This window comes from Propithecus coquereli, unplaced genomic scaffold, assembly GCF_000956105.1.
Source record: "Propithecus coquereli isolate 6110/MARCELLA unplaced genomic scaffold, Pcoq_1.0 Scaffold780, whole genome shotgun sequence".
In the NCBI taxonomy this organism is placed as follows: Eukaryota; Metazoa; Chordata; class Mammalia; order Primates; family Indriidae; genus Propithecus; species Propithecus coquereli.
Genome location: NW_012153952.1, coordinates 310,776 through 381,606, shown reverse-complemented (window position 1 = coordinate 381,606; position 70,831 = coordinate 310,776). Strand labels below are relative to the sequence as shown.

The 70,831-nt window shown below is 51.6% G+C and overlaps 1 protein-coding gene across 1 annotated transcript; it reads right to left on the bottom strand.

Moving 5' to 3' along the window:
* Positions 1 to 12,908: 12,908 nt before the first annotated feature.
* KIAA1755 (KIAA1755 ortholog) lies at positions 12,909 to 39,885 on the bottom strand. Its single transcript, XM_012662806.1, has 14 exons — positions 39,877 to 39,885; positions 37,648 to 37,845; positions 32,024 to 33,350; positions 31,356 to 31,556; positions 30,265 to 30,388; positions 27,642 to 27,735; positions 26,656 to 26,742; positions 25,174 to 25,290; positions 22,747 to 22,845; positions 21,653 to 21,801; positions 19,224 to 19,362; positions 17,855 to 17,977; positions 16,975 to 17,196; positions 12,909 to 13,568 (listed from the first exon to the last, which is right to left on the bottom strand). Exons 1-14 carry the CDS (start codon positions 39,883 to 39,885, stop codon positions 12,909 to 12,911), a joined length of 3,549 nt encoding a protein of 1,182 aa, XP_012518260.1.
* Positions 39,886 to 70,831: the final 30,946 nt, after the last annotated feature.

Genomic DNA, 70,831 nt, shown 5'->3' with positions numbered 1-70,831 from the left:
TGCACGTTCGTTCAACAAATAGTCACCGAGACTACAACGCACCCACCGTGAGCTGGGCTCAGGAACAGCCTGGCCTGGTCCCTGTCTTGTGGAGCTTAGGGGCTGTCTGTGTGACAGATGCCAGGTTGTCACTGCAAGGAGATATGGGCTTTGAAGGGAAAGAGGGTGGTTCTCTGAGAACAGAGGAACTTGACCTAAATTGAGGGCATCAGGGAGGAGGTGACATCTGAGCTGAGATCTAGCGGAAGAAGAGGCAGTGGGGACAGCCAGCTGCCCAGTACCTCCCTGCTGGGGGCCTCTCAGCCCCGGAAACCCCTGGGGGCGGCGAGTCCTGTTCAGGAGACTTGAACAAACTGGTTCCCTTCGCTGAGCCTCAGTCTCCCCATCTGTACAAAGGTGCAGAGGAAACTCAGACTTTCAGCCCTGACCGTGGCTCCAAATATCTGCTGAGAAGTGGAGCAGCCATCTCAGGACTCTCATGAACTCTGTCCCTGTGACTCCAGAGCCTTCCTCTCTGTGGCCTCTGTGGTCAGACTGTGACCTCTTGGGCTTATCAGCCTGGTCCCCCGAGGGCTCCACATATGATGCTTGGTTTGCAAAACCACTGCCCAGTTCCCCGGAAGGCTGCTTGGGAAATATCAGCCCTCGGGGGAAGCTGACATGGGGTCAGCGCTTTGCGGCTGTTCAGAAACAGCTCCATTTCTGGAGAAAGCCTGGCCTTGGCCACAGCGAGAGTGTGGACTCTGCGCTGACAGCGCCCTGGTGTATGCCCCCAGGCAGCCTGTAACCTTGCAGTGTCACCTCTTGCCCTTCCATGACAGCCTTCCACGTGGGTTCGTTCACTCACAAATATTTACCGAGTACCTACTGTGTGCCAGGCAACGTTCTAGGCGCCAGGGAGGAGCGCAGTAAACAAAAACAAGCAAAAGAACAAAAACCAAAAAAGAAAACCCTACCCTTCTGGAGCTTACATTCTGCTAAGGGAGCCCAACAGCAGGTAGATAAACATGTACATTAATATAATGTTGGGCGGCGACAAGTACTTTACAGAAAACTACGGAGGGATAGAATCTGCTATGTAAGACGGGGAGGTCAAGGAAGTCGTCTCTCAAGAGTAAAGACCTCGAGGAAGGGGGAGAGGAAACTACGTGGCTATCTGGGAAAAGGGTATACCAAGCAGAGGAAATGGTGAGTGCAAAGGTCCTGGGGCAGGAATGTGCTTGATGTGTGAGGAATGGCCAGAAAGCCAGTGTGGCTGCCGTCCAGTGATGCAAATGGGGAACGTGTTGGACATGGAGGCTGCATACCTGAATGCATTTGTCAGTGTTTGGACGTGTGTGCGTGTGAGAGAGAGAGAGAGGCAGGCAGGGAGGGAGGGAGAAATGGATGGATGGATAGACAGAGACAGAGAGAGAATGAGACAGAGAGACCTGGAGACTCACAGTTTCCTTTCTTTCCTTCACCACCCTCTCCCCATCTTGGCATCATCAGGATCAAGAGAAGGAAAAACACAGATGATTAAATGATTTAAATGTGCAAGTAAAATAACACCTCAGTGAGCACATTATGCAAATCCATTCAATTAACATCATAAATGAGGTGAAGCCACCAGGGCCAAGAAGTTAATTTCTCTGGGGGCTCCAGCTCCATTCCTGCTCCTCCCCGAATGCCAGAAACTTCTCGGAGTGGAAGGGAAGGGGGCAGGCGGGCAGGAGCTCACAAGAGGGCCCTCGGTGTGCTGGCGCCTGGGCACAGAGGGCCTTACCTGCTGTACGTCCTCACTCTGCCCAGCACCTGTCAGAAGTAGGAACAGTCGGTTATTGCCCTGTTTTGCCGAAGAGAAAACTGAGGCCTGGAGTGGGGAGGAGATTAGAACCCAGGTCTTCTTAGAGCTTTTTGCTGACATTTTTTCAACTTGTCCCTTGGGGAGGTTTGAGCTGCTAGGAGGGGCTGCATCTTCCTTAGGCCTTTAAGGCAGGGGTTATCTGCAAACCTTTTCTGTAAAGGGCCAAACAGTAGGCTTTGTGGGCGGGACTCAATGGTGCCCTTGTAGTTTGGAAGCAGCCACAGATAATATATACGTGAATAGATGCGGCTGTGTTACAATAAAACTTTATTTGTGAAAACAGGCAGTGGGTTAATCCACAGGGCTTGTTGATTGTGCCGGGGGATCTGATTTAATCAGATATTTCCCCGCAGCGGAGCAGTTAGCCACCGAAGGCTGCAGGACCCTAGGCAAGTCCCTCGTCCCTCTGAAACTGCTTCTTCACCTGAACCGTGATGGAATGTTCTGGGAGAGGTCCAGTGACGAGAGTGGGGTGCAACTGCCAATGGTGGGAGAGGGCTCAGAATGTCGGGTGGGGCCGCCCCCAATGAGGCGCGCTGTTCTGGTACTTTCACGGCTTCACGATTCTGTGGGCCCTGTGGGGCAGGAATTCAGACATGGTACAAGCAGAGACAGTTTGTCCTGATACGTGACGTCAGCTGGGAACGCTTGAAGGATGACTCAATGGCTAGAGGCTGGAATCGTCCGTGCCGCTTGTCAGCTGGGAGCTCAGCTGGGCTGTCGCCAGAATCCTTCCACGTGGCCCCTCCGAGTGGTCTGTCTGTGTGGACTAGTTTGGGCTTCCCCACGGTGCGGTGGCTGGCTTTCAAGAGAGCAAAATGGCAGTGCATTTTTATGTCCTTGGAAGCCACACGATGCCACTTCCCGTTGCACTCTGTCTTCAAAGCAGTCACAAAGGGGAGGGAACGTAGAACCCCGCTGCTCAACAGAAAGAGTGTCAAGGTCACGTTGCAAGAAAACCATGTGGGATAGGAGATGCTCTGGCCATCTTCAGAAAATACAATCTGCCCCATATTCTGGGCCCAAGAGTGGAGTCTGGGCCCAGCAGCTCACTTGACTGGTTCAAGGCAAGGTTCAGCCCTGCCACTGGGAGACCCAGCTGCTCCCCGCTCCCTGCAGACCCAGACGAGCCTTTTCTGGTCAAAGTCAGCCCATGTTTAATCCCAGGTCTCCTTCCAGAGGAATCCTGAGCCAGTCCTGTGGTGGGACCATATTAGCAGTCAGAGTTAAGCCTTTTTATTACCAACAATGAAAGAAACAAAAACAAACAGCCCCCACCCACACATCAGCCCTGGTGACCCCAGCATTGGCACGATAGTTGGCCAAGCAGATGGGGAAATGTTGACGCAAAACCAGCTGGGAAATGCCTCCCCAAGCCAGAGGATGGGATGGGATTGTGTGCTGAGGGCTGGAGGGTGGAACTGGGTCCTGGCCTGGGGCCATGGAGCAGAGACCTTCAGAAAGCAGCTGGTTGAAATAGTCCCCCCCCCAACCCCTCCGCAAGAGGCCGGAGCACAGCAGGGTCGCACTGCTGTGAGCAGATTGTGGGCTGGAAGGAGTCCCTGAGATCAGGGCTGCTGGGACTCTGGCGGGAGATTTGAGAGCCTGACCAACTCCCAGTTAGATGAACAAGGCTCTCTGATCCATCTCGGTCCAGAATTCTACCTCCTCCGCCACCTGATTCTCTCCTCCAGCGGGAGCAGGTCCCCTGGGGCTCAGAGATGGGAGGGACTTGCCCGGAGTCTCACAGAAACCCAGCAGCTGAGCTGGGACTCGAATCTGGGGCCCTGCCTCCTTCCACTGAGGCGGGCCAGCAGAGGCCCCTGGGCGTTCAGAAGCCCTTGTAAGTGGCTCTAATTAATAACAATGATAATTATTATTGTTAATAATTAAAACCAGTGATGTCATCCCCCATCATGGCACTCCATGTGCTGAGCGTTACATGTACCACCTCACCTGGCCCCACAACAGCCTGAAGGGGAGGACTCCTCCTGTCACCCCCGTCTCCAGAGGAGAAAATGTGACTTACACAGAGAATAAAGGGTGGCGCTGGGACGTATTTTGTGGGAGGGAAGTGGCCCTCCCTGAGGGTGCTGTCACACTGGGGTAGTCCCAGCCCCTGCTCAGGTGCTTTGGAGCTTCCTGAACCAAGCCATTGGCAACTAGAACCCCCAGGAGCCCCAGCAGCATGTGGCATTGAAAATTGTCCCCATTTTTTTTTTTTAGGGACAGGATCTTGCTGTGTTGCCCAGGCTGGAGTGCAGTGGCACAAACATAGCTCATAGTAACCTCAACTGCTGGGCTCAAGTGATCCTCCCGCCTTGGCCTCCCAAAGTGCTAGATTATAGGTGTGAGCCACCATGCCCAGCCCAGTTGTCCCCATTTTAACAGGTGGACAATCTGAGGCCCAGAGAGAAAAGCAGCCCACTCCCTTCTGGAGGAGTTGAGGATGGGGGACAGAAGCTGCAGCCGCCCCTGGCTGACATCCTGCCCACGGCTCCTTCCCCAGGGCGAGCTGGATGTGTGGGAATGAGGAGTGGGGACAAGAGAGTAGCTCCCTCCCTGCAGACTTCAGCTGATCAGACAGTCCTGTGACTCATCCCCACATCCCAGCAGCCCTGAGGCTGCCCTGGCCTCAGCTTCCCGGCCCCAGCTGTGTTGCTCAACAGCGAGGAGGGCACCAGACCTACCCCTCCCCTCCCCCAATGCCCGAGGAGACATTGTTCTGGATGAAACTCACCAGATGGGTAGGGTGACCATGTAATTTATTGATCAAACCGGCACATTTTGGAGAGCTATTAATAATTATCCAGGGACTGTCGGCATTACCCAGGACGGTCCAGGGAAAACAGGAGTGCCTGGTCACCTACTGAACAATCATTGCTTAACTTGCAATATCAGAAGCACCAATGTCAGACACGTGGGCATCAGCCGCAGGTTAGGGCCAAAGAGGGGCAGGTATATTTTTGAGAACTCCTCAAGTCATGGGGCACTCCTAGGGCATTTCAAGTCTCCGTGTGGAGATTTATAGGACATACTCCGAAATGGGACTGCCTGGCTTTGCCTCCTGCTTCTGCCACTTACGGGCTGTGTGAGGTCAGGCTTGTTAGCTAAACCCTCAGTTTCCTCATCCATGAATCCAACTTACCCCATAGAACTGCTGGGAGGACAAAATGAGACAACGCCGGCACAGAATAAATGGTTACTAAACAAGAGGCTGTTATTATTTTGTATTAGTTTAATGTTATTAATTAACTATGCCAGATGCTGAGAAGGGCAGACCCGGAGTCCTGGGACAGGCCCTGTCCGAGGGGTTTTGCACAAAGCTGGGGGACCGAAGGCCAGGCTAAGGGGGTGAGAGCTGGGCAGGAAAACCACATGGGGGCGGGGAGGGGTGGACTGTGAGGTTCAGAGCTGGAGGGGGCTTTTCTGACTCAGGCAGGGGCATCGGGTGGGCCCCCTGCAGAAGGTGACCTCTGTGCAGGGTCGTAGTCAGGTCTCTTTGGAAGATGAAGGTCATAGGAAGCTCCTGTTTCTAAAGAGCTTATGATGCCCCCTTTTCTTGATATAACTACAGTTATAAAACAAAAGTTCACTAGATCTCTGCTTTTCATCTTCATGACAACTTCCATGCTGTCTTTTAGATGTCAGATATCACATTGCTGAGCTCACATTTTATCTGCCTGGTGCTTTGTCAGGTTTCGAGGAACAGAAGCACTAGAGCTTGCGTGGAAGGAGGATGGAAGAGGAGGCTTGGGGGCCGGGCAGGGCGGTGAACTGTGGAACCCAGGCGACCGGGCAGCCTGGCCTGGGCGTGGAAGGTGGGGCCTGGGCCCAGAGCCAGGGCTGTTGCACTCTCCGGGCTTCCTGAGTGTGGCTCTGAGCCTGTCGGCTTTAATTCTTCCTCAGTGAGGACTCCTTTTCTGTTTTCTACAGACGTGGCTGGACACAGCGGCCGCCCGCACTTGAGTTTATATTAATACATGCTCAGTTCAGAAACCACGGACCATCTCTGATTCCCAAACCCAAATCCTGGGAAAAAAGAATCTTACTGGTTGGCTCAAGTCACATGTCTATCTCTTCGTCCAATGAGCCTACGAGCAAGGGGCTGGTCGCACCGCATGGGCAGAGCACTAATGGGTGGGGATCGTTGGACATTTGCTGTAGATAGGTGATAGTTTGAGATGTGCAACAGAGAGAAGGCTTTTCCAGGAGGAGGGCACAACATGGGCACAGGCTCAGAGGCAGGAAGTCGGCGCTTTGTGTGGAGGACACTGAGTAGCTAGGTCTGTGTCAGCCTTCACGTGGCTGCTCCCAGGGCAGCTCCAGTAGCCACATCCCTGCCCTGTGCATTGTGCTGCGGACGCGGCCCAGAGACAAAAGTCACAGTGAATCAACCAGCGGCGGAACCAGGGCTCAAACCCCTATTTCCTTTTCCCACCCAGGCTTGGCTCGTCTAGGGCGTAGGAGGGAGTCGGGGTAGAGGAGCAGGGAGAATGAAATCAAGAAATAACAGGCTTCGCAGGAGCGATAATGACATTTTAACATGAAAATTGCAAGGAGGTGTGGGGCTGTGGAGGCATATGCAAATTTCATGTAGATGAGATGCAAATGAGCCTGCTTGCTCCTGCCTGGCGCACCTGGATGTGGCTCAGTGACAAATCCTAACGGGCACCGCGTGGCTCTGTGATTGATTATCCAGGCCAGCTGGGATGACAACTGCACTTCTCTCCTGGGAGCTGGGGGGGAGAGGTGAGACTGTTTTTAGGCAGCCCTGAGCGCCCTCTGATGGGGGACTCTGAGGCATGGCCCTACCTAGTTCAAGGATAGGAAATTTGGGACACATCTTTTACTTATATCCATACTGGTACCATGGCAGACATCCTTAATCAATCATAGAATTCTTTCCTACTGAGCCAATCAGGTGCTCTAGGCAGCCCCTACTAATCAAAAAAAGTTGGCATTCATCCATTCATCCATCTGACAAATTTTGTTAAGTTTCTTCCCTGTGCCAAGGCAGGCTCAGTTCCTGCTCTCACAAACTCACAGTTTAGTAGGGGATATGAGCATTAAGTAAAATATTGCAAAATGGCAATTGAGATACATGCTATGAAGGAGAATTACCTGGTTTTTCATAAAAGGAAGTTTTGACCACTTCAGCAAAGGCTGGCCCTGTTGCTGATAACTGAAGGAGAAGGAAGACTTAGCTAGTTGAAAAGGTGGAGGAAGAACATTCCAGGCCTTGAGACAAGACAGAGCTTGTAGAGGTTATCACTAAGTGATTTTCACCATGCACATGGTATTGGTAAATAAACATTTGTCTTATAAAAAAAAAAAGAAAGAAAAAAAAAAAGAGCGAGCTGTAGCAGACACTGTCAATACTATACCCAGATTCCCTATGATCACTTTTGTTTCTGTGCATCTGTCCTCTGGCTTTTGTGTGTGTGTGTGTGTGAGTGTGTGTGTTTGTGCTAAGCAGCTTTATTGAGATATAGCTCACATACCATACAATTCACCCACTTAAGTGTACAATTTAATGGTTTTTAGTATACTCATGGATATGTGCAATTATAACCACAGTCATGGAACATTTTTATTATCTCAAAAAGAAACCCTGTACCCTTTAGGGAGCACCCCCGTATCCTCCCACCTCTCCCACTCACCAGCCGTAGCAGCCACTAATCCCCTTTCTCTCTATATAGATTTACATATTCTGGACATTTCATAAATATGGAATCATATAATGTGTAGTCTCTTATGACTAACTTCTTTCATTTAGCATAAAGTTTATAAGGTCATCTATGTCATTGCATGTATCAGTATTTCTTTCCTTAAATTATTTTAATTGTGCTAATATGTATATATATATATAGCATTTGCCATTTTAACTGTTTTTAAGTGCACAATTCAGTGGCATTAATTACATTTGCAATGTTCAACCATCACCACTATTTCCAAAGCTTTTTCATCACTCCAAACAGAAACTCTGTATCCATTTAGCAATAACTTCCCATTCCCTTCTCCACCAAACCACTGGTAACCTCTAATCTACTTTATGTCTCTATGAATTGCCTGTTGTAGTTATTTCATATAATGAAATCACACAATATTGGTCCTTTTGTGTCTGGCTTATTTCACTTAGTATAATGTTTTCAAGGATCATCCATGTTGTAGTGTGTATCAGAACTTCATTCTTTTTATATGGTTGAATAATATTCCATTATGTGTTTTTGTCTGTATCTATTATATGTATGTATATAACACAAAATGTGATACATATGTATATTTTGTTTATCCATTCATCTGTCAACGAACATGGGTTATTTCTACCTTTTATCTCTTGTAAATAATGCTGCAATGAACATTGGCATACAAGTATCTGTTGGAGTCCCTGTTTTCAAATCTTTTGAATATATAACTGGGAATGGAATTGCTGGGTCATTCTGTGTTTAACTTTTTGAGGAGCTTCCAAACTGCTTTCCAAAGCAGCTGCACAATTTTGCATTCCCACCAGCAGTGCATGAGCGTTCTGATTTCTCCACATCCTCACCGACACTTGCTATATGTCTTTTGACTGAAGCCACCCTAGTGGATGTGAAGTAATATCTCACTGTGGTTTTGATTTACATTTCCCTGATGGCTAGCAACGTCGAGCATCTTTTCATGTGCTCATCGGCCACCTGTACGTCATCTTTGGAGAAATGCCTATTCAGATGTTTGTCCATTTTCAAATTGATCATCATTATCTAGTTGTGTAAGCTTTTTATAGATTCTTGATACAGAAGATTATATTCTCTGGGCCCATCCCTACAACTTTTTTCCAAGGACTGCTCTTGGGCCGTGGGGACCCTGCTTTGTGCCACATGATTTTGCAGAGAGCCGGAAGTGCCTCAGAAGTGTAAAATACCCTCCAGAAATCCCCATGGGATCAGGCAGGGCTGAGACTTGGTAAATTGCACCATAGCTTCCCTGCCTTCCCTGTCCGGCCTCCTTTCCTGGTTTCTTTTGTGATTGCCTCTTCAGTGAAGAAGCAATTCAGATGCAATTCACCTGCATCTGAATCCTCATTGCCAAGTCAGCTTCTGAGGAACTCGACCTCAGAAAGAGCTCGGAATGGCTGAGGAGCTGAAAGCGAGTTAGTGTTGCTGGAACTCAGAAAACATGGGGATTGGGGCGAGGCTAACGTGGAGTGCAGAGGCTGACCACACAGGGCTTTGTCGATCAAAGGGAGGGTTGGGTTTTTTTTTTTCATCTGGAGAGTTATGAGATGCTATTGGTCAGTATTAAGCGGGACTGACAGTATTTTACATTTTGCAAAGGCCCCTCTAGTTTCTGTGTGGAGAACAGATAAAGGGGATCCAAGTGGCTGCAGGAAGACCACTGAGGATACTGTCATAGTTGTCTAGGGGAGAGAGGGCAGAGGTTGGAGTAAGGATGGGGAAGGTAGAGAGAGAAATAGAAGATTAGAGAGAGATCAGGGGCGCAGATTCAGGGGTCAAAGGGAGGTTCAAGAACAACTTGCAGGCTTCCAGCCTAGGTGCCTGGATGGACAGTCAGTGCATAGGAGGGAGGCAGGACTGGGAGGGCAGACCAGGAGTTCCACATGCAAAACAACACCAATTTGCCTTCCTTGATCTGGCCTAGTCTTTCCATTTCACAGACAGGGAAAGTGAGGCCTGAGGAGTGCATTGGCTCACCCAGCGACCCCCACCACACCCCAGGCAGAGAGGAATGGCACCCCAGGGGTCCCGCTGCCTGGCCAGACACTTATTCTTCAGGGGGTTCACTGGCTCCGGCCTCAGACAGCTATTCTTCAGCTGGGAGAGGGTGGGGCTTGGGGCCAGATGGATTTTTCCTGGGCTGGAGGCCAGTTCACAATCCCTGGAGAATAGAACATGCTTCGTGAGGTCAGACTGTACCCGAGCCCCAGCCAGCTGTTCCACTGGGAGCTGGGTAACTAGAAAGCACAAGGTGTGGGGGACCCTCCTCACAGTGGCCTACACAATGGAGATTCGTCCACTCTCCTGACTTTGGCATTGATCCACAACCAGGTCCAGAGGCTGAGGTCTCCCCTTCGTGACCCTTTTCCTGGTTGTATGACTTTGGGAAAGTCACCTCCCCTCTCCAGGCTTCACTCTTCTTATCTGTAAAATGGGGACATCCCAGAGTATGACATCTGTGCCCCTCAGGGTTGTAGTAAGTATCAGGTGAGGAAAGGGAGGGACAAACAAGTGCTTTGTAACGTGCAAAGTGCCTAGATTTCGGTGTGGGCTCGGTCCTACCTCTGCCCCAGCAGACTTTCGAAGCTTTGCTCCTTCACAAGATGCTGACTCCTCCGGGGGGAAGAAAGGCCTGGTGTGGAACTCGGGCACGCAGAGATTTTCTCCTGACCCAGCAGGCTTGACAAGTCCACTGCAGAGATGGGAAAACTGAGAGGCACCCATCTACTCAGAGGCACTAGGCTGGGAAGCCTGGATTCAAAGGCAGGGCTCTCTGATTCCCAAGGTGAGAAAGATCCTTATCCACTCCATGCGCCCATTGGACAGATGGGGCAAACTGAGCACTAGCGAGGGGAAACGGCCTGCCTGGGGTCACCAGGCTGTTAGCAACAGGGCAGAAATGGCACCTGAGGTCCCTGACTCCAGGCTCTGCTCCTGCCGCCCCTTGCCTACCAAGCCCTTGAGCTTGAAAACAGGGTTCCCATCACAGTGGGGTATTCACAGTCACATCACCGGCAGGCTTGGGGTTCCTTGTAAGCCCATCTTCTTCCACCAGGGCAGGATGCAAATTTTGTTTAAAAATCCCATGGGCGGGGCCCCATGGCCTCTGCCTCCTCAGCTCGGCCTCTCGAGGGCTGAGGATTTGCTGATTCAAAGCTATGTCGTCACCTGTTGGGGATCTCTGGGGCGAGGCCATGCCATCCCCCCACCGTGGGCAGGTCTGAGCAAAAGCCACTAAATTAGGCCCAAGTCGAGTCCAGCTCTGTCCCACAGTGTGACACTTGGTGACCTCTCTGAGTCTCAGTTTCCTCCTCAGTAAAATGGGATGGAATTAATACCAGCTTCATAGAGTTGTGAAAAACCAACAAGCTTCTAAAGGATTTAGTACGAAGCTAGGCACAAAGACAATGCAAAAGAAACGAGAGCTATTATTATTCACTATTTTCGTATATTGTTATTATTATATTTCATTTTTATATCCCCTTCTCCCCCAGGGGATGCTGTGAGTAGACAGAATGTTGGGGTACAGCTCCTTTTGGAGACAAAGGGATGCACAAGGTGACCTTGGGGACCCCTTCTGCCCAAGGATTCTTGGATCACTCGGCCCCACCACAGCCTCCCTTCTCCCTAGCAGCAGCTGCGGTCTCTCACAAGTCGCTTTCCATCCTTGCACCCCAGGTTCCCTGGCTCCCTGCTTGTGGTCCCCACTGGCTGGATGCTGTTGCTATGGCAACAGCATTTTAAGAGCCTTCGGCCCCCCTCTGAGGCGACAGGCATGGATGGAGATGGGCTGATCAAACACCTCATGCATCCTTAGGCCTGTCTGAATGGAAGGCGGGGGAGTGGAGCGAGACTCAGAGCTGGCCCGGGATGGGGATGGGGGCGGCTCAGGCCCAGCCCCCACCTCGCTGAGTCACACAGGGGAACACCTGAGCAGTTGGCCACAAATGCAAGTTCTGGCCAGCCCACGAGTCTGATCTTAATTGTCTGGGGTGGGATCCCCTGGGAAGCCGCCTTTTGATCAGCTCTGCTGGCAGCTCTGAGGCAGGCAGACCCTAGAGCACACTTGGGGAAATCTTGAGTCTTGGAAGATTCCGGGAGCCATCTTGGGCACTGAGTGTGTAACTCTGCTGCTCCAGGCCGGCCTCTCTCCCCTTCCACAGCCTCACGGTGGAGGACATGTGTCCCCAGCCCCCTCCCTGAGCCAGCAGACTTCTGGGCTAGGGTACCAGGAGGCCGTCTTGGTCACGCATCCTGAATCAGAAGGTGGCAAACTCAGCACAGTGACGCTCAGGGGAGGCACTGGCAGGGGCTGCTCTGGGCCTTGTGGAAGGCGGGGCTGCCTCTGGACACTCAGAGAGGCTTCGTCCCACTGTCCCCCGCCACCTGCTGAATGAGGACGGTGCTCGCTCCCCTCACTTGACCCCAGCCACCCACAGAACCTCATCGGCGCTGGGCGCCAGAGGCTGTGCCTACGGAGAGCTGGGGCTGGGGGACGGTGAAGGAGACGGGAACCTCAGAGCGGGAGAAGGTTCTCTCTGGAGAACAAGGACAAGATTCTGCAGGGTTCCTTGAATTTGAGAATGACGGCCCACGCCCGCTGCAGGGGCCGGGTTTGGCAGAGTGCAGCACACACGCCCTCGCCCTCCTGTGCACACGAACCTGGGCCTGTGGACAAACACCCCGGCTCCCTCGCCCCTTGGGTGCGGTAACTCTGGGGCGTGTCCTCCTGTTCTGTGCTGCCTCCCGGTCCCCAGCAGGGTGGAGCTCCAGTTGCCCCCACGGAAATTTGCTTGACAACGTATTTATTCCGTCCCCAGAGTCACCTCCCTACCCCCTTGCAGTGGTTCCCGGGATCTCCACCAAATACACTTTACACCCGAACCCTTGTCCCAGGGTCTGTTTCTGTGGAGCCCGAAGACAGGGGGCCACTCCTGAATCTCCCCACCCACGGACTCTGTGTGACAGCAACTTGGGCCCAAAGGGAAGCCATGCGCTTTCCTGAACCCCAGCAGGGTGTCTGGCCTGCCCGAGAGGGAGACCTCCGGCAGGGCCGTACCACCAGGTCTTTCCTCGGTGAGGCCCCGGAGCACGGAGCGATGGCCTGCTTACTGTGTCCCGGCTCTGGCCCCCACTCACACTATTCTGCATGTGTGAGAGTCTGGTCTTCCGGTTTTCTGGAACCCAGAGCAGGTCCCTGGTTCTCACCCTCCCAGCACAGGCAAAATGTAAATCCTGTGCTCCATAGTGACATCTCGGCGGGACTGGCCCCGGCTCCCAGCTCCCCGGAGGCTGGCACAGTTGAAGGGGGCTCCCAGCTAGAGGGGTACATGGGGACTTGTCTAGGGTGAGTCCTCCAGAGATGTCTGTGAGTCTGTCCCCTCTGAGGAGAAGCTGCCTCCAGTGGGGTGAGGGGCCAGGCTCTGCCTGGGAGGCCGCTGCCAGGAGAAGAGGGTGACAAGAGAACGCTCAGGGCCAGGATCAGGGAGCGCGTGGTGGCCTGGGCCTTCAGCGGCCTCTATAGCCTGGCCAGCTTCCCGGAAATGTCCTTTCTGCCCCGCTTTGGTGGCCTGAGGAGGCCAACAGGACTTTGGCAAACGGTTTGCACCCGGAGAGTCCTGCAGGGGCAGGTCCTGCCTCCCCTTGGAAAGGACTTCTCCATCCAGACCCTGGCCCTTGGCAGCTGCCCCTCTTGGCTCCGGGTGTGCCCAGCGGGCAGCAGGAGCCGCCGGGCACGGGCAGCGGCTCAGTGCCTTCTGCAGGAGGGTCTGGATCTCCTCGTGTCTGACCCGGGCCTCCTCCCACAGGTCCTGGCCCAGGCCTGGCCGGCTCAGGGAGGCCGCCTGCAGCCCCATGGCCGCAAGCTTCTCAGCAGGGAACTCAGACGCCAGTCGCTGCAGGTAGCGGCAGAGGCGACGCTCGTCCCCAGGGCTGGCCCTTCGGCCCTTGCCCAGCCTGAGCTGGGTCATCAGGTCCTGACAGTCCATGTGGAACCAGGTCATCTGGGGGACAAGAAGAGAGGGAGGAGGGGGCTCAGGCCGGGAGTGGAATGGTGAGGGCTCCATGAAGACAAGGATGTGCCTCTTGGAGTAAAGAGAGGCCTCGATGAGTAAGCGTGGCCGGGCCGAGGTGGAAGTGCCCAGTCAACGTGCGGGCCCCACTCAGCTTGGCCGCCATGTTCTCCGCTGACTACGATGACAAGGATTCCCTTCTCTCCCTGGGGTACATGCACCTGCCACTTGGAAGCAGCACCCAGCACCCTAAGCCTCTTCAGGCACCTTCTAATAGACCTGTGGGCCAGTCAGGACTTGCCCCTCTCTGGGGCTCAAGTTTCTTCTTCTGTGGAGTGGACGTTGCATCGATGATCATGAAATGCCTTTTGAGAGCCGAAAATGTGGCTCTGTGAATTGTGTTCACCCCTACAAGTGGTGCTTAGTCTGGCTAATATTTACTGAGTGCTGACTGTTTGCCAGGCTCTGTGTGTCTCGTGTACAGTCACACCAAGCTGTGCCGGTGTGCCCATTTTACAGAGGAGGAAACTGAGGCTCAGAGAAGTGAAATCGCTTGCCTCAGGTCACGCAGCAAGTCAGGGAGGCGCTGGGATTCCGCCTTGGGTCTATCCTGCTTCAGGGCAAGTGTCCTCCAGGCACAAGAAGGAGAAGCTGGCCCAGACAGGGGAGTGTCACAGAGCAGTGGCACAGTCGGCTGTGCCAGGCCCGGAGCCCCTCCTACTCCCGCCGGGCCTCTGCCCCATTGTGTGATTCTGCCTGTCCCCACTTCCCCCACAAAATGTCTGCAGACGGCAAAGGAGCCAGCGTGTTCCCAGCAGCTCGTGGAAAACATAATCCTTCTCTCCATTAATTTAGACCCGACAGTGAGCTGTTAGGCTGTGGGAATCGGAGAGCCATTTTCTCCGAAGAGACCGTCTTTCCATGGATTAAGGGAACTTGTCTTTAGATAAATGGCTTCATATTCGCGGAAGCACACGGAGCTCATGGCAGGGAAAGGGCTCCATAAATCTCCGTTAGCGGCACGATCGTGTTATTATTATTTAGTAGCAAACTGCTGCACCCATGCTCCCCACCCGGGATTCGGCCCAGCCCCGGGCTGTCCTGCGTGTCTGTCTGTCTGTCTGTCTGGGACTCGACCTTACAGGCCAGGCTGGACAAAGATGGACAGCAGCTCAGAAATCATCTTGCCCAGCCCCTCGTACAGATTGAAATTCAGAGCCACAGAGGAGTTGGCCGGGGAGGGACTCAAAGTCAGGGCCGCCACCTCCTGCTGTGTGATTTCTAGGCCAGGGACAGACACCACCTGCAGACAGGTCACCCCCAGCCTGCCCCCATATCTCCTCTTTCCCTCCACTCACGAGGCCGGTCATCCACAGCGCTCTTTGAGCCCCACGTGCCTGCCCTGCAGATGGAGCCAGGGCCAGCTCAGACCCCGTCCCTGCCTCGGGGAGCTCACCTCACAGGTGATGTGCAGGAGACAAGCAAGTGACAAGCATCAGGATGATTTCAGATCACTGTGAACATCACGAAGTGAGAAAGCAGGGAAGGGAGAGAGAACCGGGTGCATGGCCAAGCCCGCGGGAAGGGCCTCTGTGAGGAGGGGACGTGGGAGCCCAGAGCAGAGGAAACCGCCGTACAAGGGGAAGAGCCTCCCAGCCTGAGGGATCGGCAAATGCAAAGGCCTCAGAGCTGGTGCAAGTTTGGTTGATCGAGGGAAGGCCAGTGGGGCTGAAATTGGCTGAAAGCAAAGGAAAGAAGCTTCCGGATGCCTTAACTGTTGAGGCATTACTCCTCCTCTTCCTCTGCCTAATGATAATGATAATATTTGTGTTAATAATAATTCCAGGCTGGGCGCAGTGGCTCGCGCATGTAATCCCAGTACTTTGGGAGGCCGAGGTGGGAGGATTGCTTGAAGCCAGCAGTTTGAGACCAGCCTGGACAACATAGCAAGACCCCGTCTCTACAAAAAATTTAAGAATTAGCTGTGGGGTGGGTAGTGATGGCACATGCCTTTAGTCCCAGCTCTGTGGGAGGCTGAGCAGGAGGATTGCTTGAGCCCAGACTTAGAGGCTGCAGTGAGCTGTGATCGCAACACTGCACTCCAGCCCGAACACAGTGAAATCCTGTCTCAAAATAATAATAATAATAACAATGATAATTCCAAATTTGAGCAAAGCCCTGAACGAGGGGTTACTTCCATTTAATTTAATTCTCTCACTACCTGGCAAGGCTGGCACTAGAGCCAGATGATCTGAGTTTGAACCTCAGCTCTGCCACTCTGCTAGCTATGTGACCCTGGGCGAGTTACCTGACCTCTCTGTTTCTTCATGTGGAAATGGGCATCATCATAGCACCTGCCTTATAGGATTGGTGTGACGATGAAACGACATGTGAAATGACTAGAACAGGGCCTGGGACACAATAAGACTTACAGAACCATTAACTCTTATTATAGTGAGCTCTGTGGTCATGATCACGTGGTCACGCAGGCACACGAGGCCCCTGACTATATGTCTCGGATTCCGCCCTTATCTTGCTCCTGACTCCATACAGCCGGGACTGGGGGATCCCTTTGCTGCCACTGCTGACATCTGCCTCCCTTGTCTGCTGCCCCAAGGAGACAGAGAGTGTGCTGTCCTCCCCGGGCCCCAGCCGTGAGCTGACCGGAGTCCTTCCTGCTGCCTTTTGGGGCTTCCTGTGTTCTCTGTCGCCTGCGTGCTGGGCCGGCCTGACAGCTGGGAGTCAGGGGTCAGGCTCGACTCACGCTCTGTCCTTAGTGCCGAGTGTGAGGGGCAGCCGAAGGCGCTGGGCGTGAGCCAGCCATGTGGGTCTCTGTCCCAGCTGGGTCACACTCTCCCAGGCTGCTCCCTTGTCCCTGTAGGCCTCAGTTTCCCCCATTAGAAAAATGAGGTGTTTGGCTTGGTGGATTTGGAAAGTGTAGGGGCTCTTACATCAAATCCTGCTTGACCACTGACCCTCTGGGCAACCTTGAGCAAGTCACTTCCCTCTCTGGGCCTCAGCTTGCTCGTGCTGGTGCCCTTGCTCACACAGACGCGGTGAGGACGAAAGCAGGTAAGGTGTGTGAACCCCGCAGGAGGGTCTGGCACGGAGCACACACTCGGTAACGTGGGCTGCCCTCCTGACAACCTAAGCGTCATCTTCAGCGTCATCCCGCCTGCTGGATAAGGGCGTCTGTCGCCATCGCCTCCTCCTTTGGAGAAGGACACACTGTGTTCAAATCCCAGCTCTCCCCCTTCCCACTGCTCTCGCCTCTTCACGGGACTCTGGGGAATGAATCGTGCAAAGAGCCCAGTGCTGTGTCCAGGCCACTCTCTGTCCCCACTCCACCTCCAGCCAAGGGATAGAGGGGTCTGTGCGAGTGGGCCACAGGGCTCACCTTCTTGCAGAAGCGGTGCAGGTGGAGCAGCGTCTCGAGGTCCGTGCGCTGCCGCTCGGCCGCCATGTAGAAGTGGGTCAGCTTAGCCTGGAAGGCCCTCTGGGTAGAGGCGAAGGCTGCCAGCTCCGGGGGCGCTGCTCCTCCTACCTCCCCGGCCCCTCCGGCTGCAGCTCCCAGCTGGGCCGCCTGCTTGGACAGCTCCAGGCCTCGGCGGTACTGGGCCTGGGAGGGGAGGGGAGGGCCGTCCACTGAGCTCCCACCTTGGCTGGGGCCTCCCTCAGAGCTCAGGAACCTCCCGCTGCCCTCCTGCTGAGACTTCCTGAGCCTCAGTTTCCTCATCTGCAAAATGGGGACCCTACGAGTACCCACCTCCCAGGACTTAGCTCGTGGTGAGGGTTTAACAAATATTACGGCCGTGGCAGTTCACTTTGCCCAGGTGGACTCTGCTTCGGTGTCACTTCCTTCTGGAAGGTGTCCCTGGCCCCAAAGTCTGGGTGAGAGGCCCCTGCTCTGAGTCCCCACAGGTCTCCCTCTCCACTTCCCTGGCCTGGGAATTTCCTGAACCCCAGGGTCCCCCACACCCCATGCAGCTTCCCCGCCCTGCTGTCCGAGGCTGACTTAGTAAGTCTAGGGAGAGGCCCTGGAATCTGAATTGCAAGAAATCCTCTGGGAATTCTGAATCTTTTTGGACCTCACTCTGGGAGGGCTTCCTGGAGGAGACAACACCTCAGCAGAGCCCTTGTGGTCCACGCTGATCTCCTCGCTGTCTCTTTAAGTTTCCTTGCACTTTCCCACCTCCACATCTGTGCCCTGGCTGTGCCTCCCCTCCAGTGCCCTCGCCATCTGCGCCAGTCCTGCTCCTCGGGCTTCCGGAACGCACCGCAGCCCGAAGGAAGAAGTCCTCGAACTCCACGTGGGCTTTCTCCACCGCGTCCAGACTCCCGTCCGTGGGGGTCAGCGCCTGCAGGCACCGGCTTCCTTCCTGCTCCATCCAGTCTCCGACCTGGGGAAGGGAGGGAGGTTCGGACACAGGTGCTGCTGGGGAGATGCCCCTTTGCCAGCCCCCCAAGCCCCGCTTCCTTGGAGGCTGAGGTCTCTGTCCTTGGTCATTCAGGCCTGGACCACTGGCCTGGACTGAAACCTGGGGAGGATGAGTGCGGGGTCTCGGTGTTAAATATCCGAAGGAGAAAGGACCCCAGCGGGCATGTGGCCTGGTCGGCGCCCTACGCATAGTAGGTCCTCGGTGCGCACTGTTGTCTGAATGGAGCCACAGGGTGGCAAACCACTCAGCGCCACCCATCACAAAAGGGACGGCCTTGAGAATCGCTTGAGCCCAGGAGTTCGAGCCTGCAGTGAGCTGTGATGACGCCACTGCACTCCAGCCTGGGTGACAGAGCAAGACTCTGTCTCAAAAAAAGGGGGGTGGGCGGCCTCAGGGGTGACAAGCTCCCTGTTAGGGCCTGGGGGTGTGCAAACAGTCTGGAGAAAAAGCTGCAGGCGGGACAGGAAGGCTGGCGGGCCCACTGCGAACTCACTGGGCCTGCATTTGCTCAGTGGCAAGATGGAGTGGACATGAAGATTCGGGGGACAGGGGGTGTCAAATGGCTCAGTCCCACAAGCGAATGTCCTCCTCTTATTCTGGGGTGTCTTAAAGAGCACATGTTAACTCACTCCATGCTCACAGAGCCCAGTGTAGCAGGTACTAATATTACCCCCATTCAACAAATGAGGAAACTGAGGCACTGCATAGTTAATTTGCCTCGCCCCACACCTTCGGTGAATGCTGGAGCCGGGACTGCCACCCGGCTGTGCGCTATGCTCCAGGGCCTCAGGCACAAAGGGATACATCAGCAGTCAGACAACGCGGTGCCAGGTGTGAGTTCCAGGATCAGATCCCCAGGTATGCAATCAATGGGCAGGCGACATAACATCTCCCAGCCTCGGTTTTCTCATCTGTGCAGTGGGTGAAATCCTAACGCCTGTCCCACAACGCCGGTAACGGATGAAGTTGGAGAGCAATGATGTTCTTAAAGGCTGTGGCCCAGGGCTTGGCACACAGTTGGTGCTCAATAAGTACAGCTTCATAAGCGTAGCTCACCCATTAAGTACTTACTGAGTGCCATGTCACGTGCTGTGCCCCAAGGATGCCTGCTTGGCCCTTGAAGCAATGCCAGGCTATGTCCTTCCACCTGGCCAGGGAGTGGAGAGGCAGCCAGGCAGAGCCCCATGTCCCAGGCCTCCCCTCTCACCTGGTGGATGGCGGCTTCCAGGTGGCCCAGACGGACGCGAAGCTCCAGCTTCCCCAGGAGGTTGTTGGATGCAGTGACCAGGACATGAAGCTGCTCATCCACGAGGCTGTACAGGGCGGTGGCTTCAGCCAGATGGCTCCTGGGAAGAGTAGGAGGCTGAGAAAAGGCCTGTGATGCCCTCCTCACCCCCCTGTACCCCTGCCCAGCAGGGGCCTGCCCCCCAGCTCTGTGGCCCCAGCCTGGGTTTCCAGCTGCTGACTTGGGCAGGTCCCTGCACATCTCTGGGCCTCAGCCTTGGCCTTCCGTGGGACTAGGAGGAGCAGGGGACGTGGCAGGAAGTGAAATGACCCTCCCTCTTTCCTAGGAGGATGTGAAGCCAGCTTGGACAGATCTGGGTTCAAATCCCAGCCCCGCTGCCTTCTAGTATGAGACTTTGTGCAAATTTCTCAACCTCTCTGTGTCTCTGTTTTTCCATCTATAAAGTCGGGATAATAACAAAACCCACTTCACAGAGCAGTTGTGAGGATTCGATGATATGACACCGTGGCTCTCAACCCTGGCTACACATTAGAATCTGACCTGGGAACTTTTAAAAATCTCAATGCCCTTACCAAGTGGCAAGTCGGTACAAAAAAAAAACCCTCAATGCCCAGGCCCTACCCCAGGCCAACTAAGTCAGACTCCCTGAGCGGAGCCAGACACCAGACGCTGGTGCCTTCTGAAACCCCTCTCTCATGCACGCGAAACTCTCCACACGTGCCCAGCACACGATGTTCGCAGCGCTCTCTCTTCCCAGTGCAGTGATGGTGAGTAGCTGCCACACACCCCTCCACCCCAAGCCTCCATTTTGCAGATGGGAAAACTGAGGTCCTGGGAGAGGAAATGACTTCGGATGGCAGTTTGAGCTGGAACCCAGTCCAGGGTTGTTTCTGCACGGAATTTTTAAAAATGGCCAAAGCCACAAGACACACAGGAAAGGGTGTGGATGGGATTTCCAGGCCCGGCCATACTAGCGTGAAGGGAGGATCTCAAATTCCACCCCACCCTCCCTCTGCCCTGGAGGAAAATGAAAAGGAGGATGGAGAAAAGCTTGCTTTCCCGGAGGGCGCCCCGCTCTGCCTGGGCCTCCCCGGCTGACTGCAGCTCCTCACAGGTCGCCACCCTTCCAGGAAGGGGTGAGGGCTCGGGATGCGTAAATGGGATGGAAAATGCCAGCCCACCTGGTGGTGGGGGGCACGGAGGGAGCGGAGCAGGCAGGGGCTGCGGGCCGTGCGCAGAACAAACACAGACAGCGGCTCTTGTGGGCCCACAGTGCCCCCTGGTGGAGCTGGAGGGAACTAAGGTGGACCAGAGGAGCCTGGGCCGCAGGTGAGGCACAGGGGCAGGCTGGGAAAGACGGTGCCAGCCCCACCCCGCACTGCAAGGGGAAGGGGGATGACCCCCCACATCCTCTGCTGTCAGTGCTCCCACCGCGTGAACCTGTCCCTGAGTCTAGTGATGCAGCTCAGGGTGGCATGTTCAAGGTTCTGGGGCCAGACTGCCTGGGTTCAAGTCCTGGCCCCAGCACACTCCAGCTGTGTGACCCTGGGCTAGTCACTTGCCCTCTCCTTGTGCCTCAAGCTCTGCCACTATAAAATAAGGATAATACCAGAGTCTACCTCGGGAGTGGGAATTAAGTGAGTTAATATTTGCAAAGCCCTAGAGCGATGCTGTATACATACTAAGTGCTATTTAGGTGTTGCTTCAATAAACAAATTGTTCTTAAAAGCTTATGCAAACTTTGCATTTGGCTCCTGAATATAAGTAGCTGTGTTCTAACAGAGAGAAAATATTTTCAATTACTGACCAATTTAATGACTGACTTTCCCCCACCCCCTAAATTTATGAAGTCGGTGCTTTCCCGGAATGCCCATTACTTACTCTGTGGCTCTGAGACCCCTGACACACGGCAAGGTTCTCCCAGCAAGACTGAGAGCCCCTGGGAAGGCAGGGCCACGGGGGTGGCATGCTCAGATGGCCTGGCTTCAAGTCCCCAGCTGGCCATGGCCCAGAGGTTATTTCACTTCACCGAGCCTCAGGTACCCAGCAGCCAGTGAGCGCGATGTGGTTCTCACTTGGCTCTTGCCAGAATAAATAAGACAGGCCCTTGAAGCAGCTCACCCGGCGTGCGGGCCAGAGAAAGCACTTGGTCCGTGAGGGTGACCAGAAATGCGCAGTGCTGGAGAGGGCTGGGGCTGAGGGAGGGGCGGCAGGGAAGAGATGAGGAACTTGCCAAGGCTGAAGGGGGGTGCACGTGAGTAGGCCTCAGTCTGGGATACAGGCCCTGCACACGCCACGATGTGTCCCCCTTGCTGGGGTGGCCACAGCCTCTAGCTCCCTGGCCAGAGAACAGGATGGGAGTCAGGCAGGAAAGGCCTGGATGTCCGTACCTGACATCAGGGTTGAAGTCCAGCCTGCTGGCCTCGCGCCGCAGCCTGGCCAGGGTGGCTCCGCCTTCCCGCTGGAGGCTTAGTAGGCCGGGGTCCCTCAGCACAGCCTCCATCAGCTCCTTGGACTTGCTTAGGCACCTGGTAGCCTCCTGCCAGCACAGAGAGGCAGGCCCTGAGGCCCCATCCCCACTCTCCCTCTGCAACCTTCTAGGGCTCCCCACATCCAGATCAAGCTTGACACCCCCAGTTTGGCATTCAAGGTGCTCCCGAAAGTCTGTCCTTTCTGTCTCTGCAACATCTCCTAGAGCCACTCCCTCTCTTATCACCATGGCAACCTCACTGGTCCAGGCTCCATCATCTCTTACTGGAACACCCAGCTCAGCCTCTTCACTCATCTCCTTGCTGCCCTCTGGCTCCCCCTACAGTCTGTTCTCCACATGGCAGCTGAACGGATCTCAAAGTGCAAATAGGATCATCCCCCGGTTGGAGAGAGTGCAGTGGCTTCCCTGCCCACTTAGAATCAAAATCCAGCCCAAATCCTCCTTGATCTGACTCCTGCGGGATCTAGATGACCCTCTAGTGCTCCTCTCCTTCTCCTTCCATACTACTCATTCTGCTCCACATTGACCTTGCTATTCCTGAACACCCCAAGCATAATCCCACCTCAGGGCCTTTGCACATATTTGCCCTCTGCCTGGAGCACAGACCCCCTCAAAGTCATGCTCCTTCTCAAACTTCAGGCCTCAACTTAAACGCCATCTCTTCAGAGAGGCCTCCCTCCTTTCCCATTATTCTCAATCTTACTTCCATGGCATTTGGCACGATTTGTAACTACATATCCATTTCTTTGTTTACTTTTTAAATGACTGCATCTGCCACTGCACCGTGAGCCCCACGAGGGCAGGGACAAGTCAGATGCCCCAGGCTGGGTCTCCAGTGCAGGACACACAGTAGCTGTCCCCAAAATATTAGTCACATGAATGAATGAAAAACGAGGATGATGACACACACCCCTGGCTGTCCCCTTGACCACATTCTCGGTCCATGGAGTCTGGAGTGTGGTGTGGCTTCCCCACCCCATGCTCCAAGCTCACCTGGATCCCCCCAGGGGGGTCAGCCTTCTCAAACTCCTCGATGGAAGCCTGTAGCAGAGAGGAGGCTTGGCGGAGGTCAGCAAGGAAAGGGTCCAACTTCTGCAGGACAGAGGCCAGAGCGAGGGTGTCAGCCCGGGCCAGTGCCTCCCCCACCCAGGAGGACACAGGGTGGGTGTAAGGCGGTGGTTCTCAAACTTCAGCTGCATCCGAATCAGCTGGTTAAAACACAGACTTGTAGGCCCTACTCCTGAGTTTTGGATTCAGTTCCTCCAGGGCGGGGCATAAGAATGTGCATGTCTTACCAGTTCCCAGGTGTTGCTGTTGCTGCTGGCCTGGGGGACCACACTTTGGGAACCACTGGTGTTGGGAATGAGAGAGGGAGAAGAAAGAAGACAGGCCCGAGCTACTCCCAAAGCTGATGGGGACACAGTAGGGGGAAGGGAAGGAAGGGAAGGGACAGGTTGGGCTTGGGGGACATCCTCTGCTGGGTCCCACTTCAGCCCAGCTCCATCACTTACAAGCTGTGAGAACTTGGGCAAGTTACTTAACTTCTCTGTGCCTCTGCTTCCTCCTCTGTAAAATGGGGGTCACAGTAGTTCCTGCCTTATAGGGTTGTGCGAGGATTAAACAGATTAATTTGCACAAGACACTCAGAATAGAGCCCAGCATGTATAACACTGTTAGTCGCCATCATTGTCAGTTTCATTTTCTGGGTCTATAGGTAAGATTTCATTTAAAGGAGAGGTTCTAAAGCAAAACTATATCGAGCAATCCCACTACTGGGTATCTACCCAAAGAAGTCATCATATCAAAAGATACCTGCACTTACATGTTTATTGTAGCACGATTCACAATATCAAAGATGTGGAACCAACTTAAGTGTCCACCAACGACTGCACACTCGCTGGTCACTCATCCTGATGAGTGGATAAAGACAATGTGGCGTATATACATATATACACCATGGAGTACTACTCAGCCATCAGAAAGAATGAAATGATGTCTTTTGCAGCAACCTGGATGGAACTGGAGGCCTCTATCCTCAGTGAAGCATCTCGGGAATGGAAGACCAAATACTACACGTTCTCACTTGAAAGTGGGAGCTAAGCTATGGGTGAGCGTGGCCATATGAGTGGAATAATAGACATGGGAGACTCCAAAGGTGGGAGGGGGCAGGAGAGGAAAAATGACCTATTGGGTACAATGTACACTGTCTGGGTAAGGGGTACACTAGAAGCCCGGACTTCACTACTACTCAGTATATCCGTGTAACAAAACAGGATTTGCAGCCCCTAAATATATTGAAATAATTTTTTTAAAAATAAAGTTAAAATCCAGTTCAGAAGCCACTGGATTAATGGGAGGCCTCTAGAGAGGGAAACTGGGAGGATAGGGGTCAAGTAGGAAGGGAGACTTTTCAGCATATACCCTTTGGTACCATTGGAGATTTGAATACATTGCCTATTCAAAAGCACAATTTTAAAAAGATCGTGTAGGCAAAAAGCAAATAAACCACCCCGTTAGACTGTTAGCATGGGCCTGTGGTTCTACGCAAAGGGTGACTTTGCCCCCCAGAGACTTTTGGCAATGTCGGGAGACATTTGTGGTTGTCATTTGTGGGGTGCTGTCACAGAGTGGGTAGAGGCCGGGGATGTGCTAAACACGCTACAGGCACGAGACAGCTCCCACCAGAAAGGAATTACCAGCCCCAAAATGTGAACAGGTTGAGGTTGAGCAACCCTGGTCCAGCGAGAACCCTGGGCCGGCATTCGTGGGCACTGGCTTCAGTGTGGTTCAAGCCTATAATCTTCTGTGTGCTGTTGTGCAGGTCAACCCTGTCCTGTGTGTCCCCACGTGTTAAACTGGGCATAAAATGTCCCATCTCCGGGTTGTGGTGAGGAGGGATTGTGACCACGCAGGAGAGGAGCCCAGCACTGACAGTTTCCTTATTTCCTCCCTCTTACCCAGGGGGAGCACATCTGCCTCTCCCGCCAGCCCCCGAGCTCCCCTGCTGTGCGGGTTCACGGAGCAGATGCCTGTAAGTTTACTGTCAGTGAATATACACATAGTTCTTAGCATGTCCCAGATACTCTTCTAAGTTCTTCACCCTCATTAACTCAATTAATCCTTACAAAAAGCCCATGAAGAGGTACTATTATCACCCCCCAACTTGCTGCAAAGAAAACCAAGGCTCAGAGAAGGTAAGTAACTTACCCAAGGTCACCCCACAGAGCTGGGATAGAAACCCACACAGTCCGACCTCAGAGCCTGAGCTTGTAATCATCCCACTCTGTACCTTCATTGTATTAGTAAACCTTTGCTGAATGTTTGTTTTTGAACCTGGCAGGTTGATGGGTCCATGGGGCAGGACAGGGAAGGCAGGAAGGGAAGTGAGGGTCAGGGGTCATAGGCCGTGACGGTAGACACCTGGAAGAATTGCACCCACTCGCTGTGGCAGTAGGGGAAGGGGCCTTCCAGGCTTGCGGGGAGCTGGCCGGGGTCCACGTAGTGGCTGAGGGCCTTCAACGAGGTCAGCACCTCCACCTGCAGACAAAAGAAGTAAATCAAGAGGACCAGGGACTCAGTGTGGGGACAGAGATTGAGAGGGTCCTTCTGAGATCCCTGCTCTAGTCCCTTTCCACCCCCCACAAGCAAGGCTGACCCTGGCTTTAAGAGTTGCTTTGTGAACAACCAATCTTCTGTGGAAGCTCCAACAAATCAAAATGCAGAACCAGGCCCTGGTTAAGGAATGGCATATAAACAGCACTCGTACTGCCACGCTTCCAGCCTGTGCCCAAGGCAGGCATCACTAATCAATCATAGCACTTGTGCCCCCTGAGCTTGGCTCTTTCCCAGCATAGCTCTCCAGGTGATCACACACACTGATTGAAGCTGGCCCTTGTGATGAAACTTCTTTGTCCTCCTTGCGCTGTTCTCTGGTGATCCACCAAGGGCTGTCCCCTTCTTGGGGCTGATGAGAAAAGTCATCAAATCCTAACTGTGTCCTCTAAGACACGGAAGAGGAACTAGGTGACTGCTTCTCCCAGGTAGTGAAGTTCGAGGTTAATTCTGGGAATAGCTTCAGATACCTAGGCGTGGGATCGAATGGATTCTGTGGTTTTATGGACCCATTTGTTGTCCCTGCTATGGGCCAGCAGCACCAGCAGCACCTAGGAACATGTTAGAAATGCAGAATCCCAGGCCCAGAACACTTAATCAGAACCTGCACTTTGATGAGCTCCCCACAAGATTCATGGGCACATTAAAGTTTGAAAAGCACATCTCTAGCTCACAATGTGCCTCTTCACTAACCAGGAGGAAGAGGGAGAGCTTTTAGATCACTTCCCGAAGCAGGGCAGAGGGCTGGGCGCCCACGCTCATTATCGTGGTATATGGCACTAATTAAAGGCAGCCGCAGGGCCCTTTCCTGCAACGTCACGAATCAACTCTGCATCTGTATTAATTAGGGAGAGAAATACAGGAAGAGCAGGTCCAGCCACAGTATAGAAAAGGCACTGGGCTGCAAGTCAGGTGACTCCAGCTCTGTGTCTGGCTTGCCGTGTGGCCTTAGGCCTCAGTTTCCCCGTCTGAAAAGAAAGGGGGAGGGGGTTGACTGGATGAAGCTTTTCAAACAGGTTTCATGCCATGTGCAACTCTCGATCGTGGGGCAGCACCCACCAGGAGCTGCCAGGATTGCCAGGGAGAAATCATTCTGAGACTGGCGCGACGATGCCTGCCACGGAGCAGGACCGCGGAACTGTAGCGCCCGGGTCTCATATTTATGGCCCTACACGAGATTATTTCAAAGGCTCTTCTAGCTCATGAATGCTGCAATTCTTCCTCCCTTCGCCCCGGCTCAGCTCAAGCCCAGCAGCTCCCCTCCTCAACGGCAGACCTGCCTCCCCTCACCTGGATGTCGGGGAGAGCCTGCAGTCGCAGAGCAGCCTCCTTCTCCCCCAGGAAGAGCACAGCTCCCACGGAGGCCGGGACCCGAGCCTGTCAAAGAGAGCCACTTCAGAGTTGCCGGCCAAGCCTTCACGGAGCCTCCCCACCCCTTTATTTCCTCCTCCTTCCCCGCTAGGATGCAGACAAATGGGCCACAGGACAGGGTGGGGTACCCGTCCCCCCAAGACTAAGACCTTGGTGTGATAGGTTTGGATGGCAAATCATCGGAAGTCAAGAGAGCAGCAGCAGGTTCAAGCTGTGTTGCAAATCTTCCTAGATGACCCGCCCCTCTGGGCCTCAGTTTCCCCATCTCCAAAGCCAGGAGATCAGGCCATGAGGTAAGCATATGCCAAACCTCCATTTACTCTGCTGCCCGTAGTGGCTGATTGGGAATCTCTTCCCTCCTCCATTCGCAGTTCGTGAGGTTTCTGTGATCTAAGTCTAAGCCAATCAGTGTGCCGCATTCCCCTGGCCACAGGGACCGGGTGATGGATGGACACCTGGACCAATTGGGACCAATGAGACACAAACTTTTGCTGGGACCCCAGGGGAAAATAGTCTCTCACTCTTTCCTGCTGGATTTAAATGAGAGGCCATGCAAAGTTGGAGCTGCTGGGAGCCATGCTGCCACCAAGGGGAGGAGGGGGTGACTCTCTGAGAGTGGGAAAACGGGCCAGAAATGGAGAGAGAGGAGGTTGGTCCTGGTGACAATATTTGAGCCCTGGATCAAGCTTTACTTGAAGTTGGATTAGCTCCTGGACTGTCGAGTTACAGGAACCAAGGAGCATCCTTTTTCTTTAAGCCTGTTTGGGCTGGGGTTTCTGTTAGCTGTCATAAAAGTCCCTGCCTGGGAGTTCTGGTTCCATCGCTGAGCCCCCAGGGCTCTGTGTCAGGAGGCCCCTGGTGGCTCCCAAGACTCGCCAGGCGGAGGCTCTCCACCTCCCACTCACCTGGGTGGCCTGCAGGCCACTGACGAGACCCGGCTGTGGGGGCTGTTTCCTGGCATCGATCACAACCGCCAGCCCCTTGGCGTTACCTTCGGGCCTGTGGGTGGTAAACAGAGCTGGCAGTCTAGCTCGATGGCCTGGGGCTCCCCAGAGGGGAAGGACCTAGCGGAAGGCGAGGGACGCTGGCTGCGAGAAGCCCTGATTTATTGGCGAACGCTTCATCCTGCAAGACCGAGTCCCAGTGCCGTCCTCCGAGAAGCCCTCCTGATTCTTCTCCAGGCAGAGCCATCGCCCCTCCTCGGTGCTTCCGCGGTGCCTCCCACAGCCCTCGCTCAGGGCCCTAACGCTCCTAACCGCAGCCCAGCTGCAGCGGGGGAGTCGCCCAGCATTCACCGCTACTTTCGTCTGGGCAGAACCCTCATCCTGTTCAAGAATCCAACTCCCTCCACACAGCCACAGCCCCCCAGGAACTGGTTTCTGCTTGGCTGAGGCCAATAGTGATTCAATCCTCCTGGCTAATGATTGGTTTAGATGGGGGGGTCACGAGTCATATTTCTAGCCAAGGGGAAGTTGGGGGGCTTCTCAGAAAGACGTTTTCTCTTTTAAAAAGTTCTTACAGACAGAAATAAGGCAGAGACACAGAATGATAAATTTTCTGATCAGATAAAACATTTTGAATCAGAATGTCAGTTACTTGCAGCCCAAACACCCTGCCTGGTTCAGCCACAGGGCATGGAGCTTGCAGCGGGCCGCTGTTCGGTGATTACCTTAGGATGCCCAGAACTGACCTAATTGTTAAAATACCGATTCCTCGCCCACACCCCACCACCCCCATCCTCCCAGACAGCTGGCCAGCAGGGCAGGGTGGGGCCGGGGGATCGCTGTGGTTCCAGCACCCTTGGCCAATATGATGACCAGGCAGGTTTGGAAAATAACCCCCAACTGCCTTCAAGCCTTACAACCACCCAGTGCATAGACAAAACCAGAGGTGGCCCAGCGTAGGGGTGGAGCTATGGCACTGCCATTAGTATCCGGTGGCCTGGGCAAGTTATTTCATGTCTCTAAGTCAATTTAATAATAATAATACCAGCCCTGTGGGGCCACGGTGAGGACTAATGAGGTCACTAATGTAAGCACTCGGTGACTGCACAGAGTAAGGGAGAGGTTTTAATAAATATTTGCTATTATTACTATCCTAGAAGGGGAAACTGAGGCACAGAGAGGCGGAGTGGCAGACGGTGAGAGGAGGCTCTGGGAGGTGACAGCAGATCTCTGACTTTATGTCCTCACCTGCCCCCGGCTCTGCCTGCACTGGAACAGTGATTTGTTTCCCGACCTCTCTCTGCCCCCAGCCTGGAGACCCCTGAAGGCCAGGCCCGATGTGAGGAGCCTCGGGGTCCCCAGCGCCACACAGCACGAAGCTGGGCCCAGAGCCGGTGTCCAGCCAATGTGCGCCCAGAGCACAAGTGGAAAAACAAGCCCAGCACTCAAGATCCTAGTGTGCACTGCACTCGACAGTTCACTTTGCTCATTCCCCTTCGTCCTCATCACTTGGGACCCCACTTGGTGGTCAGAGCCCACTTGGTCACCCCCTGTTTTCAGGTGAGCCTCAGAGAGGGGCGGGTACTGCCCCAAGGTCACATAACAAGTTTGTAGGATTCCAGGGCTCTGTCTACCATGCTGGCCACTTCCCAGCACAGAAAAGGGGGCCCCATCTCCCCCTCAGGCCAGAAAAGCCACTCCACCTGGGACAAAAGCAAGAAAAATCTCAGTGGCCAGCAGGTGGCAGTGAAGGCTCCTGTGGGTTAGGGCACATGAAGAAGGTTCCAAAGGGTTCCATACATCCCTCCCCATCTCCCGCCAGTGGCAGACCTCTAGGTTGGATTGGGACCTGTTAGCCAGTCCTGAGTGACACCACCTTTGAGACTGCCCTGGCTGGGGGCTGGGTCCCAGAGGAAAAGATGGTGCCTCTTCCCCAGCCAGTCCAATGCGGGAAGTCTGCATGCTGGTGGGGGGTGGTGTTAGAAATCAGCCCGGGTCACTCATCACTCACACTTATTCTTTCACTCTCTCACTCACTCATTCGCCCTTTCCTTTTGTTATTGAACAACTATTTATAATTCAGATGACAGCTCAATTATCACCTCCTCAGGGAAGCCTTCCCCGATTTCCCAATTGAAATTAGCTGTCCCCCAACCCTTCTCGCGCTCCAACAGTGGTTCTCAAAGTGTGGTCCTGGGCCCAGCAGCACCACCAGGAAACTTGTTAGAAATGCAGATTTCCAGTGATGTGTTTTAACAGCACACCAGGTGATTCCGATGCACGCTCAAGTTTGAGAACCACCGATCTACAACATCCCGCTGTGTTCTTCACCACACTAACCCTCCCGAAAGCTGCTTGCCCAGGGTTTGTTTCTTGTGTACCCCCCATCTCTCCCACCAGCCTAACAACTGATGGCAGGGACCTAGCCTGCCCTGCCTTCCCCCAGATGTGGCTCAGGACCGGCTCTGTGAACAGACGACTGGATGGAAGGGTCCAGCTCCTCTCTGCTCAGTGCCTGGTCCAGGGCGCTGGGCCCAGGGGGTTGAGGTGGGAGTTGAGTGGTCGGGGTGGCCCAGACCCTTACCTGGGAATGGCGCACAGGTAGGACAGTAGCTTGGTGACCTCTGAGGCTGTGCACCACGGCGCCTCCCAGGCTGCTTCTGTCGTCGACAGCAGAAGCAGGGGCCGCCCGGCCCTGTCCCGACCGCCTGGAGGAGAGAGGGCAGCTGCACAGTGAGAACTTTGGGGGTGACCTCCAGGAAACCTCCTCCGTCGCCTTCAGACGCTCGCCCATAACGGCCCCTTTGCCTGGAATGCCCTTCCTCTCCTGCTTCTGCAAGCTCTGAACTCTTACCCATCCTTCAAGACCCAGCTCACAAGTCTCACCCTGAGAAGTCTTCCCCGAGTCTCTTCTCTGTGCAGAGGTGGCCTCCCCTCCTCTGGACCCCTCTATACAGGGCACCCTGGGAGAAGCTCATGGAATGAGCTCTGGGATCACACAGACGGGCTCAAGTCCCCGCTCTATACTGTCTCACTGTGTCCGTGGGCAAGTCAGTGCATCTGTGAGCCTCAGTTTCCTCATCTGTTAAATGGGGGGAAAATATACTGAGCTTATTAGGTTATTTGGAGGATTAAGTCAGATAGTTCCTGAGAAGCACATAGCACAGTGAGAGCTCAGTGCATGGCGGTTGTTACGATGTCCTCGTCTCTGTTCTCGTGGTGAGAGCGCAGCCCCGTGGCCAGCAGCTCCCTATTTATTTATTCTCACAGACTTGCAGACGTGGGTTCTCGGGTTCTCGCCAAGAATCTGGGCTTTGTGCCTCACTCTCCCCGCAGGGGTCATGAGGCCGGGCCATGAAGCCAGCACGGCCTGTCGTCTGTGCCGGGAGGGGAGAAGTACAGCCGGGGGAATGAGGCCCAGGCCTTGGAAACCGCGCTCGTCCTGTAGCCTGACTGTGCGGCCCTGTGGATGGCTGGATGGCTACCTAAAAATCGCTTGCATGTAATCCAACCCCTTCATTGGAAAGATGAGGAAACTGAGGCCCAGGGAGGCTTGGTCTGGACCGCAGGCCTCCAGTGCCTTCCCTGCCTCCCCTCTGCCCACCAGCATCTGAGGATGCTCTGGGACCCTCCAGCTCCCTCCCCCCACCCACTCTCCCCTCTGATCCCCAGAACCTGGCAGGCATGCTATCCTGGAGTGGAAAACCTTGACACTCGGAGCCCCGAGCCTGGGCTCAGGTCCTGGGGGCTCCTTATCCGGGGTGGGGCCTCTTTCTGGGGGGCCTGCAGAAGCTTCTGGAAAGCCAGTCTTTTCCCCAGTCAGTGGGGCTGAGTCAGCGGCTGGGCCAGAGGATGTTTTGGTCTGAGTTGCGCCTGCTGTGGGGAAGCAACGACAGAGAAAAGGATGTTGAGCAGAGGATGGATTTTCCACGTGGAGGATGTTTCCTCTTCCACTTTCTGGCCAAGCAGAACGGCCACGGCTCTCCTGCTGCGCGGCAGGCACCGCGCTGAGCTCCCTGCTTCTGGCATCTCTCGGAATCCTCAGAGTAACTCTGCGAGGTAGATGGGATCCCCACTGCACAGACAGGGGGCCTGGACTCAGAGAGGTTAAGTACTTGGCCCGGGTCACACAGCCCACGTGTGGTGACGCTGGGGTGTGAACTCGGGCTGTTGTGACACTCGATCCCAGACCTGCGAGACTTCGAGCCCCTGACATGCTGTGCTGCCGTCTGAAATTGCGCCAGCCCAGGTGGGCCTCTGTCCCCTACAACCAGAACCACCTTGTAACCTGATCTCATCCAGACAGGAATCCCCTCGGACGGCCGAGCAAGTGGGCGGCCTACCTTTCCCCGAGGATTTGGCTCGGTTGGGTTTAGGAGAGTAGAGTGAACACAGGACTTTCCAAGGTCCATCGTGCTGGAGCGAGGCTTTCTCTGGGGACACAGGGGATTGCCTCTGCCCTTTTAAGAATGAGAATTTGAGCCCAGGAGTGGGGGACCCGGAGGAGGAGGTGTTTCGACTAGGGCGGGTCATGGGCTTGGGAAGTCTCCCGTTTCCCTGCTTGGTCTTCTCTTCCACCTTTGTTTCGGAGATAGGAGCCGCAGGCGAAGCTGGGGACAGGCTGGGAGAGGAAGCTTGTCTTGGCACAGGCCTGAGCTGGACCACATTCTCTGACTTTCCCAGAGGGCCCTGTGTCTTGGTGGCAGCTGGCCCTTCTGAGACATCTGCCCCAAGGCCAGAGGCACAGTCCAGCGGGTCCTCGAGGACATTGACATAGGTCCCTTGGGGCACTGCCTTATGGTTGACGTCTCTCCTCAAGCCCCAAGTGCAGGTCTCCCCCTCTGAGCTTGCTGGCTCCACACAAGCCCATCTTCCCAAGGATGGTCCTTCACTGGCCTCCGACAGAGGCAGCATCTTTTGAGAGAAAGGAATTTCCCTGGTTCCAGATATCTCCTCTAGTGCCCCAGAAGTATTCCCGGTCGAAGTCTCTGCCTCCCTCCTGGGGCTGTCCCCTCTTCTCTCTCGGGAAACGTCCAGGAGAGCCACATAGTCTCCCTCCAAGTCCGGGCTGACCACATCGTCCACCCTGAAGGCCACCTCCCGGGACCTGGCTTGCTCCACCTTGACGAGGCCCGGATACTTGTTCCCACAGGTCCTGCCCCTACCCTCGGCCAAACCCTGGGCAAGAAACGCCTGGTCGTCTGGGCACCTGGCCTGGTGCAGCTCTTGAGGGCTGCTCAAATCCAGTGCCTCTAATTGAAGGGACCCCCAGGCTGGGGAAGGGACATTCACTGCTTGGGGCCTGTCATCCACAAACTCTGGGCTGGTTATCTTGGTCCAAGGGAGAGGGGCAATCCCATTTTCCGAAGCTACCAGGCAGTTGCGTAGGGGACTTCCCTCAAAGTCGTTGTTGATGGCCTCCAGCCATTCTTGGGTGAAAAGTACAGAGTAGGATGATTCGGGAACAGGCTTCTTGTCCACTGTGCAGAGGTCCAAGGAGAGGCATTTGATGGTGATGCAGACAGACTGCTCCTCCTGGGGCTCGACTTGGAGGTAGAAGTCACCCTGGCGCAGTAACAGGGGATTGAGGGGTGCCAGGTGGACCACAACCTCATCCCGCAGACAGAGCGGCCAGCCCTCGTGCAGGAAGAGGCAGTGTGAGTAGGGGGCCTGTGGAGAGAAGGGGTTGGCATCAGAGAATCTGGCCCCGAAAGACTCCAACCTTGGACCTGCTTCCTTCCCTCTCCCAGATGGAATCTCGAACAGGTCGGGGACGAGGGTGAGGCAGTATTTGAGAGGCCCTCACTCTCTGGGTGGTGCAAAGGTTGCCTCTCTTGCCTCACCCCAGTCCTGGCCCCGACCTTGAAAATACTGGCTGGCCTGCTGGCCTAAGGGAGAAAGCTCAGAGCTCCAGGCACTAGTTAGCGAGCATCTCCCCCATGAAGAGCTCTTTCCCCCCTCTCCCCACCTATCCAAAATGTCTCCCACCCCAGCTCAGGACTTAGCCCACTATTTTAAAGCCAAGGAGACACAGGTTTGGACAAAGGTCTACACTTGTGCAAAGTTACTTAACGCTTTGAGCCTCAATTTTCCTATCTTTAAATGGGAACAATATATGTCAGTATTACTGGATTGGCATGAGGATTAAGTGAGATTATACAGATGCTCCTCAATTTACAATAGGGTTATATTACATCCAGATAAACCCATCCTAAGTTGAAAATATCATAAGTTGAAATGCATTTGATATACCTAACCTATAGAACAGCGTAGCTTACTTAGCCTAGCCTAGCTTAAATGTGCTCGGAACACTTATATTAGCCTAAAGTTGGGCAAAATCATCTAACATAAAGTCTATTTTATACTAAAAGGTTGAATATCTCATGTAATTTATTGACTGCTATACTGAAAGTGAAAAACAGAATGGCTGTTTGAGTACTTGATGTATAGTTTCTACTGACTGTGCATTGCTTTCACACTATCATAAAGTCAAAAGGTTGTAAGTTGAACCACTGTAATTTGGGGATAATACATAAAGAACCCAATACAACGCTTAGCATGTAATAGGTAGATGCTCAATAATTATTAATTCTCTCTTCCTTGGACAACATTCACCCTTTGAAAAATTGTGGGGATTTTCAATTAAAAAAAGATAATTTACTGTTTTCATATCATTCTCTAATTTTTAAGTAGAGGGGTTAACGATGAAGTGGAAACAATAGTGAATGAGAACTCAGGAAATCTGACCCTGCCATTTATTTACTAGATGATCTTTCACCTTTTCCTGACCCAAAAGTCATTCTGGGCCTGAATGTTTACTATTTATTTGTTTATTATTTATTCATTTATTTATTTCCCCTCAGAGGGTAACAACATGGCAGGTGAGGCAAAACTTTTAAAAATTAAAGAGAGAGAGAGAGGGAGAGAAGATGCCAGCAATTCCCTGCACAGGCAGACACAGTAAATCATTCTAGAACAGGCTTTAACTGCGGTGATCCCTCTGGGCTGAGCCTCTGCACTGGGCTGCACAGGACCAGAGTCCAACAGTGACACCACGTGGCAGCAACAGAAACAGCAGTTCCGCTGGGTTGACAATAGGTCTTTGTCTACCCAGCTTTTGGAAAGGAGTCTGAGTCTCGTGGGCTGAATAAATCCCAGACAATCTTACATATTCACAATTTGGATGTGTGAGTGGGAGACCTCCGGAGAGTGACTCCTGCCAAATAAACAAGTGTTTCCTGGAATTATTAATTAAGGAAATGGTAAGATCTGACCATATTTGTACCCCACACTGTTAAAGCCATTCGTATCAGTTACACTGGAGATTGTGCTGCCTCGGGAAAGCTTCCTATCTACAAGCCCTCGTGAGCCTGTGAGTTCTTCCACCCCTTCCATGCAGACCACTATGGTTTGCAACATGCTTTACCCCTCACCTTCTCATCGGAGGAGAAAAAAACAGCCCAGCCATTTCCTTGCAAACAGCGAAGCGCCCTAGAGATGACAGCTAGGATCATCTCCTCTGACTCACAGTAACTCAGGGGTGCAGGCAGCACAGGTGTGATTATTCTGACTTTCCGGACGAGGAAGCTGGGGCTCAGAAAGGTGAAATATTTGGCTCATACGCAAATAGCTGGTAAGTGGCAAAAGCGGGACTTGTCCCTAGGCCTTCACGCCTGAAGTCGGGTCTGTTCCCAAGCCCCACTCGGCTTCCTCTGAAGGCGGCTGCCTGTAGGTGATGGCAGCTGGAGAGGCAGATTTGTGGCTGCCGCATTTTCCTTTCAGAGGGACAAACAAGGAAATGGTATCATAGTAGCCAACGGCTACTGGGCACTTGCTGTGTGCCAGATTGTGCTAAGCCATGTGTCATTTCTGTGCACTAGATGCTGTTATTAACTTTCCCACCGGACACATAGGAAAGGGAAGCTCAAAGAGGTGGCGTGGATCTCCCACGTTCACAGTGAGGAGGCTGGATTTGAACCTGCGGCACCTGACCCCAGAGGCCACACTGTTAATCCCACGTTATTCTCCCCTGCTCCAAGGGGACACAAATTTGCCTGTAATTACAATTAAATTAAATTCACCTTTAAAAAAAATAAAGATGTGGAAAGGCTATGAGCTTGTCACCAGGAGAAGTGAGGAAGGGGGCAGAGCAAATGTGGTTTTAATGGTCAAAGAAAGGAAGTGGGCAGTTGTGTGACTTGTCAGGGAGAAGAACTAAGGATGGGGGAGGATCTCCATGAAATAACGCCAACCCGGATGTGTGGAAGTTGGGTGCAAACATTTGCGTAAGAAGCTCCCCTCTTCTACAATACCAGTTCCTGTGTATCGAGCTACTTCTGTGAGCCAGGCACTGTGCTAAACAAGTTAAATGGATGATCTTGCTTTCCTTCTGTTCCAACCACCCCCAATTCTGGCTCCTAAACTTGAACTCTTAGCTGCCACCTTCAATTTCTTTCTACCAATGAAATGACACACATGGTCCCCACCATTACTTTTTGCCCCTGATGAGCTATGTCCCTGACAGGCATGTCCTGAGCGACTCAAGAAGGGCTGATGGGGCCTAAGAACCTCTTCGTGTGTGTTGAGCCTGGCGTGGCGGGGGAGTGGGCGCTAAAGCACAGCAGATCACGGAACAGCCAGCAAACCTGTGAAAGGTATGGGCAAGTTCCTCCAGGGTTTGTCTCCTCAGGCTTCTCCCATCCTTTTCTTAAAACAGTTCCACCCTAGGCCGGGCGCGGTGGCTCACGCCTGTAATCCTAGCACTCTGGGAGGCCGAGGTGGGGGTGGATCGCTCAAGGTTAGGAGTTCGAGACCAGCCTGAGCAAGAGCGAGACCCTGGCTCTACTAAAAAATAGAAAGAAATGATCTGGACAACTAAAAAAATACATATATAGAAAAAATTAGCCGGGCATGGTGGCGCACGTCTGTAGTCCCAGCTACTTGGGAGGCTGAGGCAGAGATTGCTTGAGCCCAGGAGTTTGAGGTTGCTGTGAGCTAGGCTGACGCCACGGCACTCATCTAGTCCGGGCAACAAAGCGAGACTCTGTCTCAAAAAAAAAAAAAAAACAAAACAGTTCCACCCTCTGACCATAGAAGTAGACACATGACTCAAGCCTGGGCAATCCTGGTACCCCATTCCTCTGGCTACAGTGATTGGTCAAGGAATGGACATATGACCCAAGTCTGGCCAATCAGGATTCTTCCTTGAGATTTTTTTTCTATCTGCAGCTCATGGGGAAGAGTTCATTTTCCTCTCCAGGGCAGGAGATAATCCTAGAGCTTCCCTAGGCTCCAGCCTTGGGGGAACACTTAGCCTGCAAGAATGATGCTGACAAGCAGGGAGAAGCAGAGAAAACAGACAGTGTCTTCAAGGGCTTTGATCAGTGGATCAACTCAAGTCTGAGGCCTGATCCCCCCTGCCCTAGTCTGAGTGAGAATTCTGTCATTTGCAGCCAGTGAGTCCTGCCTAAAGCAGTTTTTTCTCCACTTGGCTGCAGGAGAGGCCTCCTGGAGATCTGAGTTTGAAGGGGGTCACTGGGGAAAAGGCAAGAGTCCTGACACCTCAGGGCTTCCAGGGGAGCTCTAGGACATTCTCTGCTATTTACACTGAAGCTGCCCCACTTCAGCAAAGGCAACGTGGCGAGGCCAATGGTGCCAGCCCCAGGGCAGGCTCCCAGGGCCAGGGAACCCCCAAGGATGCCGCTATTCAGGTCTTCCTCCCTGCCAGTGAAAGTGCAAATGTAATTGACTCCTAGATGTCACAGGGTAAAGGGCCAAGTGGCCCTCCTGCTCCATTTGGGGGGCTCATGTCTCTCTTTGGGCAAATAATGATACTTGGAAAACCACTCACATCCCAACTCTTCCTGGGAGATAAGACACACACCAGCCCTCTTTCTTCCCCGCTTGCCTCCAGCCCTGTGACTTCTGGGAGAGCTTGTCCCCTGGCCCCATATCCCTCCCGACTTACACAGGCTGCTTCACGCACTTGCTCACACAGGCGCTTGGCAGGGATCAGGAAATCCAGGAGGAAGCTCAGCCCATCTCCCTGGAAGTCAGAGTCCAGGAGACGGAACACCTGATCCAGGACAGTGGGTGCTGTGGCCTCAAAAGGAGGATAGAGGCCTGCCAGGGCGTGCTGGATGGCCGTGTCCAGGGATGGGGGGTCCTGTGGGGGGCAGAAGGAGAGGACGAAAAGTAACAGTAGCCATAATAGTGAGGGTAATGTCTACTTCCTGTGACTGTCCAGGCCCCATGTGACTAAGGCCCCTGCTAACTCTCTGATCCCCTCTCTACCCTGTCCCCTCACTCACCCACACTTCCACCCACACTGGCCTTCTTTCCTGTTCCACAAACACACCAGGCATGGTCTCACCTCAGGGCCTTTGCACTGGCTGTTACCTCTGCCTAGAGTACTGCTCCTCAAGACAGCCTCATTCCCTCACCTCCTGCAGGTCTCTGCCCACATGTCATCGGCCAGTGCAGTGAGGAGTGGAGCAATGTGGGGAGGCATTCAGGTCAGGGTCAAAGGGGAAGAGGAGGTCAGCATCACCCAAATCCCACCACCTGGCTGACCTGCAGACCTGCGGCAGGAAGCTGAGCCACCAGTGAAGCCCAGCCTGGATCAGACACCCCCAGTCCACGTGCAGACGGGTGAGTGACAGGAAGTGATTGCCATTTTATAACACTGTTTTTGGGGTGGTTTGTTACACAGCAATAACTAGCTGATACAAGTCCAGAGAGCCTCCTCACATATCCAGCTGCCCCTTGGTACCTCCTTCTAGATGTTTCTCAGGCACTGGCCATCAACACATCAAACCCAACCCAGCAACTTCCCAAATCTGTTCCTCTCCTATGCCTACCAGTGATGGCCCCACCACTCAGTCAGGCGCCTAGGCCAGAAATCTGCTCAGCACACTGCCCTCCCCTGCCTCTGACACACGAGCATCCCTAGTTCTAGACTGCTCCTCCCGCCAACAGCTCCCTAACCCACGTGCTCTCTCTGTCCCCTGCCCCGCCCTGATCTAGGCCCCCACCATTTCTTCCATGGGATGCCCTCCTCTTTGGCTCCCACCCTCTCGTCCTCCTCACGCAGCCACTCTCCTCCAGGACCCCAGAGTGACCTTTCTCAAATGCAAACCCGACCTCATCCGTCTCCTCAAGAAGCAGTGGCCTCCAGGCGTCCAGCTGTCCTGTGCTCTGGCCACCGCTCTCTGCCACTGCCACCGCCCCGGCCTCACTGCCTCTCTCTGAGCTGCAGCCACAGTGGCACCTGCCTTCTCCGGCTTGCCCCAGGCCCCCGTGTATGCCTTCCGTTTCCACTCCCTCCTCACCTGCTAGCTCCTCACTCCTCAAGACTCAAGTCAGCCCTCACTTCTTCCAGGAGGTTTTCTCTGACCTCCCGCTGCCCCCACCCAGCAGGGTCAGGTGTCCCCTTCTCTGGGCTGCTGTAGTGCCCCTATCATAGCAGCTCCCACATTGATTACTGTCTCCCTCGGGGAGCTCCGTGCTCCCCAAGGGCAGCTGTAGTAGGCAGAACAGCCCCCAAAGGTACCCACATCCTGTCTCTGGAACCTACGATGTGTCACCTCGCATGGCAAGAGGAACGAAGTTCGCAGGTGGAATTAAGGTTGCCAATGAGCTGACCGTGAAACAGGGAGGTTATCCTGGATTAGCCAAAGGGGGCCAGTGCAATCCCGAAGTAGAAGAGGACGCAGAAGAGGCCAGAGTTAGGGGAAACGTGACTACGGAAGCAGGATCAGAGAGACGCAGTGCTGCTGGCTTCGGACATGAAGAGCCAAGGAACAGGGCGTCTCTTAGAAGCTGCAAAGGCCAGCAAACGGATTCTCTCCCAGAGCCTCCGGAAAAGAGCATAGCCCTGCCAAGGCCTTGCTCTTAGCCCAGTGAGACCTGTGTTGGACTTCTCATCTATTTCTGATCTGCAAGATAGGGAATTTGTGTTGCTTTAAACTACTAAGTTTGTGATAATTTGTGATGGCAGCGACAGAAAACAGATACAGCAGACGACAGCACCTATTCCTCTCTGAGTCCTCAGTACCCGGCACGGGGCCTAGCACAACATCAGTACTCAGTAAATTTTGTGAAAGAATGAACAAAATGTCCCTCTCTGAGCTACAATTTTTCCGTCTGTCAAATAGGCAAGTTGGACAAGGCAGAGGTTTCCAACCAAGTACAGTACTGGGTCCATGGGCCACGGGCCTGAACAGAGATGCCCCAGACAGCTTGCAAGCTCTGAGTACATCTGTCGCTGAGGGGTGCAAAGGGAGATGAGAATAAATAAAGACTCGACATAAAGGGAGCTTGTCTAGAAGGGAAAAATCATTTTACAAAGGCAGGGAAATAAAACTGGGACTATGAGGAGGAGGGGGATGGCATTTCTCAATCCTAGCAAGATTCCAGCGCCAGGAGGCTGCAAACAGAGGAACAAGGCTCACTCCCGCCTGTGGCCCACGCAGTGCTCCGCACAGGCTAGGCCTCCATCACTATTTCTAGAAGGAAGGAGTGAAGGAATGTCTGTAGCCACATTCTGAAGGAAAGAGGGTCCTGGCACTGCCATGGCGGTGAGCTCAGAAGGGCTGATGTACTGACAGGCACCTGCAGAAAGTGCACGTGCGTGCCCAGGAGGGGCTGTTCTCCCCGTGAGGTGGGGAGAGGGGTCTTCGACTTGGGAGAACATGGAGAGGCTCATTTGGCCTGGGGTCCTCTTCCATCCTCCCAGCCCCCGGCAATCAAGGTCAAACCCCGACATTTCCCACCCCAAGCAATCCTGGGACAGTGGCGCATCTGGCTTCCTCCCCACTGTGCAGCCTCCAGTATGTCCCTTCCCCCTTGGGGCCTCTTCCTTCGTGTGCGGATTGGGCTGGGCTAAGCTTGTTTAGTTTTGTTTTTGGACATGACTGAGACTGGGGGAGATAATACGTATAAGCTCTCTGCACAGGACTAGCATTTAGTAGGTGCTCATTCCGTAATAGCTCACTGCTATTTTTATGGTTGTATTGTAGTTATTACCTCACTACCATAAATGGAAAAATCAGTGTAAACTGACAGAAATAGAATATAATTCCAAAAATAATGATGTGTGGGGTAGTTTTTATAATATTATAAATATATTTTTATATTTATTATATATTTATGATTATAATAACTAATTATAAATCATGTATAAGTCTACATTTATATAAATAATGTAATATGTGAATATATAATACATATTTATCATATAAAATATATAGTTTTGTTTTGGTTTTTTTTGAGACAGAGTCTCACTCTGTTGCCCTGGCTACAGTGAGTGCCGTGGTATCAGCCTAGCTCACAGCAACCTCAAACTCCTGGGCTCAAGCAATCCTCCTGCCTCAGCCTCCCAAGTAGCTGGGACTACAGGCGTGCGCCACCATGCCCGGATAATTTTTTCTATATATTTTTAGTTTTCCAGCCAATTTCTTTCTATTTTTAGTAGAGACGGGGTCTCGCTCTTGCTCAGGCCAGTCTCGAACTCCTGAGCTCAAACGATCCTCCCGCCTCGGCCTCCCAGAGTGCTAGGATTATAGGTATGAGCCACCACACCCGGCGCTAAAATATATTTTATTTTACTGTTTTATTTTTTTACAGAAATAAACTACTTTTTAAAAGAAAAGTAAACGATGAAAACAAATAGTGCCATTAAATTCTGGGGACATCTGGTCACCTTCTGGAGGCTTGGGAGGTCCTCCATCTTTCTCTCTCCCAAATCGAGACTGCCATGCATTATGAGAAAGATATTAAAGACATCTTACCACCAAAGGAAGGCTTGGGTCCACAGAAGATCAGAGAATTCAAAAAGTACTGACTCTCTCGCCACATGGTTCCATGTCATTTAGTTCCAGACTGTGACATCGCTTGTGTCCTAACTATGGTCTGCATCCCAACCTCTAGGAAGCAATGGGTTAAACCATCTCTGCCTTGGCCTGCCTCAGTTTCCCCATCTGCACATAAATGGGGATCTAGTTCGTACCCTGCCTCACTCAGATGATTGTCCTAGAAATACAGGAGATGATGGCTGTAGAGGGTCTTGGGAAAAGTAAAAGGTGTTGCTGCTACTGTTATTGTTATTTATTTTTACTCATCCATCAAACAAAGTTCAAGTCCCGGCCTCTATGTGAAGACATCATCCCTCTCCCAGTCCCTTCCTGAATCCACTCCCGTCACCCAGGCAGCTGCTGTGTGCCAGGCCCGCTACTCACATTCTCTTGCTGAGCCCACACAATGATGTCAAGGGCTAAGCAGGAACAGCCATTGGCTGGGTGTGGTGGCTCAGGCCTGTAATCCCAGCACTTCATGAGGCTGAGGTGGGAGGATCACTGGAGGCCAGGAGTTCAAGACTAGCCTGGGCAACATAGCCAGACCCTGTCTCTACAAAAAAAAATTTTTAAATTAGCCAAGCATGGTGCTTTGCATCTGTAGTTCTAGCTACTGGAGAGACTGAGGCAGGAGGATCACTGGAGCCCAGGAGTTCGAGGCTGCAGTGAACTATGATTGCGCCACTGCACTTCAGTCTGGGTGACAGAGCAAGACCTTGTCTCTAAAAAAAATAAATGAATAAGAAAGAAACTGAGGCTGATCTTGCCCAAGATCACAGAGAGGAGGAGAAAGACAGAGTTGGGATCCAACTCAGATCTGGGCCAGCCACATCTGCCCTCCTTGCCTGCCCCCTGCTGCCTCCCCTGCCTGGGGCCCACCAGCCTGGGGACTGGCCTGCCCAGCTGCCTCCCCTTCCCTGCTTCTAGTGGGGCCTAGAGAAGCTGTTTACCTCGCGCAGAGCAAGTCTCATAGACTGGGACGGCCTTGGCTTCCACAAAATTGGCTCAGTTTGCCACACACTGTTACCATTTAAGGGGCAGCCAGTAAAAAGGAAGAATGTTCCGAGTTAACAGGACTCCGTGCTCTTGGCCAGCGCATTACCTGCTGCAGGCCTGAACTCCAGGGACTCATAAACTGTCCAAGAATTCAAGGAAGCAGCACACGGTGAAGGGGGCCCTGGAGGTTGCAGGAAGGAACGCGGGCCACCCTTATTCCCAATCAACCAGGCAGCCCAGCCTGGAACCACAGGAGCCCAGCGCCAGACGTGGGCCCCTCCAAATGATTCCCGTGAAACTTAATAGACGTGTTTCCATTCCTTCCCGGTGAGCGCAGCCCAGCCTGGCTGGGCCTTTAATTGTTCCTTGACAGGGGCCAAGGCAGGAGACAGCGGTGTGCGGCTGGGAAGGAAGGAAGGGGGACGAGCCCAACATCCCTCCCCTGCACCCAGCGCCAGAGAAGGAGCCCACAAGGGGACAGGCAGAACCGGTCCGCATCGCTGGCCCTATGGGATGCTCATGACCTTCTGGACTGACATGGGGAGCCTTGGATGGTGCCAAGGGACATAGAAAACTATCTGTTCACCATGGCTATGTCTGGGCAATGTCTTTGCAAAGAGCCACTGTTGTTATTATAATCTTCAGTATTATACTTATTAAGTAAAATAAACAAATGTAAAGTGTACAGGTGGATGCCTTTTTACCCATGTACCCAGTAAGTGTGCCTGTCACCACTTGCCCAGATCAACAGACAAAAGATTGTCACCATCCCAGAAAGAGGCCCCCTAGGAGTACCTACACTTCTGAATTTTTTTTTAAACTTTCATACACTATGACCTATAGTACACATAAAAACACGTAGAAGTCTAGAAAAAAGTCTAAGTCAACATTAAATAAAGTGTTAACTACAGTTCCCCCTGAGTGTTGTGAGGGGCAGGGGCCTCTTAAGGCAGCTTTTAAATTTTCTTCGTAGTTTGTTGGATTTTCCAAACATTCTGCAATGTAACCAGCTTGTATAGCTTTTATAATCAGGAGGGAAAAAAAATAAAAGTGTGATTGTGTGTGTTTTTAAGGCTGGTTCCCTTTTTAAATGGTCTCACCAGATGTCATTAGCTCGATCTTCTGAGAAGTGGACCGAGCTTTTCTTAAAGGTCCAGATTTATCTACTTATTCCAACAGGCGAAGCTTGGAGCATCACTGAGCATCGGCCGCCTCCTTGCTTGGGAAGACAGAGCACTGCCAGAAGCCAAGGTGGGCGGGGTCCTAGGGCTGCCTTGAACCCCTGCTCTGCTCTGTGGGTGAAATGCCTAAGGAAGGTGACATTCTGCCCCTGACTCGCTGGGTGAACTTGGCCTCAGTTTCCCCATCTGTGAAAGGAAGGTACTGGCATATCTATCTCCAAGGCGCCTTCCAATGGGGACATTCTAAAATTCAAAGTATGATGAGGTTCAGGAAGGTTTGGAGCTTGGATGTGGTTTCTGAAGGGGGTCAGTTAATTCTCAGTTGATGAGAAAGTTTAAAAAGATCTGTCTCATCCATCTTCGTGTCTCAGACCCAGGGAGAGTCTAAACTAGCAGTCACAGATACAAATGTCTTCAAGGGCCTGACAGGTGACACGGAAGAGAGGAATTGGCCAAGAGTAAGGAAGCAACCCCTTCAGTCCCTGGGTGGGTGGATCCTGATAGCCTCAGCATGGAGGATGCAATAGGGAGGAGTGAGGCTTGGGGCTCACACCCCATCTCATCAGCATCAGCCATGTGTTGCTTTGGCTCAGCATTGCCTGATCTACTGATTTTTTAGTAAAATCTCCTAACTTTTTAAAGGTTGGCCAAACCAAACACGTCTGCGAGCCAGATACAGCCCAGCGGGTGTCAGGTTGTGACCTCCAGTCTCAAGTACCTGGGACACTCCCCCCGAACTTCTCCAGACTAGAGATTCTGAAACCAGCATTCCGTTGCTGCCAGGAAGTTCTTATTCACGTCCAACTAAAACCTCTTGCTTTAAGTCCTTTTTATTTTTGTGTGGGTGGAGGTATGAGCGAGAATTGGCTCCTTATTAAAAAAAACCCTTTCAGAAACTGGAAAAACAGCCCAGATGCAGTGAACTGAGAAGAGGGTGGGCGTCAGAAGACCCACGTTCAAGGCCAGCTCTGTCATGTATCCTCTGCGTGACCTCCAGCAAGTCACTTCCCCTCTCTGAGACTTAATTTTGCGTCTGTTCCTGTCTTTCCCTCTCCCCTTTGCCTCTGCCCTGGGACTCACCGTGTCCCACCCAAACCACACGGTGGTAATGATTGTAACTAGAGCTCTTCCCACTGAGCAAGTCTTGTGGTTGGGCCTGTACAGGCGGAGCACTTTGATGCATTATCTTATTTATCGTTCCAATAATTCTAAGGATGAGGTATTTTTATTCCCATTTTACAAGTTAAGAAACTAAAGCCAAGACTCTACTGCTTTCAAATTACTGTGGAGCTGGGGTATGAGCCTGACCACGTAACCACCAGCTGTCCCATCTTTTCCCCAGGCTCGCTGCCACCACACCAGGCTTCCCTTTGGCCACCACAATCGCCTTTCTAACACAGAGATCCAATTGTGACCCTCCACTGCTCAAGAACCTCAGGTGGCTCCCTATTGCCTTAGCGACTCATTGGGCTGATGCTACAGCCCATCAGCTGGTTGCCAGGTTACTTTTTCTACTTCTATTTTATTTATTTATTTATTTTTTGAGGCAGAGTCTCGCTCTGTCCCCTGGCTAGAGTGCTGTGGCGTCAGCCTAGCTCACAGCAACCTCAAACTCCTGGGCTCAAGCAATCCTCCTGCCTCAGCCTCCCAGTAGCTGGGACTACAGGCATGCGCCACCATGCCCGGCTAATTTTTTCTATATATTTTTAGTTGTCCAGTTAATTTCTTTCTAATTTTAGTAGAGACGGGGTCTCGCTCTTGCTCAGGCTGGTCTCGAACTCCTGAGCTCAAACAATCCGCCCGCCTCGGCCTCCCAGAGAGCTAGGATTACAGGCGTGAGCCACCGTGCCGGGCTACTTTTTCTACTTCTAAACACACTTTAGAAGGGGTTATCCCTTCCCATGACCCATTCATGAGTTTCTCTTGCCATGTTCGCATATTCCAATTTCTTATTTGCTTCATATTTATAATTAATTAGGATTTACTCAACATATGTCTTTTTGTCATTCTTTTTCAACTTACATTTATTTTTTATTGTCATACGTTCGTGCTATTTAAATCACTTTCTAATACTCTTTAAGATGAGCAGCACTGCCTGACACCCATCTCTGTGCCTCTGCTCACGTTGCACCCCGCCCTGGACTGGGAGAGCTCCTGCCCATCCTTCAGAGCCCTGCAAGTCCCAGCTCTCTTCTCTTTAGCTCTTCACGACACGTGCTTCCAGGCATTGGGTTGGGCCCCACCACCCGTCAGACAGCCCAGAACTCCCAGTGAATGGACTTGCCTCCCCCAGGGACTGCAAGCCCCCAAGGCAGCAACCAGATCCTTACACAGAGCCTGGCACACAAGGGGCCTGGGGCGGGGGACCGCCATACAGTACTTGGGAGATGTTGAATGAATTGAACCCAATGCGACCAGTTCATTGGGATGAGGTCACAGGTGGCCCACGAGACAATTTTGGGAAGACATGAACTCTGTATGAAACCACAAAAAGAAAGGTACTCTAATTCTCTTCTAGTCTCCCTGAAGACACCAAGGAGAAAGCCTCGGTCTGGGGACAGTATATCTTCAGCACCTCTCAGACACTTAGTCATTACTCCTTTCAACAAAAACAACACAGTTGTCGGGTTTGGAATTGTCCACAGTCACCCTCATCCAGCCAGAATTTACTAACCTGGATTTGCCTTCATCGAATATATATTTTATGGCTACTTTTTAATTCATGACAACAGATACTGATTTTTCATGGTCATGACATAAAAATTTCTATTTCAATATATTTTTAAGTGTATAAAGTAAGTTGATTTAAAGAAAAATATTGGCTGGGTAGTACCTGTAGTCCTAGGTACTAGGGAGGCTGAGGCAGAAGGATTGCTTGAGCCCAGGAGTTTGAGGTTGCTGTGAGCTAGGCTGATGCCACGGTACTCTAGCCCAGACAACAGAGTGAGACTCTGTCTCAAAAAAACAAAAAAATAAAGAAAAATATTGAGGAAATAAGTAGTAGCTTTTATTATTTTCTCATAATATTTTATCCAGTAAGCAGATATGTAAAAGTTGTTCCAATGATACTAAAGTTTGGGAAATGTGGGACTTGCTAAAGCCTACGCCCCTTTGCCATAGATTCTCTGAAGCAGGGCTGCTCCAAAACACTAGACAGCCATTAGACAAATTGTTTCACAAAAATTATCAGGAAGAATAGATGGCATACTAGAGTGAGAGTCGGGAAATCAAGAAAGGCTTTCCTAAAGAGGTGACATTTGGGTGGAGATTTACTAGATGAATAGGAATTCATAGATAAAGGAATTCCACCAAGCAAGAACAGCATGTGCAAAGGCCCTGAGGCAGCACGAACCATAAGAGGTTCTAGACCAAGGCCAGAGTGGCTGGATCACAGAGGTGAGGCCAGAGAGGTGGGCTGGTGACAGACAACTTTTACTATTTAAAGACAAGGAAGAAGGCAAAATCTGCTCATTAGGAAAGAGGTGCTCAACTTTTGAGAGGGGCAGCCCAATGCCTGACTCTTGATCTGAGGGTCTGGGGTTCAGTGATGGGTTTCTGGAGCCTAAAATTAATAACTGGGTTAGGTGCAAAACCAGGAGAGGTTTGGCAAACACCACTTGGCGCAGGCTGTGGCTCTGGGGTGGCTGTGACAGCTGAGTGCAAGCCCAGAATTTAGGCTGTCCTAACTCCTGGTGGGGTGACCTTGGGCAGCCACTTAAGCTCCCAGAGCCTCCGGCCCCCATCTGTTGGGCAGAGATACCAGCAGACCTACTCTTCAAGTTGGTGTGAGTTACAGGAGCTCCCACGTGTAAATCACCTAGCACAGGGCCTTGTCTGTTGGCGAATGACCATTAGTTTATGATGATTATTTTCAAACAGCTCCAAGAGCAATGTGTGTGTACACCTGTCCTGCCGGTGCCGGGATTTAGGTGCCTGCTTTTGCAATATATCTGTGTTGTGTATGCAGGTGTATGCCCGTATTTTAGCAGCATGGAGAGCAGGTGGACGAGGCTTGCATGCATGAGAGGGCACGTGTGTTCAGCCCTGTGAGTCAGTGGGCACGTTTCCGTGTGTTCTACGTGTGCATGTGTGTATATGAGTACGAACATACCTTTATATGGAATTCGTCTGCATGTGGACATGCACTTGAGTGAAAACCCACACAAAGTCAACATGGTCTGTTACAGTCAAGGGGTTAAAGCCCTGGCCTGTGTTCAGAGCCCTTTCCCCAATCCTCACAGCTCCTGTGAATCCGCCCGGGGCTCCTGGGCCTGTCTGGAGCTGGGCTGAGTTCCCTGAAAACAGACTTTTCTTTCATTCCCTGTTCCCAGACACTGGCACAAATGCACCCAGTGCACACACACGACTCTCCCGGAGTGTCCCAAGCTTCTCAAGATGCCAGTCCAGAAAGCCCAGGAATGGGGGTCCTACCCTGCTCCTCCATCTCCCTGGGCTACCTCTTCACCCAGTTCTCATGGGAGAGCCCTGCGTCGGGACAATGTGCATATGTGACTTCCCAGTCTTGAGTCTGAAGTAGCAAAGCCATCCCAAGTTCTGGCAAACAATTCCCTCCTCTCCACTCCGCACTCTTAACCCTCCTTGCCCTGCCCTTCCTGGCTGGGCCAGGAGGGGACTTTGACGCCCAGCCCCATCCGAACCCCATGTCAGGACAACGCATACCTGACCGTCAGCCCCAAAGCTAAAATGTAAAACCGCAGAGCTGGGATTCAAGCTCCGGTCTGTGCTGCGGGTTGGGACAGTACTGCAGTTTACGGACTGTCCCATCTTATTCCGTCCACTTCGCACGTGGAAAGGCGCGAGAGGACAGGGCCTGCGATGGGTTCCTGCACCCCCTTCCACCCCACCGCTGCTGGGACGGGGCCGTTAAGCACCGATCCCTTGCAGGGCACTGAGTGAGGTCGCAGCCTAAAAGGTCGGGTTCCGCCCTGGACACCCGGGGCTGTTCTAGGGGGTCGCACGGTGCCCCGCTGAAAGGGGCAGAGCGCAGTGGTCCAAGCCTTGGCAGGCGTTACCATGGTGACGGGCTACAGGCGGCGGCGGCTGCTCCTTTCCTGGGCGCGGGTCTGCGGTCCGCGGGTCTGTCTGTCGGTGCAGCCCCGGCCCCGCCTAGCCCTGGAGCGAGCGGAGCGGGCTGGCCTGGGGCGCCGACCTCGGCCTCATCTCTGCGGCGCGAGGGGCGGCGGGGACAGGAGAGAGAAGAGCGGGTGCCGGAGGGACGGGCGGAGACCGAGGCGGGAGACGACAAGAGACTGAGCGAGAGACCGGCCGCGGGTGGGGCCGCCAGCCGGGGGCGGCCGCAGGGGCGGGGCGGGGCGGGACAGCGGCCCTTTGTGCCCGCCGCCGGGTGGTGAGGACCGCAGCCCCTCCCGGCCTCGCCGCGCCGGCCGCCCCGAGGAACTCCAGCGAGCTGTCCCCCGCCTCTTCCCGCGCGCTCCCGCCGGGGCCCCGCACCCCGCGGCCTGCAGCCCAGTCTTGCGGACCCGCAGCCAGGCCCGAGCGCAGCTGCGGGTGCAGCGTCTACACACCGCGGAGTCAGAGCCGGGTTCGAGCCTCCTCCTCCGCCTCCCAGCAAGTCACAGACTCCTAAGTCTCAGTTTCCTCATCTGTAAAATAGGGATGATGATGATGATGATGATAGTACCTGCCCCTTAGGTTTGGTGGCAAGGAGTAAGCATCTGTCCCAAAGCCCTTCCCCTGTGAATTCTCCCCGCTTAGGCCACCATTGAGGCCCAGTTCAGGGCTTTAGATGGTGGCTGTCTGCAGTTCTGGTCTCATCTCTCAGACGGTGACGGGCTGTGCGACCTTGGCCACGCCATTATTCCCTGCCAGCCTCAGCTTTGGAGGAAGATTGAGAAACTAGACTACTATGGTCTGAATGTGTGTCCCCCACCCCCAATTCATACGTTGAAACCTAACCCCCAATGGGATGGTATTAGGAGGTCAGTTTTTGGGAGGTGATTAGGTCATGAGGACAGAGCCTCCATGAATGGGACTGGGGATCAGTGCCCTTATAAAGAGACCCCCAGAGGGGCCTTGCCCTTGCCACCATGTGAGGATACAGCAACAAGTCCCCGTCATCTACAAGCCAGAAAGCAGGCCCTCACCAGACAACCTGCCAGCGCATTGATGTTGGACTTCTTAGCCTCCAGAACTGTGAGGAACGAATTTCTGTCATTTAAAGCCACCCAGTCTAAAGTATGTTGTTATAGCAGCCCAAACAGACTAAGACAATGACTAAGGGTATTCCTGCTTGGATGACTCGGGAGTTCATCCATTTATTTATCAAGCATTGTGCCAAGCACTGAGCCGGAACAAGACAGAGTCCTTGCCCTCAGGTAATGTACAGTCTAGGGGGGAAGACAGGCACAGAACTATACAGGAAAAATAGCGACTGAGTGTGGTAAGTGCTGACAAGGAAACAGACTCATGTTGACATGGGGAGCTAGCTGTACAGGGATCAACTTACAGCTGGTGGTCTAGGAAAGGGGTGAAGAAGCTTAGATCTGATAGAGGGGGAGTAATTAGTTGAAAGCGGGGTGGTGCAGAGGGTGGAGAGAAACAGAGTTCCAAGCAGAGGGAACAGCATGTGCAAAGGCTCTGGGGCAGTATTAAGCTTAAAGACATTGGGAGGCGCTGGGCCCAGTGGCTCATACCTGTAATCCCAGCACTTTGGGAGGTCAAGGCAGGAAGATCACTTGAGGCCAGGAGTTTGGGGCAGCATGGCCAGACCCTGTCACTACAAAAAATAATTTAAAAATTAGCCAAGCATGGTGGCATGCACCTGTAGTTCCAGCTACTGGGAGGCTGAGGTGGGAACATCACTTGAACCCAGGAGTTTGAGACTACGGTGAGCTATGATCACGCCACTGCAGTCCAGCCTGAGCGACAGGGCAAAATCCTGTCTCTTTTTAAAAACAAAACCAAAAGCAAACAAACAAAAAACAACAACACAAAGACATTGGGAGTGAGTGAAGAACTGAGAAAGGACAACAGTAGTGGCAAGAGTTTGAGTTCAAAGAGTAAGCCTGAACCACAGCCATCTCCCGCCCCACGGAGGTTAACCAGTCTTTTAGCAGAGGGAACCTGGCCTAAGAGCCACCTCATCTTGCTGTGTAAATTTTGACAACTTCCTTCACATCCCTGAACCTTCATTTTGCTCCTCATTAATTTGGGACTAATAACACACCCCTCCCCATAATTTCACTACGTCACACAGCCCAGAGGATCCCTGAAATGGTGTTTATTAGGCAACCAAATAACCCCTTTCCAACGTACAGGAGATGGTCCAGATGGCTTTGGTATCACTACTCCAGATGTGAATTTAGGAGAGAACAGACTTATTGATGTAGGGGACAGGATTCCAGTGGGAGTTGGGGCATTGGAGTTTGGAGGTTTTAGAGTCTCGGGTTGCAGCGAGACAGAATTGACATGACAGCCAGTGTTTTGGGGTTGTGAGCAACAGAAGCTGGCTCTGAGTTAGTTAAGCAGAGAAGGAATGGATTGGCCGGGGATCAGGTGCTCACAGAATCCATGAGAAGGTTGGGGCATCCTCTGGAAGGCACAGGAACAAGCAGGATGCTCCAGGGGTCTCAATAGCAGGAATGAATTAGAACCCCTTGAAGACTGGTGGAATTACATCAAGGCAAACAAACACACCAAAGTAGAACCTTCTGCGTGTTAGTGCTTTTCTAATTGTGCAACAGTTATGAGGTAGATTCTATTACTGTCCTCATTTTATAGATGAGAAGCTGAGGCACAGAGAGGTTACGTAGCCTGCCCAGTGTCAGATAGCTAGTAACCTGTAGATCCCAGAATTTGGAATGGACATGGCTATCCCCATTCCAAAAATTGTTACTAACCACCTTGCTACGCTGCCTGAATGAATTCCAAGCATTCTTCCTGCCTTGCTAGTCTCGAAGCCTTAAAAGAGATTCAGGTTGGGCCATGTGCCCAGGGCCCCACTAGGACTGCACATATCAGGAATATTTGGTCGCCCAAAAAGAAATCACATTGCATACAAAGGAGAGGGAATGGATAGGAAATGGCCTACAAACAAGTGCTATTACAGTCCACCCCTTGGGCCTCTCAACATCCTTCACACCCTTATTACCGTGCATGTTCTTCCAAAACTACTCTCTCCTTACCTGGTACAACAATTGCACATGCAACCAACAATGTACACACACACACACACACACACACACACACTCCTATGTGGTTTGAACCGGTACTATGTGTGACCCCAAAGAGGGTCACCTTCCTGAGCCTCTGATTCATTCTTTGTAAAACAGACAGAATCATACTTCTTCATAGTACTATGGTGGCAATTAAATTAGTTAATGAATGTGAAGTGTTTTGCACTGTGCCTGCTGCATAGAATTAATATGCAACACATAAAATAGCGTTGTCTATGTGAGGGGCTGCCATTTGTGAATTCACCTTCCAAATATACAGGCTTAACTGTTGGACTGGACCTGGTTCGTCTCTCGGGGACTTTCCAGAGGATTTTCCAAGCACTGTTCGAGTGTTCACTTCCTCTCTCTTTGGCAAATGAATAACTGAATCATGCTCCAATTGCTACACTAGATTTTGATAAATAGCAAAATCCATTACTGGCCTTACGTGGATAGTGAAGTCCAGGGAACGGGAACATGATGTGGATATGGGCTCTGGTACTGATTTGCCGTGTAGCCTCGGGTAGATCCTTCATCTCTTGGGGCCACGGTTTCTTCGGCATAAAATGGAGGTTATAATCTCTCCTCGTGAGGCTATGGTAAGAATCAGTGAGACAATACATTGAAAGGTCTTAACGCGATGCCCGGCATGTAATAGGTCCTTAGCAAATGACAGCTCTGCCTATGATTTTGAGATTCCCAGGCCCAGGTGCCAGGACATCTCACTAGGAGATAGGCTCACTTGAGAAGGGAGTTAATTTTAGCAGAATTTCATGGGATTAGGAACTCGTTCATTCAATAAATATTTATTTGCTCCTACTATAAGGATGCCAAATAGTTGGCACTATGCATCAACTCACCCCTCCCCTAGCCATGACAGACATCACTAATCCACTGATCGTGGAACTTTCTGCCGAACCTAGAAGCAGCCTCAGAATCCTCTTCAACACAGAGCACAGGCAGCTGCAACCAGTCAATACAAGTTGACACGGAGACGTGCTTATTCACCATCTGAGGTCTGTAACTTACAAAGCAGACTGGCGTTGAAGAAGACAAAGACTCCAGAGGCAGAGGCTTGGGTTTGCGTCTTGCCTTAAAACCTGCTATGGACCCTTATGCTGATGCTTAGGTCCTAAAGCAGTGTATCAGCCATGGAGTGTGGCCCTTGAAGAGAGAGCCGTGAGCCATGGACGCCTTCAGTGTCTGCTTCAGCTTTGAGCTTAGGCCACATGTTTCCTGGGCAGCTCCCGGCTGAGCATACTGGGAATAAAGACCCACAATTTCTGCCTAATGCGGGACTCTTCTGTGAATAATCTTTGTGCCAGAGCTCCCCATTGGGCTGGCCGAGACCTTCTCAGAGCTGCACCACAGTCTGAAGTCCTTTCCACCCAACCCTTCTTCCTTCCCCCTCTCCTTTCACCACTGTCAGACCTGCGTCATGGTCCGAAGACTCCCCCTTGGTCTTCCTGCTCCCACTCCCCTTCATACTTCGCAGCCATCACCCCCATGAGTCTCGTGCACTCATAACTCTGGCATCTGTTTCTCAGAGGACACAGGTGACACCAGCCCTGCAAAGAACTAAGCTGGAAAGGAGTGGCACTCCTCTTTGATGACAAGAATAGAGGTGACACAGAGATTATTGTGAATGCCAGGGGCAAACAGTAACCCAGGACAGGGAGGCTGTAGGGCACAGTAGCATAACCCACAGCCTCCCCCTGCATGAAACTGGCCTTCCCAATCAAAGACTCTTGATCGCAAGTAGCAGAAACTCAACTCAACCTCATTTAAGTAAAAAAGGAACTTTAAAGGTCTTATAAGTGAGAAATGGTGCTAGAGCTCTGTCATAATTCTAATGGCTTCTTCCCTATGACCAGGGAGGAGGGCCTCCAGGCCTACATGATCTCAGCTTGGCAATCCTAATACAGAGACAACATCTTTTTCCTGACATCAAAATAGTAATTCCAGGGAAGATCCTGATTGGCCTTGCTTGGGTCACATGTCCATTCCTGAACCAACCACTGTGGCCAGAGTAATGAGGATATTCTGATTGGCTGGATTAGCTCTGTGCCCTCCCCTGGCTGGGAGCATATGATGGTGGCTCTATCAGGGCTGCATGGAGTGAGGAGAAGGTCTCTGAAGAAACAGAAGGAGGGAGATGGGAACACAGGTTAAAACCAACAAAAGCTTTGGTGATCATTATCTGCTTCATAAACACTGGGGGAAAAAAGACAGAAGAGATCATTTCATCCCTCAATGAGCTTCTGTTTTCATAAGGAAAATATGATGTTTAAGTGCATTTTCTGATCAGCTGCTAGGCTGGGATTGGGGAGGATCTGTGGGTACATAGGTACCACAGACTGTCCCACCCTTTCCTAGGATGCCCGCAGTCTGGTGGGAGAGAGAGAGATGGAAATAACTCATGGCAACAGAACCCCTGGAGCCCCTAAAAGAAACTTAAAACATCCCTTGTTCAACTGTCCTGATTGACAGCAGGGAGCTTCCCCCAGGGAGAGATGACTCACACAATGTCGCTCTGCCCAGCCAGGACAACAATCTGTTACACTTGGTTTGTTCTTAAAACTGCCTCCTGGTTGGGGCATCTGTGATGTGTGTGTAGAGGCCTCCAGTTGAAGTCCCTGTCTGCCCACTAACCCCCTAAGGAATCTCGGGGGTTTGCCTAAATTCTGTGAACCTCAGTGTTCTCACCTGTACAATGGGACCACTAACCTCTGCTCTGCCTCCTTCCTCTGCCTCTTTCCTCTGCCTGCTGCGAAGCAATAACACAGGCATTTGTCATGTTCTGCTGGGGGGCGGGTCATGAGGTGCATTTGTTGAGTGCCAGGGACAGCATGCTGGATGCTGGGGGTGTCAGGGAGAACAGGACAGACAGCCCCTGTCCCCATGCAGCTCACAGTCTAGTAGGGCATCAGATCTTAATAACGAATGCATCCCTTTCCCTTAGCGGTAAGGTCTTGGATGGGGGGAGCACAAATCAAAGGAACCCAGTGGGGACCCAGGAGGGCTGCCCTGAGGGCTTCAGCTGACATTCAAAGAGAATGGAAGAGTTCGTAGTGAAAGAAGTCAGGGAAAAGCATTACAGCCAGAGGGAACAGCAGGTGCAAAAGTCCTGTAGCAGGGGAGCACGTTGGAGGCACAAAAGAGGCAGAGAGTGATGCGGACAGGGACATGAGAGGAGGCGGGAGGGGTGGGCAAGGCTCTGCAGACCAGAGAGTTTGAATGTTCTCCTTAGAGCCATGAAAGTCATGGGAGGGAGTCAAGGAAGGAGTAATATGATCAGCTTAATTTTTTGTTTTTCAGAAGATTCCTCCAGCTGCTGGGGGGAGGAGACAGTGGGAGGCGGCAGGGGCTGCAGGGAGACCCGGCAGCAAGGGGACTGCCACAGGGGCTGGAGGAGGGTCAGGCTCCAAGGATAGTGGGAGCCAAGACCCAGGGCCCTAGAGGGACTTGTGGCTGGAGACACCAAGGCAGGGGGCTCTGGGGACTGTTTAGCCTCTGCCCCTCTGGGTCCCTCACCCCTGGAGTTTCTCTTTTCCAGTCCAGCTCTTTCTTGTTATTGTGGGACAGACTCCATCGATGACTCATCCAGGATTTCGGTTGCTTGTTCCAGCCTTCTACCCTCCCCCAATGACTCTGGGTTTCCTGGGGCCCGCAGGCCTTGCCCCTCACCGTCTGGGGAGGCAGCCAAGAGCTCTGCCTGCCATCTGGGTGAGGTCTAAGGAGGAAGGAGCCAGACCCTCTCGGCCTCAGGCACTGCCCACACCTTCCTGCCTCTGGTTTTGCTCATCCTCTTCCCCACACCAGGGGATCTCTTTTCTGCAAGTCCTGTTCCTCCTTCCAGGGCCACCTCCTCTGGGAAGCCCTGCATAGTGGCCCAGGCAATCCCCCCGCCCCCTGCTCAGCAGCACCCGTCTCTTCATTCACCCCTCAGGGGCTCACCTTCTGGTGGGGGAGGCAGGGATGCACTGATGGAGCTGTGGACACAAATATTGTGGGAGCCTAGAGGAGGGACCAGTAATACTCCCTAGAGGTCAGGTCAGAGGAGATTTCCCAGGAGAAGGGACATTTGCACCTGGGTTTTGAAGGAGGAATAGAAGTTCACTGTGGAGAGAAAGATGAGAAGGCATTCCAAGCTAAAGAACCAGTGTGCACAAGGGGCAATTGCAAGTCATTTCTGTAATGTGCGAAAGGGGCCCAGTGCATATAAATGTTTGTTGAATGAAAGAATGTTTGGGGGGAACATTGAGAAATTAGGCTTGGCTGCATCAGAGTTGTACACTCCCAGACTGGCAGCAGATGGGCCAAATCAGGCAAACAGAAGGTTAAAAAAAAGAAAAATGGAATTAGTTATCAACATCTAAAAATCAGAAGGCTTTACCTATATTCCTGGAGCTGGGGAGCAGCCTCTGCCTTCATCCAGGCCCATGCTGTCCAGCTTCCCAGCATCCCCACCTGGTTCGTTTTGCTCATTCGTGCTACTTCCCAGGCCCTGCCTAGTCAAATGCCTGGATGTTGAGTTTGCACCCCTATCTAGATGATACACTCCCCAAGGTTCTGGATTATGAGCTATTTACAGGGCCAGGCATGCAGCAGGTGCTCAATATATCTAGGTGGGTGGATGGTGTGACAATCTTAAAATATGTCCACAAATTTCTTAACACTCCTGCCTTCCAAAGGTGGAGCCCCCTTCAGTGTGGGCTGGACTTAGAGACGCACCTGTAAAGAATCAAATGTGGAGGAATTGATGGTGTGGGACATAAGAAACTAGGACGTTGTGGCTTCTGCCTTGATGTTTCTTGGATCCCTTGCTATGGGGGAAGCCAGTTGTCACGTTGCTGGGACACTCAAGCAGCCCCATGCAAACATCCCGGTGGTAAGGAACTGAGGTCTCCTACCAACAGCCAGCACCAACTTGCTAGTCAGGTGAGCGTGAGTCACCTTGGAAGCTGATGCTACAGCCCAGCCTTCAGATAGCCGCAGTCCAAGCTGACAACTTGACCCCAGCCTCATGAGATACCCTGAGCTAGAACTACCCAGCGACCCTGCTTTCAAACACCTGATCCCCAGAAACTGTGTGACACAATAAATGTTTATTGTTGTTTCAGCCACTGGGTTGTGAGGTAATTTGCTGTGCATCCACAGATAACTAACATGGATGAGTGGATGGATGGATGGATGGATGGTTGGATGAATGGATATAGGATACGTTAGGTAGCGGAGGGAGATGCCACTGGAAAAGTAAGGGAAGGTCAGATCCCAAATGAGTTTGTCACCCTGAAGAGCTAGAAAAAGTTTGTAATCTGGGAGTGCCATGGTCATCTCTAAGTTTTAGGCAGGTCACTCAGGCAGCTAGGCTGGGAGTAGGTGGGGAGAGGGTTGAAGAACCTGAGGCCAAATGGCCAAGAAGAGGCTGGACCAATCATCCTGGGAGACAGGCTGCACTGTGTCCTCAAACCAGCTTACTCCAGCAGCAGTCCCCCCATCCTTCCCATCCCGCAGGCCCAGCTCCGTCATTCCTCAGCCCGGGCTGGCTCTCTGAGTCGTGGAGGAGGTCACAACTTTGGCATTTCTCAGAAGCCAAGTCATCCTCCTCACTCACAGTCGTCTTTGTGTGGAGGAAGCAGTTTCTCTCTCTACTAGTGGGGTGTTCAGGGGAGGGCCAGTGACGTTTAGGAAGCAGAGGGGTCTCGTGAGACGCCGTGACTCTCTGAGGAGACCCGCTGGCCCCAAAGGCCCAGTGGGAGGCCCCAGCCACCAGCCATCCATGGGGTTAGGTCAACCCAAAGATCCTGTGTGTTGGGCTTGTTTGAAATGACCCAGCACATGTCCTGGGGAAACGTGTGCAGATGGTCTGACGCATACGAGAAGTTTTCACGCAAATTAAAACTGTGCTGAAATACCATTTGTCATCTGTCACATGGGCAAAAGTTTAAAAGCTTGACAACATGCATTCGTGAGACTTTGAGCAAATGGCCATTCTTACAGGATACGAGTGGTTGCTAATAAGCCTTACAGAAAAGAATTTGGTAATATCTAACAAAGCAACCTTACACTTAACCTCTGACTCAGAATTTCTACTTCTAGGATCTATCCTAAAGATAAAATTCCATGAAAAAAAAAAAAAAACTTATGCACAAGGTGATTCATTGAGGCCTTACTTCTAATAGCAAAATGTTGGAAATACCCAATGTCCATAAACTATGGTACCATAAATTATGGTACCATACAAGGGAATGTTATGCAACCGTAAAATCGATAAGGAAGATCTCTATGAATCTATATGGAATAATTTCCAGCATATATTGTTAAGCAAAAAAAATAAAGTAAAAGCAAAGGACTATATTAGTATGCTACCTTTCACTTAAGAATGTAAAAAAGAAAACATGTATTTACATCTTTTTATTTAATTATTCAAAAGAAAACCAGGAAGGATTAATCAGAAACTTATTGAAAAATGGTTACTCATAGGATTTGGTGGGAATGCAATGAAAAGAAAGAAATGGGAATGAGATTTCTCTGAATATATTTTTATAATTTCAAAAATAAAATTAAATAAAAAGATAAAAACATAAACCCTAAACTTGAAAACAAAGAGAAAAAAGATGAGACTAACCGAATATAAAATTAATAATATAACCTCACAAAGAAAATAATTCAAGTAACTTTGGCCACAGGACTTTGGGTATTGGTGTTATGATTCTAAAACTACTTTTCGTGTGTTGTATGATAGAAGAAATAAGTACATATATTGCTGTTTTGGGAATCAAGATTCTCACTACGGTAAAAGGAAGTAAAAAATATGGAATGGAGGAAGGATCTATTGGAGACATTGGTACGAGTAGGACCAGGGAACAGCAACACCGCCATAGCAATTAGCACACCCAGAGCCCAGATCTTGGCTCTTAAATGACACTCCCACTAAATGGAACTGATGTCCTTAGAGAAATGGCTGAGTTCCAGGATTGGGCAGGGAAAATGCAAGGTGAACCTGAAGCATCTTGTATCAGAAAGTAAGAAAACACTCAAAAAATGATTAGGCCACATCAAAATGAGCCATAAAGGGGCTCCCACTAGCCAAAGTCCAGACAATTTGAACATCAAAAGAAGAACAGCATGGGTTTCTCAGTGTTGGAGTGAGTGATTACAAACAAGCAAGGGGCTAGAATGATCCACGCAGTAATGGATTAGAGCTGGAGACAGTAGCTCAATAAAGATACAGATGCAGATAGATAGGTTGATAGATACATATAGAAACATTTACAGGTATGTGCATATACAGAAGTTAGTACAGACACATACATTTCCTTGCTCTTTCAGCTCAGAGAACTCAGAAGCACTGACATCCCAGTAGCAACAAGCACACCTAACACCCAGATTTTGGCATCTAACCTCATTCTCCAGTAAAACAAGACAGGGCTCCTTGGAGAAATGGCTGATTCTAGGACCGGGATAAGAAACATACAGGATGAGTCTGGAGCACAGTGTAGAACCGGAAGGGAAGAAAGTGCTAAAATAAACAACTCCACAATGATGGCCGTATATAGGCTCTGTAGTACAGCCTATTACTCCTGGGCTTCAGACCTGAACAGCATTTACTGTACTAAATACTGTAGGCAATTGTAACACAATGGTAAGTATTTTTGTATCTAAACATAGCACAGGTTCAGTAAAAATAGGATATACAAGATAAAAAATGGTACACTGTACAGGACACTCACCATGAGTGGAGCTTGCAGGGCGGAAGCTGCTCTGGGTGAGTCGGGGAGTGAGCGGTACGAGCAAACGTGAAGGCCCAGGACATCACTGTTCACCGCTGTAGACATTATAAACACCGTACGCTTGGGCTACTCTAAATTTATGAAAAAATGTATTTTTCTTTCTTCAATAACAAATTAACCTTGGCTTACTGTAACTTTTTAACTTTATAAACGTCAAAATATTTTTTAACTTTTTGACTCTTTTGTAATAACATTTAGCTTTAAAACACACACACGGTACAGCTGTACAAAAATATTGTTATATAAGCTTTTTTCTATTTTTAAATTTTTTTATTTTACTTTTTAGCCCTTTTGTTAAAACCCAAGACACAGATGCACACGTTGGCCTAGGCCTACATGGGACCATCAATGTCACCGTCTGTCACCTGCACATCTTGTCCCACTGGCAGGTCTACAGTGTCGCTAGGTGACAGGAATGATTCAGCTCCACTATAATCTCATGGGACCACCGTTGTATACGCGGTCTGTCGTTGAGCAAATTGTCATTGTGTGGCACGTGACTATAAATGGGAGACAATAGACAAATTTTCTGTGCAGAAGAATTCCAAGTAATTTATGCAGATATTCATCCTCAAGGAGACGGAGCATAACTTCCTGCTCCTACGGTGTGGGCTGCACATAGTGACTTCCTTCCAAAGAGTATAGAAAAGGGGGGAAAAGGGGTAACTTTACATTGGCGAAACCCGACAAGCCTGACCAAGGTCCGCATCAGCGGCGATCAGTCCTGTCGACAGTATGTTGTCTTGATCTGCTGTGTAAGGATGGGGCACTCGAGTTACAGGCTGCCTTAGACACCCTCCATTCTGCTCCTACCTGCCTTGCCAGGATGTCCAGAGAAGGCAACAGTCTTCTCCAAGGCCACACAGTGCGTCCATGGCAGAGTCAGGGTTTGAACCCACCATCCTGACCCCTAACCCCTGGAGATCTAGCCCAAAATTCTGAAGTACTGGCAACAGCAGGCACCTGACTGGCCTCTTCACGGCATCGTCAGAGCCGCCACTGTGGGGACATCCATTTCGCAGAGAAGGTAAGGGTGGGCCCACGTCACCCCGGTGTGGTAGAGCTGCAAAAATATAGGGGGGTCCCCAAGCCTCACACACCCCTCCAACGGCTCCAGCTGAGCCCGGCTTCCTCCCATCCCTAGGATTCTCAGCACTGAGACGTCTCCCTCCCCGGAACTCTAGCTTCCTCTCCCTCCTCTCCCATGGGGACAGCCCTTTCCCCTCTGTGACCTCATTCTGGGGCTCCGGGGCTACCCGAGCACACCCCAGGCCTCTTCTCTATGGTGTGAAAAAACCGGGCAGATGCTGTGGCGGCGACAGGGAGGGGGCCGGGGTCACCCTGCAGCCTCACGGTGGGAACGTAGCTCATGGCGAAGGGGCTAAATTCTCCCGTGCAGCTGTGCTTGTTTGCTTCCCAGTCTGCAGTATGGGCAGGGGAGGGGGCGGGCGGGAGGCAGCCGCTTCTCTTCCTGCCTGTGCCCCCACCCCTCAAGGGAGTCCTCCAGGACTGTCGTCTAGGGGCCCTCAAGGGCTGCTTCTGCCTTCTGGTTTCTCATAAAGCAGAATCTCAGGTCTGCAGAGCAGGACAACGGGTCCAGCTGTCGCCACATCAGAATGACCCATGGGGGCGAATGACACACAGACGTCCCCCCTCTCCCAATAGGATCAGAACTCCAGGCCTCAAACCAGAAATTGCAGTTTTAATACACATAGCTAGTTAGTTAGGCCCAACTGGATTATGCAGATGGAGAAAAACTGGGGCCCAGAGAGGGATAGGAACCTGCTTATTGTCACAGAGTGAGACCTATGGCTGGACCCACGCTAACTCATTCATTCATTCATAGAAACGTTCACTCAGCACTGACTGTACTGGGCCTTTGCTAAGGATCTGCCACAGAGGGTGTTTGCTCACAAGATGTTCACAGTTGCAAATAAACAACAAACAGATCAAAAGCACCATGACAAATGCTGCAATTGAGATGCCCGAGGTATGGCAGGAGCCCAGGGAAGGGTACTTCACCAGACAAGGGGCAGTGGTCGGGGTAGGCTGCCTGGAGGAGGTGATAACCCAAGCAGAATCTTGAAGGAGACATAGGAAATATCTCTGCAAGGAAGGAAGGGCCCTCCAGGCAGGCGGGTCAGCATGGGTGGAGGCCTGGAGGTGAGAGCTGGCACAGTGTGTGTGGGCAGCCGGAAGCAGTCCAGTGTTGCTGGAGCCCAAATCTGTGAGGCAGGAAGAGGTGAGAAGTTTATTCATTTGTTACATCTATTGAGTGCTTACTGTATGCAGGGCCCTGTTAGGGCACTGTGTTTTGGATACAAGTGAACAAAGTCTCTGCCCTCGTGGCCCTTACATTCCAGTGGGAAGGACAGAAAAATCCAAACTGATAAGCAAATGCATGACATTTGTGAGGAGGTAAGTGTGGAGGGGACGAGAAAGCAGAGTAAGAGGCTGGGGCTCCTATTTCTCCTAGTAAGGCCCCCTGGAGAAAATGGCCATGAGTGGAGACCTGCAGGAAGCAAGGCAGTGAGTGGTGAAGAATCCCAGTGAAGTGTGTTCTAGGAAGAGGGAGCGGCAAGTGCAAAGGTCCTGAGGCAGGAGTGAAATGAGGCTGGAGAGAGGTTGGCAGGAGCCAATTCAAGGAGGACCCTATGTGACATGCTAAGAATTCTCTTTTTTCTTCTTTTTGTAAAGCAGAAGCAGCCAGCAAAAGGTGTAAGCAGAGGAGGGAGTATGCTCTAGTTTAGATTTTGAAGTTCCTCTGACTTCCATGTGGAGAATGGACCAGGCGGCTCCAGGAAGATCAGTGAGGAGGCTGCCACAGTGGTCCGGGCAGGAAGCGATGGCGGCCTGGACTGTGGAGGGGGCACGTGGGGGGATGAGGAGGAGAAGGAAATGCTAAACTAACCACCAGGAGGCAAATCCGCAGGGCTGGGTTGGTTGCTATTGTTGCCGGGAGAAGGAGGTGTTGGGATGACACTAGTTACTGGTAGGAGGCAGGGCCGCCTCTTAGATGGAGGCACACAGGGGTGAGCAGGACTGGGGGAAGACAATTTAGTTTTGAACTCCTGAGCCTGAGGCTCCTGCAGGACGTCCCTGTGAATAAGGGTCTGGAGCTCTAGGGAGATCTGAGCTGCAGAGGGGTCGAGGAATTGCAACATGTTGGGGCTGGGGAGAGGGCCTGACCCCCTAGTCATTTGCAATGGCTCACAATTGTTGAGTGCGACAACAAGGGGATCCAAGACAGAACCCCAGGCCCCAGGAAGCCCCAGGGCTTAAGGGCTGGAATTGAAGCCCACAAGGGAACAAAGAAAGAGTTGTCTAGGCCCCAGAGAGAGTAAGGAGAGAGTCTTTTTGCATGAAACCAAGTGATGCTTCACTGGGAGAGCGACAGGCAGTGTTAAGACTGCTCAGAGACCTGCTAAATCAAGGACTAGGCCGGGCAAGGTGGCTCACACCTGTAGTCCCCCCTACTCGGGAGGCTGAAGCAGGAGGATGGCTTCACTTGAGCCCAGGAGTTCAAAGCTGCAGTGAGCTATGATCGTGCCACGCACTCCAGGTTGGGCAACAAAGCAAGACCCTGTCTCTAAATAAATAAATAAATGAGGACTAAAATACATCCATGGAATTTTGTCAGTCAGTAAACAGAGTGACATTGCTCTCAGTGGACTGATGTGGAAGCATCTTCCCAGCTGTATCAGTTCCCCATTGCTGGATACCAAATAACTCCACAGCACAGCAGCTCAAAGCAGCAATGAACACGTGTTGTTTCTCACAGTTCCTGCGGGTCAGGAATTCCGGAATGGCTGAGCTTAGTGGTTCTGGCTTAGAGTCTCTGAGGAGGTTGTAGTCAAGATGTCGGCCAGGGATACAGTCATCCAAAGGCTGGACCGGGGCTGACGATGCACTTCCACGGTGACTCCCCATACGGCTGATGACTTGTGCTGGCTGTTGGCAGGAGGCCTCCGTCCCTCGTCCTGTAGACCTCTCCCCAGGGCTGCCTGAAAGTCTTCACAACATGGCGCGGGCTTCCCCCAGAGCGAGGGATCCCAGAGAGAGCAGGTGTCCAGCCACGGTGTCTTATGACGTCACCTCGGGGGTCACACGCTGTTGTAACTTCCACAATATCCGATCACGGTCAGCCCTATCCAGTGTGTGTGGGGGGGGGGTCCCTGGGGCACCATCTCAGAGTCTGGCTTCCAGAAGACAAAGAAAGTATAAGCGTACAGTACCCATGAGTACGTTTGATACATTATGATTTGTGGTAGTTTTTTTAAAAGGCCCCCCATCTATATAGCATGTGATATCTGTGCGGTCGTGCTTTCATAGAACTCCTCTGGGAGGATATAGTTTCACTGTTTACCTTATTGTATCTTTTACATTGATTCTCTAAATATAAATATATTTTGGAAAAAGTAATTATCAGATGATCAAAAGGAGTGCCCACTGAGTTTAGAAAGAAGTTCTTTTCTTTACTCAAACGACAAATATTTACTGAGTTCCTCACGTGTGCTGAGCATTGCTCTGGCCACTGGAAATGGAGAAGCGACACGAAGTTTAGCCACCCTCCTGGGCTGGCTTGGTTCCCGGGGCTGCCCTAACAAAATAGCAGGCCGAGTGCCCCAAGCAAGAGAAACGTACTGCCTCACGGTTCTGGAGGCTGGAAGTTCGATGTCAGCAGGATTAGGGTGTCAGCAGGATTGATTCTTTCTCAGGGCTGGGCTCTGGGGGAGCGGTGTACGAGGGCTGTCCGGAAAGTATCCAGCCGTGGACTATGAAAAATGTATTAACGCTGAAAAAATACATTTTTCATATTCCACGGCTGGATACTTTCCGGACAGCCCTCGTCTCCCAGGCGCTCTCCTTGGCTTGCGGATGTCTTCGTGTTCTCCTTGAGTTCTCCCGGTATATTAATATATGCGTGTCCGAATTTCCCCGTTTTCTAAGGACACTGATCATCTTGGATTAGGGCCCACCCGGATGACCTCATTTTAAATTGTTCACCTTCGTAAAGACCACTTCTTCAAATAAGGCCACATTCTGTGCTACTGCGGGGTTAGGCATTTTTTTGGGTGGGACACAAGTCGATCTGTAACACGGGCCTTGCAATGCAGTGAGGGACACAAACCCTAAGCGAGTAAGTCTGCGGCCACCCAGCAGGCAGGAGGCTGGAGAGGCGAGGCTCGGGGACGGTGACTCTGTTAGACGCGGCGGGAGTGCGGAGGGCGGCGCGGGCGGGAAGCGGGTGAGCGCGCAGGGTGGGGAGGGCGCCAGGAGACAAAGGAGGCTTTGAGGAGGTTTGGCTGAGGAGGGGGCCGAGGGCGGTAGCTAGCTGGAGGGAACCGCCGGATCAAGAGGGAGTTTTATCTGATTTTATGATGGAAAATCTTGTGAGCTGAGAAGACTCCAGAAAAAAAAAAAAAAATCAGAAAAGGAGGAAAAGATCCCAGCTGGAGGGTCCAGGCTCTTCTGGGAACTGACGGACGGGAGAGAGGCGGGGAGAAGAGGCAGGTGTGTACTTGCGCCACCTGCTGGGCTGCAAGGGCTGAGCAGGGAGAAGGTCTAGGGCTTGGCTGAGGGACACAGGAAGCTGGGGTGGGGGGCAGCCCTCTCTCCGTTCCCAGACCTTCCCTCCTTATCCCCAATCACCCCTGCAGCTCTGTCCTTCCGCTTCCTCCCCATCTCCCCCAGGGCCCTCGCGGGACTCTCCCTCCCCGCAGGGCCCAGCCGATCAATGGATGCTGTGTTCTCTCTGCAGAGGCCACGTGGCCTCACCCCTCCTGCGCACAGCCCGTGGTCAGCACGGTCTCCATCTGGCCACAGGGAGGAAGTTCTGCCTCCACGTCTATGACAATATTTGAAATTCCTTAAAAGCTGCCTTTTATCTGATCGCACCCATTGGGCCCTGCCCCACCTTTTGGAAACCCTCCAGCGACACCCCACTGCTCAGAGAACAAAACCCAGACATTTCAGCGTGGCCTCCTAGGCCCTGCAGGGTTCAGCTTCTGCATTGCTTTTTAAAAACTTTTTTCTTTTTGAAATAATTTTAGATTTACAAAAGAGTTGCAAAGACAGTGTGAAGAATTCCAGTATACCCTTCCTTGGTTCCCCTCACGTTAACGTCTTCTGTAACCATAGTACCTTTATCAAAACTAAGAAATTAACATTGGTACAATGATGCATTATTTTTATAGCACATAGAAATGATTGTGGATTTCTTTCATTTCTATTGTGGAACATGCCACAGCTATAAAGGCATGTGTACGGTTCGAATAATGATGAACACCCTTGAACTCTCCGGTCCATTTAGAAATAGAACATCACTTTCAACCCTGAGGCTCTCTGTGTGCCCTTTCCTGCTCAAACCCCTCTGTCTCAATCGCTGACGCAGAGGACGTTAGTTTATGGAGGTGACTGAGTGTCCATCTGGAGAGACTAATGCCACTGAAGGAAGAATTTATTGCTCAGAGTTCTCAGGAAAAGGGGGCGCGCCAAGCTGCACGGGGCCACATGGGGAGCACCAGGTTTGGTGTGGAGGCTGGAGCAGGAGCGAGGGCCAGAGCCTTTCTTGGGGTTTCCACGGAAAAGGCAAGGCGCAGCAGAACGGTGCACAATTCAAAACTTATGAATTATTTCTGGAATTTTCCATTTAATATTTTCTGACCATGGCTGACCACAGGAAACTAAAACCATAGAAAGTGAAACTACAGATAAGGGGGAACAACCGTCTAGCATTTCATTGCCTGCATATTGCGACGCATCTATTTGCTATTGTTAGTGGATATTGGAGTTCTCCCCAGGTGAACAATGCTTCTGTATTCCCTACCTGTTGCTGATATCCCCATGCGAGGACGTCTTCTGGGTAACCCGGGGAGTGGAAGTACGTGTGGGTGCTCAAATCACAGTGCAGCCCCTACAGCTTTACTGAAGACAGAAAACAGTTTTCCAAAGTTTAATGCCCACCTGCTCCCTCCAGACCCCCACCATCCTTTGGTGCCAGCTGACTTGAAAATTCTTGCCAATCCAGTGGGTGTGTAATGATATCTCCTAGGGCCTCAATCCGTACTTCCTTGATTGATAATGAGGGTAAGCATCTTTTCTCAGGTTTATGAATCATTTCTGCTGCTTCTTTCGTGAAATTTCTGCTCACTTTTTTTTTTGCTCACTTTCTCTTGTGTTATTAGTCTATTTCTTACTATTCACAAGTGTTTTTCTTTTCTTTTCTTTTCTTTCTTTTTTTTTTTTTTTTTTTTTTTTTTGCTTTGCTGATCATGAATCAAGCAACATGGGCGTTTTTCTATATTAGGGATGTTACTCTTTGGTTAGTTCTGTGTGTTGCAAATATCTCATTGCGGATTGTGACTCGTTCTTCCCTTCCCTTAATCAGGTCTTTTGATGAATGGATCTTCTAAATTTTAATGTAATCAAACTTATCAAATATTTCCTTATGGTTTAAACTTTTTGTATCTCATTTAAGAAAAATTTCATTAAAGGATCTTTTTATAAAGATACTCTCCTGTATTTTAGTATAGAGTTGTAAGGTTTTACCACTTACATTTAAATCTGTAATCCCTCTGGAATGGAGTTTGATGTGAGATAGAGAATCCTTTTCATTTCCTTCCATAGAAACAGCCAATTATTCTGGCACCATTTATTGGGAAGACCGTCCTTTCCTCCCGGATTCGCACTGCAGGTTGTGTTGTATATCGGCTCTCATATATGCATGAGATAAAACGTTAAGGAAAAAGTCAAATGAAACAAAATGACAGGCAAGCCTTTTTCCCAGCCAGTCCCTGTCTAGGAATTTATCCTAAAAAAAAAACTACAAATGTGAAAAAAGATTTAGCTCAAAGATGTTGTTTATGAGAGCCAAAAATTAGAAAACAATCTAATTCTTGTATATCCAACAAGAGGGGATTGTTTAAATAAATTTTTGTACATCCATACAATGGAACATTATGCAGTAATCTAAAAAGATGTGGAAGATTTTAATGCAGTGACGTGAAAAGAAATATTGAAAAAAAGCTGACTGTGGAACCACATACATGTATGGTATAATCTTCACTAGGTTAATCTAGAGGTATGTTCTTAGACACATTACAAAGAAAGAAGGATATATATCAAACTGTTAGCAGTTTATCTGTATGGTCTGAATTTTTTATAGTGATTTCAGGCAATCATAAATAAAACAGTTCACTTTTTCTGTGCTAAAAAAAATGTGATGTTGCCTGTGCTTAGAATCATACCACAGGACCAGCAACGCATTCCTCGGTATTTTCTTAAGAGAAATAAAAATTCACGGTCACACAAAAGCCAGTGTGTGGATATTTATAGTTGCTGTATTAATGATCACCTGAAATTGGAAATAACCTAGATGTCCTTCAATTGGTGAATGGCTCAGCAAACTGTGGTACATCGGCAAGATGGAATTATTACTCAGCAATAAAGAGAAACCCTACTTACAGATGCAACCCCATGGGTAAACTTCAAAGCACTGTGCTAAGTGAAAGAAGCCAGACCCCAAAGGCTACACACTCCAGGATTCTGGAAAAGGCAAGTTTACAGGAAAAGAAAACATCAGCGGTTGCCAGAGGCTGGGATGGTGGGAGAGGTTGACATGAAGGGACACAAGGGTACTTTTTGGGGTAAAGAGACTGTCCCATATCTTGATTATCCCATATCTTGATTATCCCATATCTTGATTATGGTGATGATGACACGAGTATGGGTTTGTCAAAACTCAGAGATGTATACACTAGAAAGGGTATGTGTATTACACCACGATAAAGAACGCAAACTATAAAAGGTGTTGCACATAATGCCTGTGTAAATTACAATAAACCAACAATGTGAAAGCTAAAGAAAAATATATTATGTAAGAACATTTAACAACATGGAAATACATTCACAATACTGTCAGATGAATACTCATGCTGCACACCTATATAATATACAAGTACATTTACACAAATGCACACATACATTCACACACTGGTAGAAAGAGAAACTGCTAGATAAATACCAAAGATGGTATCCACATTTTGTTTTGCTCCTGTGTTTTCCAATTTTCCCACGATGGCCACACTTTGTCCCAGCTCTTGGGAACAGCTGGAGTCCAGGGCTGGCTCAGGGAGGCTGGGAGGGGGTGGCCACTCCACAGCTGGGAAAACCGCAGCCTCCAGATGAACCCTGGGCCCCGTCCTGTCGCTGTTTAGTTTTCCTCCCTGGGCAGACAGGGCGGGAGACTAGAAGAGGGGGACAGAAATTCAAACTCAGAAGCCCCCTTCAGATGCCACAAGGCAGCCTGGCCCTCTCTGAACCAGTGGCTCCCTCACGTGTGCTCCCCACCCCCAACTGTCCGGGCTCTTGCCCATGAGTGAAAGGTCAAGAGGGCGCCCTCTGGTGCCCACCAGTTAGACTCCCAGTTAATCACTCACCAGCTGTGTGACCTTGGGCCAGTTACTTAACCCGTGTCCTCCGCAATCTGGGGATAAAGGCGGTGCCTGCTTCACTGGGATGTATACGCGCATACACACATCTGGAAAGAGCTTAGAACCGTGTCTGGCATCATTTACGTGCTCAGTAAATGTTTAGGATTGTTGTGAAAATCAGCTGGTAGATGTACAAGCCTACTGGTCTCATCTCAGGGCATGTGGATGTCACAGGATTACAGTCCCAACACCTCCAAAATAATTTTTAAATGACTCGAGTACGTCACTGGCGTTTTCCAACATCCTGAAAGGGATATGCGGTCTACAGAAATACTTCCTAACGTTTCCCTCTTTTCAACTGTCCACTTCCCACGTCACAATCGCCATCATGTCCTTGGAGGTGCCCCTTCTCCAAACTCCCTCCATTCAGCCAACAAGTGCTTCCTGAGCACCTACTATGTGCCGGATGCTGCTCTAGGCTCTTAGACTAGATCAGGGAATGACACAGATGAAGAATGCCCCTTGTCCACGGGTAGATTCGGGAGCCCTCCCCAGAGCTAAGCCCAGACCCTTGGTCTTAGCCCTCCCCCTTCCTTCCTCATTCTGCCACCCAGAACCCAAGTAAACCCTGAAGCCCCTTCCTCAGAGGACAGGGGAGAGGCAGAGGCTGAGTCAGCAAAGCCAGACGCAGCAGGCAGGACTCCAGCAGACGCTGGTCACCCCAGCCACCGGCAACCGTGTCCCATTCCCCATGGAGAGCGCCTGCCACGGCCTGGCACACAGGAGGAACTCAGCTGTCGCGGGCTCCTTCCACAGCGGCTGCCTTGCTCCCAGCTGGATTGGCAGCAACTTCCAGGCATGCAGTCCCAGGGTTGTCCACTGCTTGGGGAATTTATGGCACAGGGCAAGGTGCACAGTAAGGCTTTGGTGGCCGGCAGGGCCCTCTGGGGCACTCTGTGGGCGCTCACTGAGGCCACGGATGGACCATGCCAGAATCCAGTGATGTGCTGGGAAGGTGGGGGGGAATGGGGTTAGGGGTGGGGCTCAGCAGCGCAGCCAGGGTTTCTCGTAAAAGTCACAGTGCCCAACACTTCTGACACCCTCGCCTGGCCCGTCTCCCGCCCATTTAGTCCTCAAGGTACCTCTGTGAGTCCTGTGAGACAGGCAGTGGATGCAGTCGGAGGAGACCAGGGTGTGGACTTGTCCTCAGGTCCACCCCTGGGTACTTAAGAGACCTCAGCAACCATCCTGACCCTCAGAGTCTTCATCTGCAAAACACAAATGTTAGTCTCTTCCGTGGTGGAAAGGGTTAAATGAGATGTTGGTCATGGAAACGTTTTGCAAATGCTCATCCTCCCTTTTCCCTCAGGAAGGAAGCCTCCACACCTGGGGACAGACCCCAGGACACTGCCTTTTGTGTCTTATCACCTGTGGTCACCAGAGTTACTCAAGCCACACATGCATGCTTGTGTACACCCCACATCCACACAGAAACTTATGGGCATCGTACCGACCAGGGTTCCTAATTGCAAGCAATGGAAAGCAACCGTGGCTGATTTGAGCAGAACATTTATCAAAACAATATTGTTTGACTTACAGCATTAGAGGAAATTCTCCAGGCCTCCATCTGAAAGGCAGAGTGACCTTTATTAAAATTGGTTGAGATGCACACAGCATTGTATCTCGCATAGAGTAA

Excerpts from the sequence above, each read along its gene's own strand:
- KIAA1755 (XM_012662806.1), bottom strand. Across the intron at positions 31,557-32,023 it reads AGCCAAATCCTCGGGGAAAG|CAGGCGCAACTCAGACCAAA; the intron begins GTAGGCCGCCCA and ends GCTTCCCCACAG. Across the intron at positions 17,197-17,854 it reads ACTTCTTCCTTCGGGCTGCG|GCCCAGTACCGCCGAGGCCT; the intron begins GTGCGTTCCGGA and ends CTCCCCTCCCAG.